This window comes from Protomyctophum parallelum, assembly GCF_964188405.1.
Source record: "Protomyctophum parallelum genome assembly, chromosome: 17".
Classification (NCBI taxonomy): domain Eukaryota; kingdom Metazoa; phylum Chordata; class Actinopteri; order Myctophiformes; family Myctophidae; genus Protomyctophum; species Protomyctophum parallelum.
The window spans coordinates 7,593,055-7,647,522 of NC_139719.1; the positions used below are offsets into that span (position 1 = coordinate 7,593,055).

The window sequence follows — 54,468 nt, forward strand, 5'->3', positions numbered from 1 at the left end:
TGGGCTCACTTACTTCCTGGACTACATGAAGGAAGATTAGAGAAGGAAAGGACATGGTCACAAGGCTGGGCTGCGCCATGACACTTTCATGGATGCTTTCATGGGAGCCAAACTACGACCGGAAGTTCGGCAGAATGCACTGGAGTCAATGAATGCTCAGTGACCAGCTCATGAACTGAGACCTTTTGTAAAGTAATCGCATCTGGAAAATGAAAGAAGATATGTAACACATTGTCTGCTGCTGCTTTTCGATGTGTACACTGTGTAATTTTATAGAGGTATGGTATCTAAAGATTATTTCCTGTCTGTCAGTCAAATCTTGCGATACCTCCGAGCCAGAAACGATACCTGCTGCTGTTTAGATTGTCTGTGCTGCTGTGCACATCGAAAAGCAAGTGATTCGGAAAAAAAAAACCTGTGATATGACTTTCCTGAACCGATTATATGATCTCAATTGGTCTCAATTGTTCATAAATAATGTTTGTTATGAGCTGGTCCAGCCAGCTCCATTCACTGCCATGTATTCATTGGACGTCCGGTGTGAGTTGACTCCCATGAAAGTGTCCATGAAAGTGTCATGGCGCAGCACAGTCACGTGACCATTTTCTTTCCTTCTGAAAGCTTCCTTGGACTACATGTTGTCTCAGTAAGACAGGAGCAGTGCACCAAAGCATTATGGGAAGAGTAGTCCAGGAAGGAAGTGAGCCCAGTGTCGATGACGTCAGACACTGGGCTCACTGCTAAAATATCTAAAACCACATATTACACACAAAGACCCACAGGAAAGTGTTCTAAATCTTCTAAATGTCATTAACATGACATTTAGGGGGGAGGGGGGCTACAGAATAATCGGAAAGGGAAAGAAAAAAAAATTACCAACAAAAGAAATACCGGTAAGCACCTTTACACTCTGCACTGTATTCAGAATTCTCCCATGTTCCTCACCCACTAATTTAGAGTGCAGAGAATGGGGACAAGATAAAAGCACAGAACTTGAAAAAGTGAATCTCAAATGTTTGAGACAATGAAATGGAATGCTGCTACTATGCATTGTGTCATAATGGTAACGTTTATCGTGCATAGACTCCATCTTAAATTTGCAAGTCTGAAAATATAATGGATAATTGCAGGATCCTTTTCAAGTTTAGCATTTAAAATGAAATGTGTTGATGCAGTGTACGTTCTTCAAGTAGGCAAAAGGCTGAAATTCAAGTAAAGCCCTGCAGGCTCATCGTAAAATCACTGAGCGTCTTAATTACATGGCTTTCTGGTGCTCATTAAAATGATGGATGGTGCCACCTAGTTCTAACTAAATGTGACAAAGTATGCTTTTAGTTTACCCCATGATGAAAAGAACAAAAGTTTGGGCTGCCAAGAAATATCATGACAAAGAAAAATAGAGAATGTACGAGTTATCAGGTGTCCTTGTAGAACTCAATCTGAGGTTAGCGTTTCCTTTTCATCTCCATTGTGTGTTACCAGATAAAGCAGTATTAGCAACACTATTTAAAAATAAATATTTGGGACACAAACAGTGAAAGTACTATAAAATTCCCACTTTGCCCATGTTTAATCCGATTCAATTCTGACACAAGGATTCAGAGGACGTGACATGAAACGTCCCAATTGTTCCATGTATAACACTGAGTTGGCCATCTGATGATACACGAAAGAAAGAAGATGTTCCGTGTCTGAGGAAGCTTCGTAAAACCTCTGCCAGCCTGTGACCCAGCGGAGAGAAGACAAACATTCAGCGGAAATATCACATCTACACACGTCACATTGCGCCGTACTGTGTGCTTGTAGATCAGCCATTAACTGAAAAGGGAGCGGACCAAGTATAAAGCCATGGGGGACTCCAGTCAACTCATTACAAGGTTTAAGTGGTGAAGCTTCTTTGGAGAGTTCCTCAGTGTCATAGCAGCAGCACAAAGAGACCATGAGATGCAGATTCGTAAACAATCTGTTAAGGCCAGAAAATGTGTCAAATGGGATTTTACTACAAAAAAATGCCCATATTGCATGCATGCATATCCTATGTTTACAGTGCAGAGGAAGAGATGCACTCATTAGGTAAAGAGGTCAATGTAAGATCCTTGCAAATCTGAAAATCCATACGTAATTTATGCTCGGGTGACCGACTGTGTCACCAATAAAATGGCTTACGTTGACACTTTTTATTCCACAGAAGCATTGTCTTTAATAACACCATTTCATTGGTACTATTGAAAGAGAATGAATGCTTGAATGAAAAGGGGTCCAAAACACAAGCACATGAAAAAACGAGGCTCCTTTTATCCTTTAAGTATTCTCTAATAAGTGCAGAACGATGCTTCACTCTTAGTTCTTCGAAGGGGAAAGAATTATTCAGCAACTTTCCTCATACTTTTGACATGTTCTTAAAAGCATTGGTTCTCAATAATTGGGTTTCGCAATATTGGACCTGTAATTTTCATTGAACTTGAAGAATGTTAGTTGCGTAAATATTCACAATGTACACAACATTCCTCTAACATAATTCGTGTCTGTGATCAGTTACTGTACATCTGTTGGTACCACTTACTGATAATTTAAAAAAAACTAAGTGATATCCATTTCTGTTCATATGCATAACCTGTGGATGTAGTGTTACATATTAAAATGCATGCAATATGTGATGCCAATTGCCAATATACTGAATAGCCAGTCCTAACCCAAGTGAGAAGGCATTATGATGATGCAATCTTTCAGGCCTGATCTATTCGGTAACCTTTATGCGTCCCCACCAGGTGGACACTGGGCTGTCAGCACGGAAGATAACATAAGGAGGCGTATCCCTGCCAGATCATAAGCCTAATATCTCGCCCCTGATCCAAGGGCCAATTCCCCTTTGTTTGAGCGGTAGATGCTTGGATTCCCACTGAATACTGGCCGTTAGCTACTACAACTTTCTCAGCTTCTTTTCAAGACCCTCCCCCAAGTGCAGTCATCTTTTAAAAATATCTGTGCATATTATCTAAAAAAAGAAAAAGAAAAAGAAGAAAAAAGGCCAAAAGAAAATATGTGGAATATAAAATGCATGTGAAAATAATCAGACAATGAACCAGCGTTTGCATTGCAATCAATACAAAATAGATGTGGTTTATTCCTTTGGGAACAAAAATGGCAACAACTAAGTGTCACTTCTCATAACCAGCAATATCTACAGGAAAGAAAAACAGCAATAGCTCTTATAATCAAAGTCCATTTTCCGCCATGTTAAAACAAAAAGTCCAAATGCAGCTGATACGGTTTGCCTGTGTCTGGTTTCACATTCTGTATTTTCTGAACATTAAAACGTGTTCATTTGTGTGTGTTTTTTATTTCCCTCACTCAAGCCTGCAAAGAAAACATCTGTCTGTATGCCTTTCAAATCCATGTTTTAAAATGTTTTGTTTACATAGCTTCAAAAACACTGGTGTCTGTACAAATTCCTATGAAAAAAGGACATCTGAGGAAAAACAAATATGAAAGCTGTCATAGAAGAACCTCAACAATATGCCTGATTGAATCTGAATGTCATTTGTTAACAGGTGCACGACACTTTGTTTCGTTCTGTGTCATCTCCAAGATTGTCCACAAGACGCTGTGTTGTTACAAAGACAAAGATTCACACATAAAATACATCTCCTGAAGAATAACATTCTGTTGTGCACCGTTTGTTTTTTCTTTTCATTTCTGACCTCTGTCTACATTTTATTTCTCAGCGATTTAAAAAATAAAAGAGAAACAGACGCAGATAAAGTAAATTAATAAATGAGTGAGAGTTTGTTGTTGGGTTTTTTTGTCACTTGCAGGTAAATCAGCTTAAAGGGTACTTGTTCTTGGTGGTCCAACTGGATTTATTTTCTTTTTACAGTCCACAAATCTTGCTTCAATGTGTGCTTGCCTACACAGTACTTCTATTTCACTGCTGGTAAGGGTTGACAATGGGTGACCTCTGACGTGACGTTAGTGCAACGTTTCCCAACTTTCATTGGGAAAACTTTTTTTTTTCTTTGATTTTTTTTTCTATGACGTCATCCTGTCTACATTTTGACTAGCCCTCTGGGTCATCTTCCTTTTGGGGTTTTAGGACAGAGCTAGTGGGCCTGTGTCTCCAGTCCCTCATAGGCCCCATTTTGCCCTTTAGTTTGAGTGGCCGCATCGACCTCAGTTTCAAAAACGGAGAATCGAGCCGACAAACAGAGTCAATATGATAAACTAGACATTTAGAGACCGTGCTTCATTGAGCTACTTTAATGTTCTCCGAGTTCTCTGAACTTCCAAACGATTTGTTCCTGTTGGGGTGGACATGTCCAGCTCTTCCTCCGAACCTCTCCAGACAATTACCAATTCCTAGGCAAGAGCTTGGTGGGATGTCTAAAGAATGTAGGTCACGTCGTCACACACACATACACACAGAGCATCAGACCTCGCTAAGCCACAGCCAAGGACAAAAACGAAGGGTCGCAGTCCCCGTAAAAAAACGACAAAACATCCTCTTAACGGTCCCACCTGTCCCTCTCCTGCGTCTCGGTCTACTCCTCCTCTTCCCTCCTTCTTTAGAATAGACTAAATACAGCAGGTTTCGAACGGGATAGAGAGGGAAGAGCAGGGTGGTTGAGTACTAGGTAACAGCTTCAGGGAGAGGTTGTCCCTGCGTGTGCGAGGGGAGGAGGGGAGGGAAAATTGGTGAGAGTGTATGTATGTGTAGGAGAGGAGACGCTTGCGTGTCTATTAGGACTGTTTAAGACGTTTGCGTGGGGGTCCCAGGAAGGGGCACTGTGCGGAGGCCAGGGAGCGGTACGCCTCGGCAACCAAGTGCGGGTGGGACGCCACCATGGATTTCCAACCTGCCGTTTCCATCACCTCTGCAGCATGGCTGTTTGGTGGGGAGAGGGAGAGAGAGATATAAGAAAAATGGAGAAAGGGCAAAGAATATATATATATACACGGTGTGAACAATTATCACTCGTACTTGAAAAAGGCTGCAAAGGTCGAAATGTCGTATCTGCTGCTGTTTTTTGGATCATTTAAAAGTTAGTTGCAAGCGCCCATCTTGTTTTTCGTGATTCTGTTCTTGCAGTTTGTCTCAGCACCAAGAAACGGAGGATGTGCTTTATTTTTTCTCTGAACATTATTATCACTCACTCATTGTACGTTAGCAAAAGAAGTACAACTAGAAAAAGTGCCCTTCCGGGCACAGGTCTCCACCAGGTTATCCACAGATCCGTGCAGTTAGAGGTAAAAACACTTTTCGGCCAGTTATAGCGCCACCTTGAGGCTGAGTTGAAATTGTTCATGTGGCATTTCGTCCTGGGCCTAGTGGGAATGTGGGTGCACAATTTCACGGAAATCACGCGATGTGTTCATGATTTGCAGCATTTTGTTTGAAACTGAGCACTCCTGTGAACTTTGGAAGGCAATCTTAACCAATCAGGATGGAGTCTGATAAATCTGAAAGACCGGTTTCGTTGAATGGCTCTAGAGAGACTGTACCAATTTGCGTGATGTTTGGACAAAATCTGTAGGTGTACTGTGCAAAAACTTGTTTTGCACAAAGCGGCCTCCTGGTGGCGCTATAACAGGCCGTTCTGGAAAGTTTGGGGCAGAGGTTCATGGTTGGCATCCAGGGAGTGTGTGTGCAAAATATGGCATCGACCGGGTTAACGGTGGCCGAGATTAGCTGTTCACGGACACACGGACACACGGACACACACACGGACACACGGACACACGGACGGACACGCGGACGGACGGAGTGCAAAACATACTCTCCCCACATGCCTTCGGCCTGGTGGAGACAACTAGACCCTACAAAGTCAGGTTGTCCTGGTCTCTCCCAAAGGATATAGGATTGAATTAGAACAGAAAGACCATTGCACAAAGGAACGGACAGATTAAATGATTTTGGGCGTGAGAAAGAGAAAGTAAGTGAATGAGCACTAAGGGGGGGGGGGGGGGGGGGGGGGGGGGAGAACACAAAAGAGGGCATGTAAGAAAGCTGGGTACAGCTTGTGAAGATGTATTAAGTGCCAGTGACTCATGCATGCTCAGTAGAACTCACTAGTTGATGAAGTCGACGGCCTGTGTTTTGAGCTGGTCGGCGCTGTGCAGGTCGGCCAGGATGAGGATCTCAGCAGCGTTCTCCACAGACAGACTGGTACACAGGGCGTCCTCGCACATGACCTTCAGTCTCTCCAGAGCATACTGAGCCAGAGAGTTGCGCGAGAAACACTTCTTAAAACCATTTCCTAAACATAAGTAGCTAGGGATTCTATGGCGCCTTACAAATAACGTTTATCATCTTGAATACAGAAGAAAATAGAGACAAGATTTAGGATGCTAAATGAGCATATCAGTAATATGCAATGCATGATTTCTCAGAAAGAATCTCCCAGGGGTATTGAACAAAAAAAAAACACATTGAAATGTCACACCAATGTGTGGTTTTATGAATAAAAAAATGAAAGAACGAAAGGGTGGTTGTGATGGTTCCTAGAGTTCTGGGAGTCAGATATGAAGGCTGACCGTCGCAAACATTTCATTTATTTACTTTACTTTTTTTAGAGGAAACCATTATTTTACCACTTGTATCTCTCTCGGCAAGCCGGACGCACTGCAGTTCCTAGGTGGTCGGGAAGCTTTAACCCTGTGTAGAATCGTCCACATCACGACACATCTTAAACAGTTTAAGGGCCCATGACGTAGACGTCCGTCATGGTACTTAGTACGGTCATGTGCCCGAGACGGAGATTGATTAATCTCCGTTAAATTAGTGATATCAAAACCGGTCGGTTGTTGCCCAATCCTCGCGGTGTTGCACAACAGTGACACGTCATCGAAAATGTTGCCTGCCTGTTTAGACTCGCGATCTACATCACCCCGTCGCTAGTCTCGTTATATTACCTCCCGTTGTCGTCGTCGATCGCATCGATAGTGTTGTGGCTATTGTTAGCTGCTCGCCTGCTACACACACATTCACAACAACATCCGGTCCGTCGGTAAAAGTGGTCCAGGCGCTACAAACGATGGGCACATTTTATTAATGGATTAAATAACCCCGGGCCCTTAAGATGTTTCAGGTGTCTGTGAGGTCAGATGTAGTGTTGCTGGCCGGCTCCATATGCAGATCTAGCGTGTCTTGAGTGTACAGGGATGGATGAGGTCAGATCAACATATGGAATGAATTCTGTATTGGCCATATTATATGGAGCGTGTCACGAGGCGAAACTGACGGTCTGACTGACGGCAGATGCAGGTTTTCATCACAATTTGGAAATCTAGATTCTCAGGCATCTTTGTGTCCGTCATCAACACAAACTTTGCAGCCAGGTGCAGTCTGTAATGTGTACATTTGATAGTGTTCACGACTCCGTGCTGTGTGCTGTATCTGTATGTTTTGTAGGAGTTTATATTTCATGTTACCTTGTCAGCTGCTGCCAGCAAGTCGTCGGCCATCTTGTCTAAGTTGGGAGCCTTGTCAGTGTAAATGAAGCACATCATCTCTTTGAAAACTTCGGGCTCTACATCGTTAATTTCCACACGGTTCTGAGAGTGATCAGAGTAGACAGAAAGGGTTAGTGGCATTGTAGCCTAATCATTTCTTTAGTTTCTCATCACCTAACTAAGTGTCACCTATAGTTTTGTGCTGCAACTGTTTTTTTTTTTTTTTTTAACAGAAATCAACACAGTAAAAAGAAAACATGGTGGCTAAAATGGCCACAATAGAGATTATTTTATTTCAACAAGCCCACAACTGAATCCCATCCGCATAGTTACAAATCAATTTCCCCATTGTCCTATAGTTCGAAAACATGAACTTTGAGAGGAGGGGAGAAGACTTGCCATTGGATTTGAGAGAACATTTCAGTAGCATCTCCTGCTATTTCATTTCTCACAGTTAAGAGTGTACAAACGAGAAAAGCAATTCTGTGCTTCGATTTGACAGCAAAATGATGAATCCCATCCTTGCTGACGGGATGATTTCATTTCGCAAGTGTTCCCATTCACTTTCACCAGATACCTTTCTACCTACACAACCCATAACTCACTTGAAGTCACCCTCAACAACACAGTGAAACTTTTGTAATTGAACCATTGAGGAGCAAACAGAGAATCTATGTCCCGTCGGGACATAAAAAGTGTGGGGACAATATTTATATAGATAGAGAATTGAGACTCGAGAACTGCAGTTACTGCACCTGCACGTAGGGTAGGCTATATAGCCAGAATAGTCATTCGGGGCGAGAGGCAAGACACAAAGACGATTGCGCAACAAAATGGGAACGGTGCTCTAGACTAGAGAGACCACCAGCGCCAGTCGGGAAAAATTAATAAATAGACAGCCATTCCCCAATAGTGCGGGGACATTCAGACTAGAGTTCTCATTTTCTGCCCGAACCCGACCCGGCCCGGCCCGGCCCGACATTTTAGGGCCGGGCCGGGCCCAAAAAATATGCTAATTAGACGGGCCGGGCCGGGCCTCGGGCTCTGTGATTTTCCGTGATTTTTTATTTTTCTTCTTTTTTCAAAAATGTTATTATAATAAAAATAGCAATTCTGTTATTTGTGTAATGTGTAGGTTATACAGCCTACAAGTATGTATTTATTATGAAGAGGGCTGCGCTATGGCGATTCACTTGTGACAGGAGGAAGACGGAGGAGTGGAGGCGGGGGGCTTGGAATGGATTACTGACTGCAGGCAGAGAGAAGTGAACGGTGGGGTGGTTGTTTAATGTTTATACCGCTGGCTGGCCTCTGTTTTGCGGCGCACCAAATGAGCTTCTGCTTCAGTTCATAATGCTAAATGTTTTATAAATCAATCGGATTATCAAACGATAGACTGCAACATGACAAAAACAGTTGCACTGAGCCATCTCGTTAAACCCAGCTGGCTGCGATGAATAACCTAATCATTAGACCTAATCAACGTCATAGTCACCAACCGATCCATATAATTCTGTAGTGTATGATCTGACCACGCAATGTTACAGTCCACTGCAGGCTACAGGCTATTTGATTTACAAAATGATTAGTATTATAACCGCCGTCGCTCAGTGCGGCAGCGGCGCTCCTCGTTATATGTGCCCGATTTAAAATAACAGAGCTGTCTCTAAGCTCTGAGCTCGAGACACGCCATGAGCGGGTGCATGGATATATATGTAGGCTATGTTTGTTCTTTTGGACACCAAACGGGGACGATACTTTGGGTCTTGGACATAGCTTCACTTCAGAGGAAACGGGGAGCTACTCACCAGTCACCACCACTGGAAATGGAATCCATTAGAATGATATGGAAATGGTAGGCTACATTAACAGTCTAACGTGAGCTACATAAATCCTTTATTTCGGCGATAAGTCCATTGAACTCCGTTCTCACTCTCACACAGACACACACTGAAAGAAAAAAAAGAACGCCACTTTATTGCATGGCCAGCGCAGCAGCACACGCCGTCAGCGCATGCTGCTGCGCTGGCCATGCATTAAAGTGGCGTTCTTTTTTTTCTTTGTCGGGCTTTATAGGGCTTCGGGTCTAACATTATGGTATTTTTTAGGGCCGGGCCGGGCTTCGGGCTGACCCAGTTAGGGCCGGGCCGGGCCTGGCTTCAAATTGAGAACTCTAATTCAGACCCTTCTGACCCCGTCTCCGGCGTCTATGTCCCCACGGACTCACCTTTTTGCTCTCTTCCATCTCGTGCTCAAACATGGCGCTGAAAACAGGAGAACGTGCTGAAATAAAAAAACAGGGAAAGTTGAGACGGCATCTGAAAATGTATGTGTGCGCGCACATTGTGTGTCCAAAAAACATAAAGATAGTCTCAAAGAGAGACATTGAAATAAGTGGTTCTGTATGTCGCCTGTACCTGCCAGAATGGCTTTATGCGCCTGGAACTCCTGGCCGGCCACACACAGGGAGCAGTCGGTGAAGCGGGAGTTCTCCCAAAGGCCCCCCAGCTCATCAGCTAGCCGACAGTCAGGTACTTTCACCATGTTCATTGTGTTCTGGCCAGATATATTGACCGAGTCCTGCACAACGCTCACCTTGGAAGATTTCAATATAAAGTTGGCAACAGTTTCAATATGTCATTACATGATGACTTTACATTCATTTACTCATTTTTAATAGCTATAAACAAGCCATTAATTCATATTTAGCTTATAATTAACAAATTATAGGAATTCTTCATTAGATAGGAAAGTGTAGAGGGACAGCAAATCAAGGGCAGTGAGAGACGAGCCAGTTGTTGGATTCAAAGATACGTTTCAAGTCATATGAAAAGCTTTTGAGCATTTAAAATCAATGCATCCATTAAGGAAACTGCATATAATGGCAGATGGCATATTTTAATTGACGAGTTCTGTACCATATGTTACCATAGCAACCATGAAATAAAATTACTCAACTCCAGCTACGGAGGTCGAAAGAGAAATCATTTCCAGAGTATATACATTGTGTAGGTTACACAAGCATGGTTTTCATATAGTAAAAATGAAGTCTACCTACTGGAAGCCCAGTTACTTTTTTAATTTGACACAATTGGGAAGAAAGTTAAACTATTCATTGTTATTAAAATACGTTTGAGAATGTTTTTGGGAGAGTGGTGAAAAATGTTATTTCCATCCACGATTGTTCGTGTTGAAATAAAATCAGGGGGGAAAAAACACCTTGAATGAAAGAATCTCTATCGACTAAGGGGTCTCTCGACTGACTACGGAATTCAAATTGTCAACTTTCAGGGGGCAGCCAGCTAGATGTTTTAAAGCTTTAGTGCTCTGGCAAATTCGGTAGCAACATGAATTATAAGGCAAGGGGACTAAATCAAATATTGATATGAGGCCTGGGCCGTGGCTCAGCGGTCCAGGCACCTTGGCTGGTAATCCAGTCTGGCAGTGTGCCGCGGGTTCGACTCCCGATCCCGACGGCCTTTACTGCATGTCTTCCCCCCATCTCTCTCCCCCATTTCCTGTCAGCCTACTGTTCCTCCATAAAAATTATAAAATAAAGGCGAAAGCCACAAAAAAAATAAAACATTTAAAAGAAAAATATATATTGATATGATACACGTCTTTCTGAATTAGGTTGAGCAAACACCAACACAGAGCAAAGAGTACACACTTTTGTCTGCATGTCTGAATAGTTTGCCAAGAGTCTGAACAAAATGTTTCAATCTACACAAAGTTGGGCGACGTTTACCTCACAGAAGAGAGTGAGCTTGTCATCCGGTAGAAGACCATTGGCTTCGTCCAACAGGAAGTCTCTGCGAATGAACTTCTTGAATCCCCAATCTTTTCCCTGAACAAAGCGATACGCTCTCTGGCTCTCTGCGCACAAGGACAAAGACACACACAGCACAGCAAGTATGAGAAACACACGCACAAAAGAATAAATGATTCCATGCAACTTAAAGGCCTTTTATTTTATGTGCAATTTAAGTCACCTCAAACTGAAGGGAAAACAACTGCACAATACCATTACCAAACTCAATGATTTTTAAAGCTTTAAAGTCTTTGAGAAAACAAGCCCCATTCTCAAGCATCTCTTAAATGGGAATACCACTCATTTTCAACATTTTACTATGTCATTAATATTAATATACCGGTACCTTCGAGTTGTTGTGTGTAAATAATTAAAAAAAACATGAGGTCTGAAACTGGAGGTCTGAAACGTGGGGGAATGTGATCAGTAACATTATGAAGTACATCTCAGTGACATCACAAAGATGTACTTCATAATGTTACTGATCACGTAATTTTTATTTTATGGATTTAAAACAAATCAAAATTGGTTATATCGTTTTCTCAATTTGGACCCAAATAACCGCTCTACCTGGAGTAGTTAACATCCAAGACCATGACAAAATAAAGAAGCTAGTACCAGTCTACAATGACTCACTCACCCATGGCTTTGGTCTCCTCTCCCTTGGCGTTGAGGATGGAGAACTTGAACTTGGCGCGCACCTCAGCCTTGGGGCAGCTGACCAGCAGCAGGTAAAGAGACAGGTAGTCTTTGCTCTCTTCATCCAGACCTTTGGGATTAACACGCAAACACCTGGGGTGGGGTGTATAGCGTAAAACAGTTAAGCCTGAGTTATACTTGGTTGTGCATTGAGCAACCAAGTATACCGAAAATAGCAGATCTATAAGCTCACGATGGATCGGAGCTCCGTGCATTGTGAGCTTGTAGAGCCGCCATTTTGGGACACAAGCGCACAACTAAGTATAAATCAGACTTTAGCAGAATAGTTTTAACTAGAAAAAGTGCCCCTCGGGGCACAGGTCTCCACCAGACCAGGTCAGGTTGTGGCCTCCTGGTGGCGCTATAATAGGCCAATGTTAAAGGGTGCCTTTTGTTCTTACACCATTAATGGCAATTGGATGATTTGAGGCATTTTGTTCCAAAAATGGTTTTTGCAAAAGTCCACCTGTTCGTGGCACTATAACAGGCCAATGTGAAAAGGGTGGGATATATTCCTCAGAGGCGTTGTTTCAAAATGGCAAATCCTGCAAACTTTGAAAGCCTATGTTAGCCAATTAGGATGGAATATGAAATATCGACAGATCCATCTTGAACACAGGACTATATATATATAATCTTTATTTCAGACAGTAGTCCATATCACATAAGATTAACGTACAAAAAACTAAAAGACAAACATGGGAAAAGGATAAAAGAGAGCAATTAAAACAAAACAAAGTACAGTAGTGCATATAAAAGTACTGACCTACCCAATCAGCAGCAGGCTGCTGAGCCAGTGCTTGCGCAGCCTGGATGTGACCCGTTAACAGCTCTTCATAGGGTTCATTAGTGCCACTATGATACTGTTACTAGACACCTCCAGGCGTTGCATAAAGTTATACATCAGTTGTCTTAACAAAGCATCACATGTGGGGACACCAACAGAGGTAAACAACTGACTGGCACTGCGCCACCTAGGAACACGTAGAAGTAACCTCATCATGGCAACGTTATATGCCACTCTGAGCCGTTGCATGCTTTTTACTCTGTACGAGGACCATAGATGGGCTGTATACAGAGGGGTGACATACGATCTGAACAGTGCACATTTTACGTCTACTGAGAACAGAAACATTTCTTAAAAGCATATTGGCCTGGGGCCACGGTGGCACAGTTGGTAGTGCTGACGCCTCACAGCTAGAAGGCCCTGGGTTCGATTCCCGCTCGGGACGCTGTGGGTGCTGGCGGCGTGTTTCCTCCTCCGCGTCATCAGTGCCCATACCCGAGACGGGGTTGGCGAAAGGACCTTTCTGTGTGGAGTTTGCATGTTCTCCCCGTGTCCCCCAGGGTAGGTACCCTCACAGAAAACATGCAGTAATCCTGGTCACTAAACTGCCTCCCCCTGGCCAGCCGGGGCGCCTGATGGAGGGGAAAGGAACTGGTTGGAATAACGTGTTCCTTCCACGCGCTACGTCCAACCAGGGAAACTCCCCCCTGTCAGGTGAAAAGGAGCAACTTGGACACTCAGGCATGAGGGAAGCATGAGTTCAAGTCCGTTGCTCTCCCCATGTCCCCCATATATGGGACTAGGTTGGCGGAGGGTGTGTAGAGCCCAGGATCACATTAGATAATTGACACAGGGGTGAAAAATGGGTTACAAAATCGTGGGATAAGAAAATTATGAAATGGCCTGAGCATATATTTTGCGACACTGTCGCTGGATATCACGGTCATCCCTGAGATCCTCAGAGAGGATATGTCCAAGGTATTTTAATTCCTTGGACACAGGTAGGCATCTGATAGACAGAATGCTGGAAAGGTGGATTTCCTGTCCTCTCTTGATCGAACAGGTGAACAGGTGAACTGAGGTGGCCAGTCCATAGCAAATCTCAAGTTTTCCCAGAGAGGCATGGGCATCTGCTGTGCACACACAATGGTCGAGCCACGATGTAGAGTGCCATGCTTCGCTAAAGTAAAACTATTATCTGGTAAAAAAAAATATTTGCTAGATAACATTACATTATTTTCATTACAGAAATACAATGTATTACAGAAGTACATTCATTGTCCTCAATAAAAGTCTGAATAAAGGCTAGTCTGTTCAGGAATTCATCCTCAAACTGATAAGATTCATAAGGTGTTTATATGTTTAAAATTGTAATCTTCTTGCCATTAAAATGAATGTCTAGGCCCAGGCCGTAGCGTAACGGTCTGGGCACCGGACTGGTAATCCAGTCGCAGTGTGCCGCGGGTTCGACTCCCGGACCCGACACGGCCTTTACTGCATGTCATCCCCCCATCTCTCTCCCGTTTCCTGTCAGCCTACTGTCTGTCCCTTCAAAAATCAATAAAAGGCGTAAGCCGCAAAAAAATATCTTAAAAAAAAAAAAAAAATTAATGTCTAATCCAATGGCCCAATCAACATTTAGTCTTGTTACTTTCACCAACGGGTCATATTTGCGGTTCTAGAGCATAGCCACGCCCCCAGCTATTCTATCTTCAACCAGTTTGGTGCTGAGGTCAGTGGTGGATTCTCCAGCGCCACGGAAGTCATTGTGTACTGTATTTAACCTGTCCAAATCTTGTTTGGCAAGCCAAGTCTCTTGGAGGCACAAGATGTCACACTCGGTCAACAATGTGTCAACAGTCAAACGTCTTACTTTGTCTGCAGCACTATGCCCCACACGCAGGCCACGTACATTGTATGATACAACACGCATGATGTTAGATGTTGTTCCCTAGCAGGGCTCTACTGGTCGAGCGTATTGGATCCGTCAGAACGGGCGGTCAATGACTGTAGTGCAAATGCTGTCTCCCCAGCATGTACGGTAAGGCAGCAACACAGGTACAGTTGTCTGGGAGCTGGAGTTTCCCCCGGCTCCACCCGACCCCCCCCCACAACAGCACCTCTAGACTGGCGAGGTTCATAGTAGCGCCGTACAAAGGAGCCTGTTGGCCACAGTTCCGGCTCGTACATCTCTGCTATATTGTTGCATTCAGCAGTGACACAAAAAGAGCTAAATCTGCTTTGTGCCGATTCGATTTTGCGACATTTCACCTCACATCCCAGCTTCTCTTTCAAGTAGCCACAGAGAGTATCTGCCTCCAAACTCTTGTCAAATTTTGCAAAGACACTCACCATTTTAGTTGTGATGGCTTTTATATGACTAGCAGTACTGGTTCCAGTAATGCCTGTCTTAGGGGGTCCCCCTAAAACAGGCATTACACACTACACACTAGAGATGTGTAATGATTTGCGTGATTTTTGGACAGAATCTGGAGGAGTAATATATAAAAATGTGTTTTTCAAAAGTCGGCCTCCTGGTGGCGCTATAACAGGCCGTTCTGGAAATGTAGGGACAGAGGTTCATGTTGGCATCCAGGGAGTGTGTGTGCAAAATTTGGCATCGACCAGGTTAACAGTGCCGGAGATTAGCTGTTCACAGACAGACGGACGGATGGACGGACGGACGGACACACGGACGGACGGACGGAGTGTAAAACATACTCTCTCCCCATGCCTTCGGCCTGGTGGAGACAATAAGTTACGGTATGATTAACAGCTGAAGTGGCATGAGTGGCCAGATTACATTTTGAACAGTGTTTTCCAATTTCACAGACAAACATTAAGTGCTGCTATGCTACAACCATGAATTCCAACCAGGTTGCTTGGCCGGTGACTAGGCTACTGTGCAGTGACACATAATTTGCTTACGCAATAAATGTTGGGTATTATTAAACCACAATAGTGACATAACATAATTTTGGACTGGAGGCTTTGTTTTAGATGAAGGTTCACCTCTGCCTCTCACTTTAATTAACTCAAGCTAAGAACTTAATCCACTGAAGTCGGAGGCAATTTCTTATATTCTACTTGTTCTATGCCATTTTTTTTATATAAACACGTCGTTCATGTCAATACATTGAATTATTACACCATACCACATTTGAAAAGATTTTTGGCCAAGGACAGAATTATGCAACGGTCTATAGTACTGTAGCCTCGGAAACCCAGACGTTTTTATTTCCAGGGAGGAAAGAAATGTCTGGGTCTGAGTCCACTTCAATTCGGCATAGAGATCGTCTGCACCTTTGTAAAATTGACATACACACGCACACACACACACACACACACACACACGCTCCTCTCTCTCTCTGTCGCTATAAGTAATTACGGTAGTCTCATGTCGCGCAGCTGCGCATAGTTTCTCCCGGCGGATCCTGCCGGGAGCTGCCTATGCCATAAAAAGCATAGGTGAGTTCCAGGCTAATAGTACTGTAGGTGGGGAAATAAGGGAAGGTGTTGAAAGTGAAACTTCTCATCTGAAGGCATTCTTATGCATTGGGCTTACTAAGCCAGTGAAATAATAGTGACATAAAAATGTTCCTCATTTTGTTGGGGAACCCCTAGAACCCACTCAAGATTAAGAACCCCTGGTGCCCCCAGGCCAGAAAGCATTTTGAGAACCAATGTTCTATGTGATAGAATATCATTGCTACAAGAATAAACATATGAAGGCTCCATCAGACAACGAAAGACAATATCCTGTCACTCACCATTTAAGCTTGTCATTGGCCCCAGAGGAGAAGGTGGAGCTCTTGATGACTTCTCCCATCTCCTCACGACAGAAACTGAAGTTGTTGATGGTCCACATGTAGGAAAACTTTACCACCTTTATCTGTGGGGTGAACACATAGCGAGCACAACATTCTTACATTTAGAGAAAGTATAAATTGAATAAGGAATCTTAGTTGATGACAACAAGCGTCACTGAGAAGCTAATCAAAATTAAAGAATTTGTGAAATTCAGACATAATTAATCCTAAATTTCTGTGAATTCTACATGGGTCTAAATGTCATTATAGGCTAAAAAAGAAGAATATGTAAAAGAACATGACAAATAACAAGAATAGCAGATCTACAAGCATCGTATCACGGCATGCAGTGAGCTGTTTTCGCTCCAAGTGTACTACATTTCGGACAACTGATCTGGGCAATGGGGTCACACGTGTGTTTGTCTCACCTGAGTGTAGCACCAGCTCTCGGCCACGGGCCCGCTGGACATTTCCGCCGGGGGAGGGGGACTCGGGACTCTTGACATCGCCAGGGTGACAGCAGGTGTGTGTAAATGGGGTGGGGGGGTAGTTAGGGGGCTAGGAGGAGAATCCTTCGCTTCCAGGCAGCAACGTCCACTCCTCCACCCACCCACCTGCGTCACGATCACGCCAGATGGAAGGAAGCGGGATTCACACTGGAAATGGAGGACATTTTGAGTAACCCGCCACACTAGGTTTTGAAAACACGTCACAGGAAATGAAGGGCTGTGTGTGACTTGCCCAATGCCTCAGACGAGTTTCCTGAACTTTTCTTGAAAATACAAAACTCATTGTGATTCAGGACGCAGGCACTGTGTGTATCTCATTAATCTAGTTCAGACTCAATATAATTTCAATTCATCTTGGCAAACAGTGAATGAGACAGAGTGTGTGGCCTCAGCCTGCTACTGAGCGGCTTTTGGGCTCGGGCTAGATGAATTGTCCCTGACCCACTGGGGGACAGAAGGCAATCAATGGCCCGTAACCGTTCCAGGATCAATAGCCGCCGCCATGGCAATTAAGTCCACAAATTAACTGTAAATAAACAAGGCGGAGAAACTGGCTCCAGAAACTGGTGCCGGTGTGTACGTGTGTGTGCGTGGCTGAGTGCGTACGAGCGTGGCGTGCGTGTGCCTGAACAATCCGGTGCCTATGAAAACAATGCTATGGAGTATGGACACACACACACACACACAGGTCTACTACACATTTTTTGTAAATTAACTTATATACAGTATGCGCGTGCATGCACACACACATACTGTACACGATACAATGGTCCAACAATCTCCCTGGTGTGGGAGTTTGAGTCAAAGAAAAATAAGGAATTCAGATAAAAACAGAATGCATTTCCCTTTCCCAAATGTATGCTGTTCACGTGCTCTTTTGCATGCTAGATAACACAACATGCAGGGGTGCACCTGATTTGCTCAGTATCTCCATAGTTGCACAAAGTTCCACTGTTCAACTTCAAATGATTTTACACAAATAATCTCTAAAAGAGAAAACACCAGCACTCACGGAACTCTCGTTTTAAGGCACATTTATTTTTGTATGGTACTACTATATACAAAAGGACAAAATATTCCCCTTTTTATTGACTGCCAGAGGATGGTTTTGTGTGATATGTCAACTTTAGTCCCCCAACACTCAAACTACTGGTTCGACTGCCTTGGAACTTTTTGTGCACCATTTTTGTTGAGTGACTTCATGGCTTTTCCTCTCTAGCACCATCCTTAGGCTACAATTTGCACACAAGATATCTTAAAATATAATTTACAGATTGCCATGAAACTAGCTGTGTGCATTCATGCTCTCTGGAAGATGAACTCTAGTCCTTCGACTGACAAGAAAAGTAAAAATCAGAATTTAAAGCCTCTCATCACTAACCATACATCTAGTAGCTAGACTCCCAAAGGCAAAAGGGGAACAAAACAAGTATTTGAAATGAATGTGTGAATAACCAACCATTACAGTTAAAGGGACACTTCACCCCTTTTGCAACCATGCGTGCGTGCGTGTGTCTGTGCGTGTGTGTGGTACGTGTGTAGTTCTGGGTGTGTCACACTAATGCTGATTGTTTGACTTGACTATATATGGACCTGTGTTTACTTGCTTGTTTGCTTGTTTTTCTTCATACTTGCCCTGATAAGACTCTGTTTGAGTCGAAACATGTTGGCTTACTTTAACCTTTCTAAATAAAGTACAAGTACAGTAATTTTTTTCCCATTTTTTAAAGGTGTAGGGCATTAGGGCAACGGAAATGGTGGACATTTTATTTTGAAGTTTTAGCTTCAAAAGCTGTCTCCAAATCAGAGCGCTGCATCCCTCCAGGCTATGGGGTCTCAAAGTCTGACTTCCTGCACGTGAATTTCGTTTGTAAACAAAGTGAGAGGCTATATACATATTTTAGCATGACGATTACGTTTAACCTATTCTGACCTGAGATCAGATTCATACGAGGTTTCCACCGGGGACACACTGGTCTGATTAAACCCATTCTGACCTGAGATCAGATTCTAAAAATGTCAGTCGTTCTTCGATTTTTTTCAAAAATAGCAGACCTACAAGCTCGTATCGCGCCACTCGGTGGCGCGATATGAGCTTGTAGATCTGCTATTTTTCAATAGCTAAAGCACGACATGATGCCGACACCAAAATGGGTGCCCGGTCAGAATGGGTTAAAATAAGTAATACACCGTCTGGATGTCATCTTGAATGAGATTAAAAACAGAGTAGTTCTTTAATCAAAACCAGCTGCGTGGAGGAGGACAAGAAGCATGGGAAACAAACTGGTGAACTTCATTTTTATTGGCTTTTATTGATGTGTATCTCGACACGTCATCACGCAGCATGTTTTCGTTTTCAGGAAGTAATTAAAAAAATATTGTTTAATATGGACTTTTGATATTAAAAACACAAAATATTTGCCCATTTGTTTGGCATCCATTGTTAGGTATGCCCATATATGATGTATGTAAAATAAATAAACTTTTCACACTTTTAGACCATATTATGGTCTAAAAGTGTGAAAAGTTTATTTATTTCACTACGCCTTTAACCTTTTGAGTTCTTGTATCGCCGCCTTTTCATTAGTATTCCAGTCTGATCCTTGAAGCACCAGCCTACTTTACATTATTTTTTTGCATCTCCATCAAGCACCTGGTTGATTTTCTTTTTGTTGCTTTGCATCCAAACATAGTATTCATTCATACACTTGTCCAACCGGCTGTCAATGACCAATTTGCATCCCATTGCCTGGACTGTGAATGACCAATTTGCATCCCATTGCCTAACGTAATGTTATCACTGCCCTACTTTATGTAGCCTTGTCACAGAGTGAGTTTACTACCAGAATAAAACTGTTGACGTCTGTGCTATCTGTTCCTAAATGTGGTGGAATAGTAACTGTACATAGATGTATAAACATGGAAATAGTCTGTTAGTAATTAGAAACAGCATTATCCACATCCACGATCCACCATTATGTAATACTGATGTAAACAAAATAAATAAAAAAGAAAGAAGAGGGGGGACCCAGGGTGCCGGCCTGGCGAGCCGCCCGCGTCCGAAACGAACGAATGACAGAGTTACCATGTGGGGGTCCCTGGAATATCCAGACCCCCGGGAACGCGCCCAAGGGGCGTCCGAAACGGTTGAGAAATGACAAGAGTTACCGTATGGGGGTCCCTCTACTATACCCTCTACTGTACTGTACTGGCACACCTGAAATCATCATATATACAGTTAACATGTGCATATGTGTTTGTGTGTGTGTTAGGTTGCGCACAGGTGGTGAAAAACAACCATGCTGTTTTCGTGCTCAGACCCACCTAGGCACCCACCCAGCCAGCCACCCACCCACACACACACATAGCTCCGTAGGGGAATGGTTGCACCACTCAAAAAGCATTCGGCATACATAAATCTTGTCCAAATGGCCATACAAAATAAATAAAAAATCAGTTTTGAAAAATATTTACTGTGGCCAAAAGGTCAGTTTTCAGCAGACAAAAGTGAGTGTTGATATGCATTCTCCTACACCCATGCATAACAAACCACAGGATTGTGTAAATAAAGATGAACCATTAATATACTATTTATTTGTAATTTGTATTTTTTCATCACATGCTCACATTTTTATAATACAGCTGTATTTTGTGAGAAAACTGAAGAATACAGAGGGAAGGTTAGCTTTATTCATAAAATAAAGACATGAACAAACTTTGCAACTGACTCGGCTACAATAAGAATGATTCAGCAGCTTTGAACACTGTTATTCAGAGATATACTGTATGTATAGCCAATTGCAGTAGCCTATATTTTCCAATTGAAGTGTCACCTTTACTCTGATGAGAAAGGTATTGGAATTTGGCTATTGGAATCAGTGAATAGAATTAACGAGCAGCTCACTCACGGGGTGTGGCTAAACTGTGATTGACTGGTGACCGGACCAGAGTCCTTCTGTGTTTTTTAGAATGTGTGTGAAGTGAACCAAAATAAAACAATGTATATCCATCAATACAAGTGAAAGACTTTGCCTGAGTTACATGCTTTCCACAAAATAAACAAAATGACAAATCAATGAGCATTAATTGTGGTGTTGCGTTACTTGCTGCAGAAGACAGTCATTTTTGTTTCACAGAGTAGTAGAATGGACATTAATATTGATTTCACTATGGAAAGTCTCCTGCCCAGTATACCATCAGTGGCCCATATCCATTGCATCCACTTTTCACTTCAACATTCTCCAAGCTTTCTTTTGAGAAATTAAGCCTGGGATCCAAGATTACAAAGGGTTAAAAACCACCTAAGACTCCCAGAGGCACAGTACAATCACAGAATCCGTTTGACCAAAGATATCTGACATCGAAAAACAAAGTTTTCAAAAATAAAAGCAACACTAAGCAACAAATATGCAGCCCTAGACCAAACATATTTGGGCTAAAAAGGCAGTCTCTTGCTAAATGGTTGCCTCCAATCTTTCACAGGGTGAGGGTTACAAATTTGAGTGTAATACACAGGGTTACCAGTCAGACACATAATTCAGAGTCATTGTTAACGCATCTAGCAAGTGGCAACAAAGGAATACACTATACAGCTACTATATAACCCTGGTTCAACACTGTTCTAACTGGACAAGGACAAATGACCCGGTCCAGCACATGGTCTCAATACAATGCCAGATTTATGAGCAATTTTCATTTTGCAGCAAGGTCGGTAGCTAAGTGATGGACTGGATTGTGTCGTCGTCCAGCCCCCCGCACACAAACACACACACACACACACACACACACACACAAAAAGAAAGAAATATCAGCTTTATATAACACAAGTCCGTCTGGTCTATCTGTCGTATCATAGACTCAATCTGTGGCCAATCTTTTCCACCATCCTATAGTGCACAGCTCCATTTCTTTCTCACACTCTCTGTCACACATACACACACACACACCTTTACTTCTTCATCCATAAATTCAATTTAGGTCAAAAGGCAGGGTGATAAATTCTGGTAGCAGCAGTGAGCTGGCGCTTTCTACTGCTGATGATTGCATTGCACCGCACTGACAGCAAGGCCAACAGACAGTCAGAGGTGAGTTGCATTACAGCACCGCACTGACAGCAAGGCCAACAGACAGCCATTGAGGTGAGTTGCATTGCAGTGGCCCAGCTGTGTGTATACTGTATGTCCAAGACTCCAATGTCTCACCATAATTTATGTCCGGACATTTAGGCTCATCCAACTTGATCAGTGGAAGTTATTCAATGAATTGAACTGGGTTACTGGATTCATACCATGCTCCAACACAAAATAGCTGCACAATGGTTAGGGCCTGTACTCCAGACAGTGTTCTATAAATCTAATGGAAAAGAAAGAAAACATCATAAGGAAGTGTTGGAGGGGGGTGGCGGGTACTCCTGATTCTTGGCCATTTGCCAACAGGCAAGACGTGATGGCAGAAAGACAAGAGGCAGCGAGCAACAAAGGAAGAAAATTAAACGTAAAGTTAAAGACATGGGAGAGCAGACGGGAAATGAAAAATTGCCCCGCTGGTCTGCGGAGAAATCGAAAGAGATGGAACAATAATTGCAACCACAGAAGGTAAGATAGAAAAGGTATGAAATCATTGCAACAAGGGAAGGAAAAATTGAAAATGTATAAGGGAGAAATCAAAGACTGATTTGAAAACAGGTGGTCAACGACAGCAGGGGTGCAAGAGAAATATCTTACATTGCCGCAGAAAATGGCTTGTGGGATGGAAAACTATTAAACTATTTTCTACCTCTTTTTCCAGGTCGTGCAAAAAGGTATGGGCATATTGGAAAATATGAACATATCCAGCTCAGAAAACCTGAAGTATTTTTTATCTGGGCCAACAACAACAATAACAAACATTAGATCTCCATAGGAAAGTTAATGTACTGGTAAAGCCAGTTGAAGGACTAACTTTACACGTCATTTAGGTCTTTCTGCATGCCAGCATGAAGTTGACTTCACTGTGGACAAGCTTTTCATGCTGGCACACAGTAACATCTAAACAAAATTCCTGCTATTACCTTCAGCTGTGTTTATTCATCAAAATTGTCTGCTGTGAAGAGTCTACTGACACCAATAACTGCTCTATTTAGCCATTAAGATCCTATAGGTTCTTTAGGAGTAAAGGCCAGGGTGGACAGTTTTCAGACCACAACCAGTAATGATTAAAGAGAAAAGGGTCTACTCTAAACTGTCTTTAGTGGCTCTTGACAACAATTAATCTTTTAAAAAGGACAGCAGGTACTCCTCAGGTACTTTTATATATCACCATTAGCAATAGCACAGTCTGCAGAGAATATCACGCCAACATGTCTTTTTGAATTAAATCTTTTGATTACAAAATCCGGGAAGGCAAACTATGAAAATAACAACCCAAACCATGCTTAGAAGAAAACAGGGGGATGCTCCGGACAGTTCCGCTTGAACATATCGATTGTGTTAAGAATCAGCAGACGGCACCCCGACTGCAACATAGGCTACAGGATCAATACATGCTAGGTCTTTTTTGCGGCCACAGAAAACCAACCAATTACGCAGTTGCAGTTTTGAGCTAGATTTATCTTGCGCAAGCTTATGAGCACACTGCATGCTCAATCTACCTACATGTCACGTTGCAGTATTAGGAAGACTTTTTTGCAAGTGTGACAACAGTTGTTCATAAAAAATAATATATATATATTATTTTTTTTATCTATTAAATTACAGTAATTACAATGCATATTATCCTATATCGAGACAAAATACCTTGTGGCACTGTATCAATTTGGCGGGATATTGCAATAAATTGGGGACAAATTGCCATTTCAGAAATCAATCTCTGCTCAAGATTAAATAGTGGAAAGTATAGAGGAATTGCAGGTGGCAATTTCCAGGGGGAACGAAAAAATTGCAACCCCTGTCTAAGTGTCAGCGAACACAATGTCTATCTCCAAGGCTTTGGTTTTCGTGGACTGAGGTAAGCCATGGACAAAACCTTAAAACTATAATTGGTACAGGGGCCAGGGATCGATTGCACGGCATGGCTTGGGCCTCTATGGGAGCGATTTCATATTCTGCCTTTGCTTGTTGTCCTCCTCCCTTCCTAAAAACTCAATCTCAGAGCGGTATGAACTATTGATTTTTCTACCGTGATCAGTGTGCCTCCTCCACATCCCTGACTTTGTGCAGCCCCACAATTCCATTGAAGGGGATTTGAGGGGGGCAAAAAAGCATTAGCACCCAGGCTTGACCTCTTGCCTCTGTACTTCCTTGCTAAATCCCCTTCACCTCACAATGTGAGGCAGGGTAAGGGAAGGCCAGGGAAGGGAAGAGGGACTTCAATGCATATCTTATGTCTCCAGCCACCTTCTGTATGATACTATTACGAGGCCAACTTTCACCAAGATGTTACATTTGACCTCCATGGAGGTAGACCCTCACTGTCTGCCTCTAGTCTAGTTATTAAAATAAAGCTGCAAAATAATATTTAGGCCTATGTGTGGAGAGGTAGAAATACCACTTCACTGACAGTGCTTGCAATTTCTATTTTTGGTTATGTGTAGGTGTGCAAGTTGTTCTCCCTTCTTTAACAAGAATGGCTTTACATTTTCCTTACACTTAAAAGTTGTGGTGGACCAGTCATAGAATAAAATGTCTGTGAGCAAAAATCCCCAGTGGACAGAACAGGTTGAGGTTTTACTTGAGGTCAATGGGAAGGCAATACTTGTGCACAGTGAATGGGTAACGTACCAGATGGCCAGGTAATTTTTACTGGTTATGCAATTGCTAACAGCTTTCTATGTAATGATACACTACCACCGCTTCATCATTCTAATAAGATAAGATATTCAAATTGAACCTTATTGATCGAGCAGGGACTGCCAGGGAGAATTCAATCATTACAGCAGTCAAGAATCAAGCTACATCGGACACATGCAGCCGGTCAGATGGATGTCCATAAAAAGACAGAGGAACCTGATCATCAAGCCCAATCAGTATAAATGAACACATTTAATCAGTACTTATACACATATTGTGCAGAATTCCCTTCATCATGGGACAAATATACACCAGTAGTGCACAACTGCACATATAGCCTACAGTGTAGGGCAGGCTATGTGCAGTGTACAAGTAGTAGTAGTGGATTAGTAAGTGCACGTACTATTAATATCTACAGAAGTGCTAAATGATCCGGTAGTGTAAACTGTGCAAACAAAGTAATCAATGTCTTCAGTCACAGGGGCAGCCTGGCGGCTGTCGTGGTAAGAGTATACCACATAAACAAGGCTAAAGTCCTTCCAGCTGAGCTGAGTAGCTGGCCCAGGTTCGAATCCGACCAAAGGCTCTTTCCTGTATATCTCCCCCTCTCTCCCGCCTTTACTGTCTCTATCAAGATAAAGCAGAGATGCTGATATATTCTCTAACTATGACCTCAAATTAAAGTGATCAACATTAGAATGATCAACAATAGGCTAAAAGTGTCCAATCTGACAGATATTACCTGTACAACAGCAGTGAGCATCATAACATCATAACATCTAGTCAAAATTCTAAAATCAGACTAAATGTGCTAAATAGATAGCTTTAAAACCAAAATGTTTAGTAAAACAAAAGTGTTTAGAGGATTTAAACCATAATTAGTTGACCCATGGCTCAGGGCAGTCTATACTATCTATCAACATCTTTGCAGAAAAAAGCAAATCTACAAGTTCACATGTCACAATGTGAGTTTGTAGATCTGCAATTTTGCTTGGTTAAATGTGTCGAATATGTGTTTTCACCACAGTTACCGGTGAAAATCCCAAACCACTGAAATGCTTACTGCATATGAAATACAATTGAAGCTCTGGTAGTGGTAATGATTAGAGTCAACAACACTATACTTCCCATTATAATATATATTACTGTTGTCTATAATAGTATGAGAGAGAACTAATGATTATGAATGATTACTGAACCACGTTACCAGTTATGGCAGAAATGTATTCATTTCAATTAATAATGTCAAATCCAGATAGATGCAAACGCTATCCTGCGCTTTCAATTCCTTTCTTGGGCACTGTCCACACTAACCCTTGTAAATCTATGCAAACTACTACCACCTGTATTTTTAACAACCATTCCACATCCTCTCTTTCAAAACTTAGATATTGTCATTTTGTAATTTAAAATCAAATCAAAATGTCCAAATCCATATAATCAGCCAGTGTCATTGAATCTTACTGTAACTAAAAGTTAGCATGGCATCATATTTTACATATGGACATTTTTATATCTGATGGTATGGTCTGGTTCTCAAATTATCACAGTAACACTGCACTGGGGACATGGTGGCACAATCCACTCATTTTATCAACTACAATCAAAATCACCCCAGTCAAAGATTTCACATGATTCAGCTATAATGTAGACTATTGTTGGTTCACTAACATAACCAAACCAACCCAGGCAGGTCTAATGATAAAGCCATCCACGTCTCTGCTGTGGACCTTTTGACAAGATGAAACTTTTGTCTTTGACATATTAATCATGACTACAATACCCCCCCCCCCCCCCCCCCCAACACATAACATAACCAATACATTCTAATTATAAACCACCTGTACTGTATTTCTTTTTCACCCAATACATTCTAAGCAAGTATGGTACTGCTGCTACAATGTAATAAACTTTAATTATATTTACAGTTACACTGTCTGCTTATACCCATTTTAAGTTCATGCAGAATACATTCCAAGCTACTCATCTATGGTATTACTGTAGCCGCAATTTGCAACTCTAGATTTTTTTTACAATGGGTTGAATCTAGAGTTGCAACAAGCTCCATCCACTTCCTATTCATAATTTTTGTTTTGTGATCTGCTTGTCTTAAATGACGTTAAACTCACCAACATTGCAGCTGCAGTCCAAGCTTGAATTATCCTCTTTCAATCTGCCGAGCTCGTTTTTCATAAAAATCCACCGTAGAGATGTTATGAGCTACTTTCTGTCAAGACATCCTCTGCAAATGATTATTTTTTTAAGTGTTGCAGTTTGGAAGCACTCGTTTCTGTTAACGGGTCACGCTGCTGCCTCCTGCATTATGTGCAAATTCGAAACAGGTTGAACGCAGGGCCATTCAGTGACTTACGACGAGTGCTTCCAAACTCCAGCACTTAGAAAAATAATCATTTGCAGAGGATGTCTTGACAGAAAGTAGCTCATAACATCTCTACGGTGGATTTTTATGAAAAACAAGCTCGGCAGATTGAAAGAGGATAATTCAAGCTTGGACTGCAGCTGCAATGTTGGTGAGTTTAACGTCATTTAAGACAAGCAGATCACAAACCAAAAATGATGAATAGGAAGTGGATGGAGCTTGTTGCAACTCTAGATTCAACCCATTGTAAAAAAAATCGAGAGTTGCAAATTGCGGCTAGTATTACTGTATCTATTCTATGGTATTAGCAGAAGTAGTTCTGAACCATGACGAAACAGGTATGGTTTATTGGCATCAAGAATGAATTGGCTTGAGTCAACTGACTGCCAAATCTTTCCTACATGTAAAATATTCTCAGTGAGGAATTCATTTTAATATTTCTATTTAATTTGACAACTTGTTTGTCTATATTAACCATGGGCTTTCTATTCAATCTGACAATGTACTGTTATATTTTCAACCGTGCACACGCAGGAAGCAACAGTAATTGTAATCTGCATCACTGATGGGTTAGCTAACCCCTGTTGGTGCTACTTAGCCCTGTCGTGAGGTTGAAGCTGAACTGAAGCAAACAAAAAAAAACAGAACGTGAAATGGCAGCAACACACTGACTATTAGAAACCATAGAGCACTAATTACAGTGTATAGCTTTGACCATACAGCCAGCATGGCACGACACGCTGTTATGTTTATCATCCAACTCACCTTTACATTTAAATATATCGTTACTTGTATGTAGGGGATCTTCTGTTGTTGTTAGCTCCAAAGCTAAGCTGGCTGCTGGAGTGGAGTGGAGTGGAGTGTGGAGAGCTGGCAAGTGTCGACCATGTTGGTGCAGTTGGAGCGCCCCCTGCCGTGCTGGGGTGACGTGACACGATCACGCCTAACTTGCCTTACACCGTATTGGAAAACTGGCGAGTTCTCCGGATACCGTTTGGGATGTTTTCGCTGTGAGGTTCAAAAGATTACATTACATGTAGATTTCATTGCACGTAGTGCAAATAAATGACGACCCAATTCAGCTTAGGTTATACAACAATCGTTCGTGGTTTAATAGTCCTTAATTTAATTGCTATTAAATTAAATGTATCTTAATTTAATCAGCAGATTGGATGAGTTATAGCTGTGATTTAATTACGACGTGCCAAGATCAAAGCGCAAAGACTGATAATGTTTAATTTTGCTCTAGACGGGAATTAATCTATGTACTCATCAATTAATTCGAGCCTTCAAGCCATTCCACCGACTAATTTAAGTTCATGATCACCCCATAGTTATATTAAAATCGGGTTCATCCTAGTTGTTCTCTCCCATTTTTTGATTGTATCTCACATGTAAGCTGCTCAGCATCAGCGACCTCTAAACAGGGAGGCAGCTTTCGTTCATATCGTTTCAAATTGCAATGTATATATGTTTGCAAATTGCTAAATAAATGTTGCATGCAAGAACTGTTATTAAATAGCAAACAAGGGCAGTATCTGCCAGTATGAATCTGTATGACTGTAGTTTGGGTACAGTTGCAGTCAGAAGTTTAAAATTATGACTTAATGCCATCTGGTGGATGCTTTGGGACGATGCAAGCACTATAGTTCTTTCTTTCTTTCCTCTTTATTTCCCCATCACTTCCCATTCCACCTGTCTATCCTGTGTGGTCCTATAGGCCTGTCATGATGAGTTTTCTCTCCTGATTATCCAGGCTGGGGCTTTGTTTGAGCCACTCTGCTACACTCATCCCTCTTTTGACCTCCTCCCGATCCAGGTCACGGCACCAATGTAACGCCCAGGATTCAAACCCTGGTCTCCCACGTGAAAGTCCAACATCTTAACCACTAGACCATAGCCCATAGGGATATTCTTATGAACTTGGGGAGATATTAGACTTTTGGGGCCATCAGGCTATGGATTGAGCCAGGAAAGTTGTTTTGTTTCTCCAGTAAATGGTAAATGGTGCATTTATATAGCGCCTTTATCCAAGGCGCTTTGCATAGGTTGTGCATGATTACATTCACCCATTCACACACACATTCATACACAGATGGCGGCTGAAACCAAGGCACCAACCTGCACATCAGGAGCAATTAGGGGTTCAGGGTCTTGCTCAGGGACACTTCGACACTGGCTCTGAGGGAGCACGGGTTCGAGGCGAGCTGGCAGCCTCTACCCCTGAGCCACCGCCACCCCTAGCCGGCAATAGGCTACAACCATGTCTGATATTCCTCTCCTAGCCCTAGTGGACTGTCACCTGATGACCCTTTTCTTTATCTTACTATCTGTATTTTTTAGAGTTGCAAAAGGAAACATGTACTGTATGTACTTTTTCTGTCTCCTTTACTGCTCCAACTGTCATTGACAACTGAATTTCCTTCACAGGATCGATGATCGGTCGGTTGATCAGTCGTTCCATATCTCACCACAGCTTGCCAACTCGGACGATGAGCTTGCCAACTTGCGCAGCCATTGGGCCTCAGGGCGGCACTGTCAGCGTGCCTGACTAGTTGAAGTAACAAAAACATGCTGTGCAGGTAAGCTATACTTTTCTTGTCTTCTACAAACTGTTTTAGGAAACATTGCAGATTGGACCTTACTGGAATGCTGTTTTGCTTGGTGAATGGTGAATGACAACAAAAACCCTTCACAATCCATCGTCTGCTTTAGTTAATCTTGCACTCAATCCTCTTCTCTCATTTTCAATTGCTTAAATTAAATTTATAAATAACAAAACGTTTCCGGCCATCAAGGCCCTGTATTCTTGATTACATTCTGAATTTCGATGGGGTGGAGTCTGGAGAGCATGTTATGGGTGGAAGAGACAGACACGACAACGGATCATCACATCAATCTTCAATTATGGGAGACTACTGGAGCAAACTGACATGAGGTCATGCAATCTCCACAGAGAAAGGTACTGTAGGAAGTGCAATGTGTTGTGAGGCAGAGGTGACTGCTGATGGAAATTATTTTTCTGAATAATATTCGTCATGTCATGTGCCATTTATCATTTCATGTCATAATGATCTGTACTCACTACTCAGTCGTGTCAGATTGTTATAAGGGTGAAGCTCTGTGCACACTAGATAGAGCTCTGTCTCGTGTTTGTTGGCCTTCAACTCTGCCCCATATAAATTATTTCTCTCTGTGGAGAATATGTTTTGGTTAAATTGCCACCTGGAAGCTGCATTAGACTGATTGTTGCCTGATATCGGCTTTCGGCAGTGGCGTGTGCAGACATTTTGAGGGGCAGGTGCTCAAGTGAAAAAAGGGCACATGGAACCGCTGACTGCCTTAATAGTGTGTGAAATGTATTGATTTTGGGGCATAAATAATATATTACAAGCTTTTAATCCAGAATAGAGGGTATGCGCATGCTTAAAGTGAATGGCACAACGAGTGGCAAATCGAGTGGCAAAGCAACATGCAAAGTGACTTTAACATTCTTTAATGCAACCAGATTGGACCTTTCTGTTTGGATGCATGGGTTGTCAAGGCCAGAAAGTATTTTTTGCCACTCAGTAGGTTTGATGATGATGTCACGCGCATAGGCCTACCCTCTATTGATCGATGCCACCATGGGCCAGTATACTGTACACTGTACAAAACAAACATAAAATTAACAAACTGTCCATAAAATGAACTTTCAAAAGGGCATATTGCTGTCCCGAGTGAAGTACCTCCCGCCCATTGGGGTCGCTGTTGTTAACTATATATAGAGTAACCGAGTCACGGTACAGTGACAGGGTTATAAGACTGGTTATAAGACTGGTTATCCATCGTTCCTTCGTGGGGAGAACTTTGAATGCTTCTGTAACCTATGCTGTACTGTTGAATGCTTCTGTAACCTATGCTGTACTGTTGTGGACTTCATCTGATCTCCCCAATATAATACATTATCTAAAATCATACTACTGGCTGTCTGTCTACTTTATTTTAGTCTTCTGTTGTTTAAGATGATTTTTAAAGGTGCTTTTCAGTGACTCTTCAATTTAACCTGGTTTATTTTAACCGACACATGGATATAAAAACTAACATCAACAACCATGCTGTTTTGATTGATTGATTGATTGATTGATCGATTGAATATTTATTAACACATTGAAAATTGTATGGCAAGTATAATTGAACAAGCTATGATAAAATATGTGGGGGCTTGTGTCCATTGTACTCAATTCATCATCACTGTTCCATTGCTTAATTGACATCCATCTGAATTGTGCAACAAAAACTAATTACCCGTATTTTGATTTTTAATTGATCTCCAACAAAAATATATTACTACTTGTAGCCTAATAAATATAGGTCTTGATTCATATAGTGAAGCAACACTGATACTGTTTCAACCAGAATAAAAAACACAAAGACTGAATTTGTTTTTAAATGACATCATTCATTAAATAATTTACAACTTGATGACATCCAAAAAACAGATGGTTTACTGTTTTACAATTGGCATAAATCCTTCCAACTGTCAGGTGGAAATGCAAAAGAAAAAATTACTTGTGTGAAGTGAGGGGCGCTTTTATCATCGTACATCCTCATACATCATCACATTCCGGTCAATCACTTTTGGCATCCTCACTTTTTCGCTATGGGGCACACACGCACACACAAAGCTGGGTATAGGACAGTCAACAATGACTGAAGTGAGTGGATGATTCAACCGTCTGTATTTAGTGCTATAGTATTAGATAAAAAGTGCACCAGCTCTGCAGAGTAATTGGCAGGTACATCCTTGGCTTAAAAGTCAGGCCTGTCCTTCTTCAGCTTGGAGTAGTCCTGGTTGACTGTGATTAGCTGAAGTTGCACAAATGCACGCACACGCACGCACGCACACACACACAAACACACACACACACACACACACACACACACACACACACACGCCAACACACACACACACACACAATCAGTCAGTTTGAGAAGATGTGAACTTTGAGACAATTATAAAGATAATAGAATAGACTCCAAGGAAGGATGCATAATCAGTACGGTCACAAGGCTCATCAGGCCACTGTAAAACTGCATGTAATTGTACTTTGCTGCATGCATGACCATTTGCTTGACAAAAATGACAGTTTCAACTGATAATACATTTTAATACATAAAATTCATGTTGTTGAGCGACACTTAGTAAAGTAAAGAAATGATTAAGTATAAATTAAGCATTAATGTCAGGCCCCATGAAACTAATAATGCTACTCACACTTTTACATTTTAATTCAAGATATATGGTACCTATCTTAGAATAGACCTATACTTAGTATGTGAATGTACATTTTGCATGAACAAAGTCGACAGGTTTTCTTAAAAAATCTAAGTACCGTAAATTAACATACAGTTGGAGAACTAATTTGTTTGTAAGGTGTATAGACAGTGGCGTGCACAGATAGACACTAGGGGGTGCATATGCATGCATATATATATATATTGTACTTTGTACACTGTACAGTATGTGGACCATGGTGACATTGATCAATTATTGATAAAAAGCTTCTAATATCTTATCCTGTGATTAGAAGGCAACCGGCCGGTTCCACACGCTGCACAAGGTGCCCTTTTTTTCACTTGAGCACCTGCCCCTCTAAATGTCTGTGCACGCCACTGTGTATAGAGGTGCATTTACCTTGTACTGTTGAGTGGGTACCATATTATTCCAGGGCTCGGGGTTGCCATTACGATCCCATCTGGGGATAAGACAAAGAGATACGTCAATTATAATTTGATTTGAACAGATAACACTGCAGACATTACCAGGGACCCCCCCAGCTATATAAATTTTATTATTTCTTACTGTGATTTGTTTTTGTTGCAGAAGCTGGTTTAATGAACGGGAGTGGCAGTGGCTGGAATATTCAGTGGTTGCTGGTGCTGCCTTTTGCTTTCCATGTCGGAAATCTCACATTGGTATACTTATTTGGTATTAGACTACACAAGTAGGCCTACACAGAGTCGAGGAGGCTGCAACTCTAGCCTACTGACTGGTTAAATTGGAATTTAGCTGGCATATTTTGTGCTGCTGGTTTTATTTGTCATGTCTGTCTGAAACAGGCTATATGCTATATGCTTAATTATTTTTCTCTATTCTATTTTTGTATCATTGTAATTTGTAGCTGTAGCAACTAGCAACAGAATGGTGGACTTGTTACTTGGTGAAGGACGTCTGGCTGGCTTAATTGTCAACGAGCGAGATGCGCGCTGCTCAGAGAGAGAGAGAGAGAGAGTGTTTGGTGGAATGGCATTTTCTTGCGCAGCTCAAGGGCTGTATTTTGCGTGTCTTAAGTACCAAGTCTTATTACTTAACTTAAGACCTGGAGGCGTGATCAATGTCAATGGCTATTCTGAGTGGCCAAAGAGCATTGACCACGCCTCCAGGTCTTAAGTTAAGTAATAAGACCTGGTACTTAAGACATGCAAAATACAGAATCTCATATAGTTCTTTGAAAGAGAGAGAGTCTGGCACGCACAGACAGATAGGCCGGGTGGCCTTGTGACTTTGTACACGCACGCAGGGCACGCATACATTCTTCAAAATAGCGGTTCGGAATAGTGGTGTGTTTAACTGTCGGAGTGGCGGGGTCTTTACAAAAGTGGAGAAACCCCGCCATTCCGATCAATGGAAGTCAATGGTCGGAATGGCGATGCGTCGGAATGCGCTCTGTTCCCCCATTGACCACCACTTGACCACCAAGTGTCATTGACCACCATGTTACCTGTACTGTACTTGAATGGCTTCTCTCCTTTTTTTCTTATCCTTTTATCAATTGCACAGATGTGCCCATGCCATGTTGTCCTACGTAATGTTGTCAAATGTTTGTTGTTGTGTCTATACTTGCTGTAAACCAAATTGCCCCCCCGGGGACACTAATAAAGAACTTGAATTTGAACTTGATGGCAAAGCACATCTCACAGAGGGGTGCTCATTCAGGAGAAAGCAGCACTAGCTGTTCTTTGGCCATGAACTGGGGTCTGGGAGATGAGTGGTTGGATTGGTTGATAACAGTCAAACGTGTCAATGAAAGAAACAGTGATATACTGTAGTGACAATATCACAAATTCACAATATCATATCCCCTCCCCCTTTATCATACAAAAACAGTTGTGGGTCCGGCTTCAGTTCAGGTGGATCACCACCCACCAGGCAAACCAGGCATACTTAATGAACTGGTGGGCGTGTCCACGTAAAAACATTTTAACAAATACTGTACACTTTTGAAAAGATTATTCCTCCTTATATGATAATACCTTATAATCATGTTTTAGGGTGGCACTCCATCTTTAAGTATATATACTAGACACTTACGAGCACTCAGGGCTTCTCAGGGCTAGCCGGCTCACATATGCGCCACACATACCAGCACCGATGCCAATGAAGATGAAGAGAGGTATAAGCTGGAGGAAAAGAAGCAACATAAAAGTTCTGCATTTGTAATATGTTGGACCATCAAGCGCATCACATATTCTGTCATCTCCTCTGGCTCTGATACACTGTTGGCTGGTCTTTTGGGGGTTGGGTGAGAGGGTTTGTGTTTGTATTGTGAATTTGTTTTTCAGGAAACTAGAAGGGTTTCTTTATATCACTGACCTTTTATCTTATCCTGTGACATTCCTTCAATAAAAAATGTTGACATTTTGGAATTTTGGAACGGTCCATGTACAACGACATTTAGGTGACCTGTCAGCTATCATCCTCGGAAAGTATGGTGACGGTGACGCGAGGTTAGTCATAACCTCTGTCATATAAAAACAGGAAAGCTATACTATTGTCTTATTTGTATTTACTCATGTAAAACTTTACTTGTGTTCGAATCTAGCCAGGATAGTGAGGCGACCCAATCATTTACAAATGTAACTAAGCCTATAGGGGGTGCCAACAGGTAATGTTTGTGTTAGGTAGCCTATTATGATGGCATTACAGCCTAGTATAGATTGTCTAAATGTAGATTCATATTTATAATAATGGCAATAGGCAAAAGCACTAAAGCAGGTGTATTTTTTAGGAGGGGGGGGGGGGTTATCATGTTCACTTACAAAACTTAAGTAGCCTATAAGTATAGGCTACCACAATGTAGCCAAGTAAAAGTAGGCTACTCATTGTGTATAATTACTATTAATTAGCCTACCTGAGATATATAGAAAGGTATATGCCTACTTAAAAAATTACACTCAAGTAAAAGTATGTAATCGAAATGTAATTAATTGGGTCTACAATACTTGAGTAAATGTACTTGGTTACTTTCCACCACACTATGCATATCCATAATTTCACTGCACACTATAGCCTCTAGGCATATAATTTCATGTATGGAAGGAAGCTGCCGTAAAGCAAAGTTGTTTCACCCATATGATTTCACCCACCCTTGATTTCACCCCGTCGTCCTTGTGTGTGCACACATACCGGTATACTGTACATGTTATAGAATGCTTTGCGCATGCGACTGTCATGGAGGCGACATACAGTAGGCTACGTGCCAAGGTGACTTACATGAATGGTGAACATGTTCAGAAACATCTCGTTTTGACGTCCATTTCATTAATATTCCAATCAATATTAAACGTCTAAATTATAATTTAACGAGATTATTTTATCATAAAGCCCATGTGAAAAATATAGATTATAAACGTCTAGGTCATTTCCTGCAAAAAAAAAATTATCGAACAGATGCCACGGCTATTTTAACTTACATACGCGTGAATCTCGAGTTATGAGATGGGCACATCGTGTACTTAACCTGTCCTGTGCAGTGTGTGGCTGTGTGCACGTCCTGTACCCACGGGCGGGTACAAATAAAATAATGAGTATTAAACCCGAGCTAGGCTGCAGTGGCACATCTTCCAATATCTCATACTCTCAGACCATCCCGTTATCCATAACTACAGTATCTGAGTTTTACAGCGGCACATTCAACAATGTAAAACAAATACACTATAGTGGCCAATAGTAGGCTAAAATGACTGCACATCTATGATAGACAATTCATCCACGTCATTTTTAATCTGTCAGGACTATTATTTTGTTAAAGAAACTGGTTAACAGACCTCATATCCTATGCTAAAATAATACGATTACAAACAGATTTTAGAGATCATGCTCTCGTCCAGTCACCGGTGGCGCGCACACGGTCGGCTGGAGCGCACGTTTCAGCGCACTGTCAGACATCAATTAACATAAACTTACAGCTGGGTGGCTCTTGAGCTGTTTGCCGACTTGTTTTAAGACGTCCATAGTCAATCCGCTCCCTATATTGTGTTAAAAATAAAAGACGCCCGAACAAGTAGCGGTTTGTTTGAAAGGACTGTCCGTGCAAGTCTATAGACACCAAAGACAGCTCCCTGTAGTCAACCAATCGCCCTATGCGACGTCACAACAGCTGTACGTGCCACTAAAAAAAAAGGAAATCAAATGATATCCCCAAAGTAGATTATATTCTAGGCCGACAAGGGGTTCAAATAGGCTGATGTAATTTGTTATATGCTACATTAGCAATGGTCATTTTATCACATTTTGATGCATGATTTATGTATAATAATGACAGAAACAAAGTTCTCAAATTTCTCATGTTTATAAATGTGGACAGAAAAAGAAAACCTGAGCTAATAACTTTTCCCACAATACCCACAGCTGTGGCGTGCTAGGATAAAGCAGTCTCATTACTAATACACTAGGGATTAGGCAAAAGATCAGACAAGAAAATCCTATCATGGACAGTACACACACACACACACACACACACACGCACACACACAAATTATTTTCAGAGATACCACCCCATGGTTCAATGGGACAATGTTTCAACAACTATGTATAGGAGAGAAAAACCTCCACCACATAAAAATCCTTTGTGAAGTGCATAAAAATTCACACTGAATACAATGTTCATGTTACACCCATGTCTACACCATGTCTGACAAACAAGGGGGCAAAACTAAAGTAACTCAGAACCTTTTTTTTTTTAGCTTATGTTGCAGATAATTGAAAAGGGTGAAGAAAATGATACATATTAACACTTGGTTACCAAAAGAAATAAAGTAGAAAAAAGTGAATAGAAAAATAAAATGTGTGACTCAAAAGTAGCCTTTTAATTTGTGCAAACATTTTCCCACCCTCCCCATTTAACATCGTCAGTTTAGTGGAGAAAAGGTAATGGAACACCTTCAGAGAACCTTTCATCTTAAGGATGACGAGTATACACCTCTAAAACTGATTTAGGTAGTCGACTTAGCTGTGAGAGACCGTACAAAACTATTGAGAAAATACACACAAGCACGCAACTAGAAAATCTAAGAATAAACATTTTCCGATTAACATATTTACAAGTTGCCATTTTGCAAGTAAATAGGAAATACATCACAAAATAACAAAATTCTTTACAGGCTTGAGGAATGAATTAGCTTCATCCTTACACGTCCAACAATGGGAACATTTCCTTGGAAAAAAAAAAAAAAAAAAAAACTTTTCAATGACATCAAAATGTCATGTCACAGAGCAACATGTTCCATTCATTAAAAGTACCAAACTGATTTGTCATGCTTTGTTCTTCAATGCCACCAAGGATGCAAGCATAAAAATAAACCATAAACCTCATGCATTTGTGCGTTTCAAATGTGTTTGCTGCATATTTAAAGTGGTTAAAAACAAAATTCTCTTTCAGTTGAAATGTAGATAAATATCTTTAAATATTAAAAGCCATTATATTCGACCATATTCTTCCTCCATTTTGGATAGCATCAAACCCAAAACCTTTTGTATTGAAATGACGGGTTCAGCCAGTCTTCTCCGGAATGACCAAATCAAAGTTGTCTTTCCAGAAAAATCCAAACTTTACTGTGCAAGTGAAAGATTATCCACAAACATGCGTCCAAACAATTGTGTAACTTCATTACACCTATAGAATGGAGAGACTGGAGAGTTCTATTGGCCATAATCACACAGGCTGCAGGCGCCATTTTTCTCTCACCCCAACCCACTATGACCGTGGTTCAAATTATGTATTGTAAATTATAAAATACTCTCAGGTGCAGCACACTCTTAACCATGTGTGACCAACAATACTTATTTGGTGTAATCATTTATATAAACACCAAGTCTTTGCTATTCAGAAAGTCAAGTTGCCCAAAAAGATTTTCATATCATAAAAATGATACATATTTCACATCACTGATGACAAGATTCCTTCCCCTTACACTGCTACATTTTTTAAACCATATTTCTATCATAAAAAAACCCAAAATGGAATAGTCACTTTCCTAAAATACCTAAAGTATCTTATCAGACTAGTTAAAGCTTTCTAACTGCAAACTGTTGCCGTTTTATCAAATATAGTAATCTGTGGAGTGTAGACCATTTTGAGGTGACAGTATATTCCACCTCTTGCAAAATAGTCAACTGGAATCAAGTTTCTTTTTTTTTTTTAAACAGGAATTTAAAACTTTGATTTGCTGCGTAAGTGCCACTGGAATGAAAAGCCTCATAACTACCAGTGCATGTTATTCAAAAATGTAACAAAAGGGCAGTGATAGGTAGTTTGGCTAATGTTTGAGCATGGCACAGCTCACTCACCATCATTCCAAGTCAGGTTAGCCTGGCTAAATTAACAGGCACACCGCTATATTATTGTGGTTCAGCAATTATTCCACATAGCTCTGAATTTTGATTTCAGGCTTCAGATGAAGTCGGGTGTGGAGAAATGGTAAGATGAATATATGACGAATGCTTTTTTTCAAAGCAAAACAGTCTACCACCAGCTTTTGGAATAATCAGACGCTCCAATGCCTTCGGCCTCGTCACACAGCAGTGGTGATGGGGGAATCTGGGTGAGGATCCAGGTTACCAGTGGAGGGTGTTGACTCGTAGGAGACCGTAACCAGGCCAGAGCTGCCACTTGCGGGAGAGACAACCAAGCTGCGGAGCAGCAGGTCCATGGAGGGCAAAAGAGGCTTGAGGAGACTGACGGGGCAGAAGGCAGAGCCACCGTGGGGGGTAAAGTTCACCTTGTTGGGGTCTGGGCACGAGGAGATGAGGGTGGCCTTGGGTTGATGTGGAACACTGAAGAGAGATGAAGTGATGTTGCAGGTGCAAAAAACATTTTGAACCAGTTCAACCTTCAAATAAAAATCCTCTACAATGTAAACGACACGTCGTGTACGGCATTCTCACATGTGGCTACATATGGAAAGCTTGCTCCTCCGTTTTTCACTTGACATGCACAGATTTCAGAACAAACCAAAGAATAGACCAACAACAAAGACTGCACAATGTTTGCAGACATTTGCGATGATCAGATGATCGTAAAAAGCAGTCTACATAAACTTTAACTTTTTCCAAAAAATAAATGAAGAAAAGCTGACCAGTGCCTTTTAACTAGGTAATGTCCGAGTGTGTATTGGATGCATTCAAAAGTTAATTTTACTTTGCGTTTAGAAAGATTACTGGCTTAAACAAGTCTACAAATTGGTATTTGATTATTTTGTATATGTATATAAAATAGGGCTCAAAAACCTTTGAGAATATCCACCTCTAGAGGGCACCCATGCACCACTAGAGGGCACCAAAATATTTTGAGTTAAAGTCTTTAGTAAAGACATTTTCATTTGGCCCAGTTTTGTTCTTCCATTATGCAAAACTCTGTATTTTGCATTTGCAGACTGAATCAATCAGTAGGCCCTTCAACATGCTTGTTTTAATGCATTCAGTAGTACGTAAGCAGCATACTATACACAAGTAAAGCCTTCAATCTTGGTTTGGTTCATCCGTCTGTGCGGGTGTGTGACTGAATCTAAAAACCTACCTGGTCCTGGTCTCCTCAAACACGCGGACTTTCTCACAGCCCTCTGGGGGCTCTCTCTGGAAGCAGTAACTCTTGTTGGGGCGTGGAGAAGAGGACAGCAGCATGGGGAAGGAGGAGTCCACATCATTATGGGAGGTCAACGGAGACAGGAGGTACATCTCAGCACCCTCCATCAGCTCTGAGAATTAAACATTGAGGGGAAATATTAAGTCACTGTTGTCATATGAAAATTTGATGAAAGATTTATTAGCGTCACATTCTAGATTAAATGGCATTGTACACTGACCGTGGTCCAGGTCCACAGGTACACCTTCGACAGCAGAGGGATTTGTGGAGGGGAAGGAGGGAGAGAAGCAGGGTGAAGAGGAGGCAGATGATGAAGAAGAGCACACAATAGAGGGTGGTGTAGTGCAGGGGTCACTCTGGGATCCACTGCTGCAGCTTTGGGGAGGCACTGGAGCCCGATGGCCATCTGGAACATCTAGGAGCTGAAATCACAAGACACACTTTACTACATATAGCATGTATGTAGTCATTTATCATCAACTTTCACATGCCTGAAATCAACCTTGCACTCAATCCCCAAGAATTAGGACAGGAGGCAGCCACTGTCCGGCACACAAGGCGAGGAACAGCTTCAGCTGTAAGGCTAGGGCCACATGAACATGGGAGAATATGCAAAAAGTTGGCTGTGAAACTGACTTTCTTGCTGCGAGGGAACAATGCTAACTACTGAGCTACCCAGAAGTTTGGCTTATCCGTTTTTCAAGGGGAGGGGGTGTCAAATGATACAATACACAAGAAAGCTAATGTTGGGGGTAAAGTGCTCCTGATATGCATGTGGCAACAGTGACTTTTTTTTACCCAAATACAATATCACCTTGGACAGAAAACGAGCAATAAAACCTCAGGCTGTTTTGCTGTACCAATCACCCACAAGCTTGCCCACACAGGGGTTAACCATAGGTTATCTCCCTTTCCACATATTCACTGCCTATGCCATTGCAGAGGCTTGACTTTCAGGCCATTATGCAAGCAATGAAATGACAATGTCCTATCACTTTCAGAAGGCTGTACTGTATTGAGGTGTCAAAGTTACCCCACGCTGATGGTGTGGTGGCTGAGAGATGAACATGCCCTCTAGCTCCTGGTTGAGACCCTCCACACTACGGCGCAGACGAGGAGCGAGACCGTACAGTGGCACGAGGGTGGTAACCGGCTGAGTCTGAGAAAAAAACACACAGCAGTTAAAGCAATGTTGAACTTTGAAACACTGTCGGCCATGATAGATCGTAGTTAAGTCGATAAACTGTCCATCTTTAACCATTGCTTCTGTAATCAAATAACAGGAGTAGTGATTCCATTCACTCTCATAGTATGGAGAAACATGGCGCAAAATCTTTTTTAGCACAACTCAGACCAAGCTGCAAATATACGAAATTCTGCCAATTTCATCTATTGGTGCTGGCATTTCATCTTCACTTTCCCTAAATGATGTAGCAGGAGGAATAAAATACAATGTATATTGGAAGATTCTGTTTATGTGATGTAAGATTTTGAGACACTGTTTCACCGTGAAATGGGCAACTGAAAATACTATAGAAAGAACAGATAAATTAATTATCATATACAATAGCCAGGTAGCTACACAATTCAAGGTTCTACTCAAGTTCACTTTAAATTATGTCTGACCTAATTCAAAGTTCAAACTTATTATCCAAAGAAAAACTGAAGCAAATGTATGCATTACAAAAAATAATACGTTCAAGACACATTCTGAACTAAAATCCAACAGGAACTGTTGGCGAGTCATCACGTTGACTTGGCACTGATCCTCGGGTAGCACCCAGCCTGGGCAAGACCTACACTGTAAAGACTATCATTGTTTGGGCGGAAGTTGCGGGATTTTAGCGGAAGTATCGCCCAAGGAAATGACGTTGATGCTTTACAAATCAGTTTAGATTCTCCGCGAATGAAACAAGTGTTGCGATTGGTTAGGAAAATATCGTATCCGATTTCAGATTTTTATTGAAGGGACAGCCCCTTGAGATGCAGCATCTCATTTTCAAGAGGGACCCATAAAAAACAAAATACAGAAAAGCATACTGTACACAAATACACAAAATATGCAGTACACAGATACAAACAGATATACAAATACATACATATATAGACAAATAGCTTGCTCACCATCTTCCACCTACACCACCAACCACCACATAATACACAGTGTAGATAAGGTCACAGCGCAATTTTTTCAGGGTCATAAAAGGTTACAGTCAGGTTAGAAGCATAGACAAGTTGAGTCTAGATGTGAATGTAAGGAGGTCCTGAAGCTACTATATGAGGAGATGGATCTAAGATATAGAGGGAGGTTGTTCCAATCGAATGGGGCTTTGTAGGAGAAAGACCTCCGCCTAACCACATTGGAGATTTTGGGGATTTTAAAGTAAGGGTATTGTAGATGTCTTAGTGGATAGGATGAGGTAGACTGAGTCAGGTACTGTTTTAAGTAAGCAGGGCATCTAAAATAAATGCATTTATAAGTGAAGAGATACCAGTGTAGTTGCCGTCTTGATTTAGGCTGCAGCCAATTGAGTGATTTGTACATGAGACAGTGGTGGGTATTATATGGGCATCTCAATACAAACCTGCACAGGGAGTTGTATAAAACATTTAGAGGTTTTAGATGAGTCAGTCGTGTTCAGATACACAACATCTGCGTAGTCAATAATGGGAAGTATCACTTGAGCAATAATTATTTTCCTAACATCAAAGGAGAAGCAATTAATAGAACGGTAAAGTGAGCTTAGGCAACCATAGGTTTTTTTAGTAACGTAGTCTATGTGTGGTTTGAAGGTAAGCTCTGGGTCGAGCCACACTCCAAGATATTTAAAGGAGTCAACTTTCTCAAGTTGAGAGCCATTTGAAAAATGAATGTCTATTCCAAGTGTGCTTGCTTGACTGTGTCGTGTGCCAAACACCATGCTGCAGGACTTCCTCTTATTCAACAGTAATTTGTTATTGTGGAGCCAGTTCTGAACAAGGTTGAAATCGGATTGTAAAGATGATTGAATAAGAGTTAAGTCAGAGCCAGAATAATATATAACAGTGTCATCAGCATAGAGCTGAACTTGACTGTGTGAGCAAATGTCGGGTAAATCATTAATAAAAATAGAAAAAAGGAGTGGACCCAAGGTGGAACCTTGTGGGACACCTTTATCAATAATTGAATAATCGGATTGGGTACCTTGTGAAACAACATACTGGCGCCTATTATGGAGATAAGCATTAAACCAGAGAATGGCATTTCGCTGTAAGCCAATGGCATGGAGCTTGTCAAGAAGTAGATAATGGTCAACCACATCAAAGGCTTTGGATAAATCTATAAATATTGCTCCAGTAAGGAGGCCTTTACTGGAGGATAGGAGTACGTCACTGGTGAATTTTAGCAAGGCTGTAGTGGTGGAAAAATGTGGTCTGAAACCTGATTGGACTGGGGACAGGATGTTGTGGAGACTCAGATAATGTGAGAGCTGATTATAGATTAGTTTTTTTGCAGTGGTACAGATAATGGAAATGGGACGATAGTTATTGGGATCAGATGTGTCCCCACTCTTAAAGATGGGGGTGACTTTCGCACATTTCCATATTGATGGAAATGAGGAGGTTGACAGAGAGAGGTTAAATAAATCGGCAAGGGGATACATGAGAATGTGAGCAGCAAGTTTGATTAATTTGGATTCAAGGCCATCCGGACCAGCCCCACAGCTTTCCTTCAGTTCACAGATGACACGATGTACATCTACAGGTGTGATTTTTTTAAATTAAAAGGATCCATTGTGTGTATTAATTGTAGGAGAGCCGGCTGTGATATACGAGTTTGCATCTGGGGTGTTGGCACAGATAGAGGAAAAGTGATTGTTAAGGGCTTGGGAAATATGCAGTGGGTCAGATATTATATCATTATAAATTTTGAGGTGTTTTATGGAGCTTTTATTGTTTTTGTTAAGAAAATGATTCCAAAACTGTTTGGGGTTATGGAAGTCATGTCTGAAGCTATTTTTATAGTGATCTGATTGTGCATTCCTTGTTTGAGTTTTTCATTGGTTTCTGAGAAGTCTGTCATTTTCCCAGTCAACAGGATTATTGGATGTGCGGTGTTTGAGCCAGGCTTTATCCCGTTGTTTGTATAGGTTGAGTAGTTGTGGGTTGATCCAGGGTAGACGTCTACCTTTTACTCTGAGTGTTTTGAAGGGTGCATGTCTGTCAATTATACTGGTAACCTCGGAGTGGAAGAAGTTCCATGCATCCTCAGCAGAGGGAATTATTTGAAACCTATCCCAGTTGATGGCAATTAGATTGTTGTTAAAGCTGTCAACATTGAGATTTCTGGCTGGTCTTACTGTAATATATTTAGGGGGAGACTTTGGGATTTTTATTTTCCATATACAGTAAACGATGGAATGGTCACTTAGAGCATCAGACATGACTCCTGAATTTAGTATCCTGTCGGGATTACTGACAAGAATCCAGTCCAGCAAAGATGAAGACCCACGACAATCGACCCTTGTGGGGTAACTGAGTAAGATTTAAATTAGAAAATATATTTTTGTCGTTGGAGGAGGCGCGGCTACTCCAGTTCTTATTAAAATCGCCCAGAAGTATCAGTTCCTTTTGTTTCCCCAAGGAGTTGATGGTTGACAGAATACAGTTAGTTGAGTCAGCTGGGGCAGAAGGGGGCCGGTAGATGTTTCCGATGATTAAATGTTTGTCGTCGTGAAATATGAGATTAATAAAGAGGCATTCAAAGTTAACAGGATCTACAGTAGGGGTGAGACGCTCAGAGGTTAGATTAGAGGAGACATATGTGGCTCTAGTAGCCCTATCAGCTCGATATAAGACAAAGTTTTCTATTTTGATTTCATCATCGGTGATTCCACTATGTAGCCATGTTTCAGAAATAGTAATAATATTTGGTTGTAGAGATCGACCCAGGCTCTAAGCAGAGTAATTTTTGGTGCAAGGCTTCTTATATTGAGGTGAATGACCTTTAACCCTTTTGCGGAATCAATAGTACCTTAAACAGAAATAAAGACACATCAGTGGAGCAGTGAGAGGAGGTTCAGGTAGAAAGTGGGAGCAGCAAGCAGGACATACATAACAATTAACAGATAACAAAGAGAGAGAGTCAGACGAACAAGACAAAAACACAGACAGATAAAGAGCATATATAACATTAAACACATAAACAGAAAGAAAAGACAGAACAAAGTAAGCCTGGGACCGAGGCTAGGTAGCACCAAACTATTCAATCAAAGACTGGCAAGTCTGTATAGTAAAACAGTATGCAATATTGGTAATTATCCAAGTACGAGTTGGGCTTATTAACTCTTTTCTTGTTTGTCAAGTTATTGCACTTTGATCTAGAAAGGGAACTAAAATCAGTGAAGGGTGACAATACATTAAGTAACCAGCTGGGCCCAGAAGCAGAAGTGTGTGCCTGTGCTGTAAAGCAGAAGCAACACGAGATTTGGTCATTTTCCTGTTCTCTCAGTGGCATAGAGTAATAAAAGGAGGCCGAACCGGAGCAGCAGCCAGACACTGGGCTCACTGCTAAAATCTAAAATATCTAAAGCCACATATTACACACATAAGACCCCCAGGAAAGTGGTCTAGAAGATCTTCTAAATGTCATTAACATATTTGTTTGCAAAAAGGGTGAAGTGTCCCTTTAAGTGAATGCAGCGGGATCATCAGGTCAGTGTCCAACTGTTGAGGGATTGTGGGCCCAACACTAGTGAGTGGCAATTCAGAATGTGTGTGTTGAACGTGTTACATTCACAATACATAGTCATACTAATACATACAAGTACATACAAGTTATATAGCTTTCATAGCCTAGCTCTAGCTTTCATGAAGTTTTATAGAATCTCTTAAGGAAATGGATCTTTTACAATGGGGACAATGCTGTCAGAAGTTGATGTTGTAATTTGTCCATGTGTGGTCATTGGTCAAGCAATAAACAATTGTACCAATTACATGCCATCACCATTGACCGCGCTCTGGAGCCAGTGCCAACAGAATGCACGAAAAAGCCGAAGAGGACCCCGTGATCCCGAAGTAGTAATCTGCAATTTTTTCCGTCACCATGCGTCCCCTTCTCTAGCGTTAGTAACGCTAATATGCTAGTCAGGATGTCGCGAATTTTTTTTATTGAGCTCCTAACATCTTCCCTCAACCTCACATTACCTCAATCTGAGCATCAATTTGTGCGAGCAAGCATTGACTAGCGACAGGAAGCTAAACATACGGTAAATATAATTTTATGGATATATTTCTGGATTAATAACAAGATATGAGAATTCTCGTCATCTGGCACAGCCGAGGTTAAGCACTTTATACGAGAATTCTCTAATCTGGCATAGATTGTGTTAAACATTAACTAAAAAAAACTACTTACTCTAATGCTTCCTAATGTTAATGTGAGCATCAATACCATTTTAAATGTGTTTTTATTATTATCCATAAGGCTGTAGCACACATGAACAAATTATATCAACTTGTGACGGTCGTTGTCCCGCTTGAGTAAAAGATGAAGCATTTCTAAAAATTATAAAATATTTAAGGTGATTTTAATTTGTATTATTAATCATTATTATAAGGCTTATTAGCCTGGGATATGCAAGGAATAAGGAATGATGTGTTAGTATAGATTATTATATTGTGTGTACTTTAGCAATAAGTAAGTAGGATTTGGTAATGTAAACACAGCAAAAGCTGGTCCCTACTCCCCGGCTCAAAACCACCAATGCACACATCTGCCCAAAGGTTGACAGCCAGAAACATCCTAAAATGATAAAATGCAGGCAGAGGGAAGGGTCTCGATCTACAGATACAGACACCACCATAGTTTGGGACCTTAGGTGATGACTGAGAGGGATTATTATGACTATAGGGAAATCCTACTCGTGGTGATACCTTTAAGATATGTTGTAGAGGAAATATACCTGTGTAGTCCCTGGACTGTAGCCCCCTGGAGGAGAGCCATGCTGGCAGTCTTTGTCATGGCCCCCTGAGACGACAGATTTGGTACGCTGTTGCAGCTGCTGTTTCAGCTTGGCAATCTGATGAGCAGGGGTTATTGTCAGTCAATCAGCACATGCACACATTCACAGAGAGGAAGTGCCGGGCTAAAACTGCAGCATGCCACTTTGCAACCATGCTTGCTGTCAATGGGTCCGTGGTCGATTTGTTTGTGGGGGTGGCTGGCAATACAATGTGGTTTGGATAACAGACATGAAATGAGACTGTAGCTTTAGTCAAAACCGGTAAAAAATAAAGGATTCTTCCGAGGTAAGATTAGGTCCGGTGTTACTCAACTTTCAAAATGTTGTTTGTTTAACAAATTAAATATTTGGACGGAAAGTCGTCAACTTACCTCCCGTAGCTGCTCTGCGTTTCCCCATGATGCGGAGCGCTTGTGCCCGTTCCCATTTTTCCTGCTCCGAGTTTTGTCCGACCAAGAGTCTGGGGTCTGGAGAGTTGAACAGAGAACACAACACGGTCACCCAAGCACCCGCCTGCACAATTGTGAATACTTGGCTCCAATAGGTACCACAAATTTACCTTCTAGAACTCATCAAGGTCTTTAAAAGAAACCCAAATCATGTTTTGAAAGGGTTCCATAGCTTGCCTTCTCTTTTCCTACCGATACGAAACAGGCAATGGATGTGTTACAGTAACATTACGGGCCGGCGCTCACTGGCCAAGTGGTCCAGGCGCATGCCACATATACAGTAGGCTCTGGCATGACAGCGCGTCGCGTGGTGTCGTATGAGCTATATACAGATATCTTTAGTATCAGGATGTCAGCCAATAAGCAAATTCGACGCAGGCACTCATATTGGGAAGGAAAACAATGTGTATAATGAAATTGCAACATCTAAAGTAAACCATTGCACTGTTCAGCCTGATGTACAACCAAATTCCACACCTACAAACAACTTCTTTTGTGAACTACACCAGACGAAATGAAAGAAGATTGGTGTTGCACTTTTAGATCATATCTGTGGTCATAATGGACTTGGAGCTATAATAAATGCCAAAGTATATATATATTTTTTAAGACTAAAAGTCTGATCTTAATTACCGGTACTTCCTGTCAAACTAAAACATATGATCAGCAAGCCCCTATGAATGATAATGAACTAGCTCTGGTCCATAGTAGAAGGCTATGGACCAGAGCTAATCATGAAGTTCCATGAACCATTATTATATTCACCTGGAGGGCCAGACGGTACTTTACAAACGTTCCCGTTTTAAACATTACACCAAAATACTAAAACACTTTGTGAGAAATAGGCAGTGCAGTTAACATAAAGCATTCTTTGGCACTGCCTCCCTCTCTCTCCCCTCCCGGTTTGCAAAAGGCTGTGTAATCCCATAGCCCAAGGCAACGGGATGGTTGACACTTGACACAACCAGCCTCTGTTTTACCCCAAACTTCTCAATTAAGGCAAAAAGCCATTTCAGCTTGATTTTGGAACTCTGCACCTGCTGTTACATTTAGTCTCATGGCGGTATATTTATGTACACATCTGTAAAATACATATAAAAAAATATGTAAATAGATCTTGATTTGACCCATTTCTATCCTGCGTTTCTTTTCTCTCCTGCTCTTCAGTTATCTAGTCTTTTCCATTCTCATGAAAAGCTTTCAAATGGAGCACACAAAGAATTGCCGCTTCTTTAGACCGGTGATGTGACAATAAAGTCAATTCTGATTTTCAGTCTTACAAAATGAACAAAAAGAGAATGGAAAACACAGAATGGGAGGATGTGGGCTTGCAGCAAGCAATGGCCTGCCCTGCACAGAGCATGGGTGCAGCCGAAATGGCCCCATCAGCTGACTCAAGGCCTGTTCACATGGCTGTGGTTATCAGTCTGTAAGAGCAACCCAAACACCAGATACTCCCTCCCTCCATCTTCCCCTCAGGTTTTTTTCTCTCCTCTTTCTGCAGGCTTCTCCCCCGCCCCCCAAAAAAAACCCAACAAAGTAGTGCATTTCCTTTAAATTGGACCCAATGCCTACTGTCCAAGTATGATCCCCCTCATTTAGAGCTGACCTGGGTGGACTTGTCCTTCCGAGGCAGGCTGCATTGACCCTCTGGTTCTTTAGGCCAGTGGCCCTGCAGGTAGGGCCCAAGGATGGCATCCAGAGATACTGTCCGCCTTATGCCAGGGCTCAGCTGGTGCGATTTGGTCTTCCCTGCTGTCAACAGGAAACAGACCATTTAAACATGCAACGACAACGTGGGGCCCTCTAAATAGCGACGGCGTCCAACAATAATGAAACATGACAGCAATTTTAAGCTCTGAATGCTCATTTATTTATCAAATCTGTAGCTGTAACTATCCTGTTCAATGCAAAACATGTTAATCAAGGTGGGCTAATGACTCACTTTGATGACTTTGTTAAGTGGTCCGAGTTGTGTGTGTCGTGATTTAATATTATCAAACTATTTCATTCATTCCAGGCAGACACCCCAAAAAGCATTATAATAAATGTAATACACTGACTGCAGCTGCAGTACCTGACTTGCCATCTCTTGGATTTTGTCGTGTTTGTTTGTTGTGCAGCTGATACGGAACTGTTGCTCTGACCGGCTGTGGACCCAAAGTTGCTCGATCCCGGGTCTGTCCAAGTCCACTTCGGCCAGACATCGTCCCAGATTATCAGACTTGGGCCAGCCCAGACTGGACGGTGGATGAGCTGAAAACAACCAGTCTTCTATAGGGGTGCTCTTTATAGACTAGTGTGGTGGTGGACTGGTGGCTATACCAGCTGCAACTCTTCTTTCACCCAGGATGACGGTTCGAAGTAGAAGAGTATCGGTCTTTTTGTCCAACAAAGCCCGGTTCCGAGTGAATTCACACTACCACAAACGAGTATGTCAATAGTGATAGTCTGGATGTTAATATAGCAGCCCGGTGACCATTCTTTGCTTTGCTTTGCTTCCCCCCCCCCCTGGCTCGTGCGAGTTAGCAGCCTAGCAGGCAAACTTTCTTTGTGACGATACTGAGATATTTCACCTCTTTGGACGAACAAGGAAGCAGCTCCAGAACCCCCAGAAAGTGTGTGAACTCACGCCATACGTCCTCGGACCAACAATGAATTCACATTTCATTCTAGTTATTCGGAGCGAAGCATATTTTTGGTCACCCACAAGGTTGAGAGGTGGTGGTCTGTCACTGTGCTGGAGTAGTATGCTGAGCTTTTCTTCATTTACTACTAAACTCCAAACACTTCCACCACCACCACGCTCGTGTGGATTTAATTATGTGGGGTGGGTCTACCTCTGAATCTCGGTTTTGGTTGGCTGGTGAAATCTGTTGCCCTCAGTCCATTGGGCAGTTTACCATCAATCCATCAAAACGTGAACAATGAAAGCAGCTGCACTCTGCAGTCTCCACCCCTAACACATACGTCATATTGATTGATTTTATTTGGGTCAGAGCCTGATTTGGGTTCTTTGAGAAAAACGTCACTCTCTCAATACAAGCAACAAGCACCACTATATAAAACTGACATTTCAGATTTTGAATTATGAATGACTCTTGCATACATTAACTATTGAGATGTGATGTTCTTTGTCAGCCTACATGGAAACAGTTTACTTTATTCTTTTTTTTTAATCACTTCAAAAAAATAATTATTGATGCTTTACTAAAACCTGCATTTCCCGTCAGTCGTGTCACACCTCATGTGTCATGTCACATCTCGATATATGGTCATGCCTCGTGACATCACGCCTCAGGACACGTCACGCCACCATATATGGCCCTCTCCATATATGAAGATCACGTCACTGACCTCATCAAACCCTGGATAGCCATACATAGAGCAGACTGGATCATCACCTAGATCTGCATATATAGAGCTGGCCAGCAACTCTACATCTGACCTCAAACCTCAAACCCTTAGATCTCCATATATGGAGCTGACCTGTTCTGACATTCCATTATGTTGATCCTTCCCCATCCGTCCTTCCTCTTCGATGTCTCCCTCAAACTCTAGACGGGCCTGTCCCAAAGTTATTAGTAGAGTTCTCAACAGGCCCGAAAATTAAAGACTACCTGGGGCCTTATCAAACCCTGTACACTCAAGACACTGCTGCCACTGCAACCTTTAGATCTCCATATATGGATGGAGCTGACCTGTTCTGACATTCCATGTCGATGTGACCCTGTACACTCAAGACACATATCTTATGGCCAGTACAGAATTCATTCCATATATGCTGCCCCCCCTCCCGACGAGAGCACTGCTATTCCTCATGCAGATTGGCTATTTTCACTGTTTGTGAGGACGCACACACAGCCGCTCGTTTTTACGAGGCGGAGCCGCAAAGAAAATTGTTATTTTGAGGGTCGGCTTGGCACTTTTTGACACATTTTGTTGCCCCCCCTCGTCGTGTTGCCCTACTCGCAGTGCGTACTGCGCGTATAGGTAGCGACGGCACTGGCGCCAGCGCTCGCCCAGCAGTTTGCCGTCACCCAGGCCGATGCGTTCTCGCCCTAAGGGCATCTTACTGGTTATTATTTAGTCTATTGTATTGACCTTATGAAGATCGAGGCGGCAACTAGCCACAACTTGCCATTGACAGACAGTCCATATACATCCAAACAGAAAAGTCCTATCTGATTGTATTAAACGTCGTCAAACTAACCAACATTGCAGCTCTACGAAAAGCTTGAATTATCCTCTTTCTATCTGCAAAGTGTTTGTAAAAGTCCGCCGTAGACTACTTTCTGTCAAAGAATTCCTTGCAGGTGATTATTTTTGTCATTTTGTTTGGAAGCGCTCGATTTCAGCAAAGCAACATCCTCCCGTACAGGTGGTACGCAGGGCTGTTGAGTGATATCAAAGAAGCACTTTCAAACTGTTAAAATAATAACCTGCAAGGAATTCCTTGACAGAAAGTAGCTCATAGCATGTCTACAGTGGATCTTTTTTTAAGATTTAATCGTTTTTGGCTTTGTTGCATTATTTTATTGACTGTACAAGTGAAGATTGACAGGAAAGAGGGAGAGAGATGGGGGGAGACATGCAGCAAAGGCTGCCATGAACGGGACTCGAACACGCCACACGCTGTCAGGCCAGAGCCTATGTGGCATGCGCCTGGAATGCTAGGCCAGCAGCCGCTACAGTGGATTTTTATTAAACAAACACTTTGCAGTTAGAAAGAGGATAGATACCATAATTCAAGCTTTGCATACAGCTGCAATGTTGGTGAGTTTGACGTTGTTTGATACAATCAGATAGGATTTTTCTGTTTGGATGTATGGGCCTGTCAATGGCAAATTGCGGCTAGTTACCACCATTAACTTAATGGCAAGATGTGTACTCTGATGAAATGCATTGCTTATATAGTTCATTTATATAGTTCATTTATCAATTCACTCACTCCTGGACTAATGAATTCTTTTTTTTAACGTTCTGTTTATTTAATTTTAAGTGTTTTTTTTTTTTTTTTTACAAAATCAGAAATAAGCGACATAAACAGCTGGACTAATTAATTCTGTCATTGTGCCATTGTGGTGGACATTAAATCCTCGTATCTGGGTGTGTGGGATTTGAGGGTTAACTGTGAGATGTACTGTATCTCCAACATGGGCTGCTTCTGGGTGGTGTGTGTGCATGTATCTGACGGTGTGCTTTGTAGGAGATAACTGGCCTTAAGACTGAATTTAAGGGAGTGTCAAAACCAAGACATGAGAAGAGGCGAGAGCCGCGAGATAACACATGCAGTTGCAGCTAACTTGTAAAGACAGACCTCAGAGCAATATTGAGGGTCCAAATGTCATTTTCATCTATCAGTCACAAAACCGGACTGCCCATAAGCCCAATGTCGGACCTCAACCTACACACTAAGATAACAGGCTGTTGCGTCAGCCTCTTTGAAATGGGAGTGAGTGAATGAGCGTTATCACCAAAGTGACCAAAGGGAAACGCATTGAAGCATGAGTTTACCTTGCTCATCTGTCTAGTTTAGCTGCCACAAACAATTGATGTCACTGGAACAAAATGGTAGGCAACAAAAGCCAGACAAAGTCAACCCAACTTTGTTTGACCCATAGGCACCCATTCATTTACAGCCTGGGAGTTAATTGGACAGTATGTCGATGTGGAATGCGTCTCCCGCATTATCTATTTCCAGCTACTAACAAGGAACCTCCAGCAGTTGTTTGTGTAGCTCTGTGAATTTGTCTGTGCTAAATAATGAATACATTAACCTATGACCTCGGACAGGCTTTGTACGACTTAGAGAAGGATGTGATGGTTAACAAAGTTAAGCTACAAAGGTGATTGGATACGAAAATGTACATATATAAATGTAGCATAAATCTAAATGGTTGAGTTTCTTACACATACACTGGATCATTCTGTATGTACAGTTAGTATTATGTGTACAATATGTATGTATACTCTCTACAGAATGAAACAAACAACTGCAAATACACAGCACACATGCATAATAATGTTTAAAAAATAAAAGCAGGTTTATTGCAGTTTTAAATATCATGATTCACCCATTGATAGTAATTTAAATGAAAGTTCAACAAAACAATTAAGTAATAAAATAAATGATACTATTAAAAAAATATATAGCACACAAAACAAAAATGAGCAAATAAATAACAGTGTTTGCACACACACACCCACACACACACACACACACACACACACACACACACACACACACACACACACACACACACACACACACACACACACACACACACACACACACACACACACACACACACACACACAAAAGTCCAGCACAAACGACTCCATAAAGCCAGGTTTGTGGGACAAGTCACATGAAACTCTGCATAGTTGCAATGCACCTGCATTTAATTGGTTTGGATGTTTTCTCTTTGTACACAACAGGACTTGCATGCCACATCCTGGAAATCCAACTTTTCACTGAATAAGGCCTAACCCCTCATTGATCCTACTGTAAGAACACAAAGCCACCTCAACTCATGCACATGATCGCAATCAACTCAATAGTACAATTTATGAGACAAATGACCCCATTCACTTCTCTTACATCAATTAAACAGTCTGTTATGTTGGATGTTTCTTAGCCCTGGAACATGACTCTCGTATTCATACGAGAGTCATGACGTAACTTCACCCTGGTTTTTGCGAACGCTACATTTACAAATAATTAAAATATATAAACATTTGCATTTCAAATATAAAGTACTCACAAAGTGTCCCACGGGTGTTAGTTAGTAGCAGCGCCAGCGATTAGAATTTCTGCATCCCGCGTTGTTTAATAAAAAGCATTTTTATCCGAGCTGTTATTTTGCCATTGGTTTTCAACTACGCGCCCCTATCGGT

General features: G+C 41.7%; 3 protein-coding genes across 3 annotated transcripts; all 3 read right to left on the reverse strand.

Annotated features, from left to right (window-relative positions):
• Nucleotides 1–3,088: 3,088 nt before the first annotated feature.
• Nucleotides 3,089–28,090, reverse strand: LOC310874187 (speckle-type POZ protein). Its single transcript, XM_083786891.1, has 10 exons — nt 27,976–28,090; nt 16,984–17,211; nt 16,517–16,638; nt 11,901–12,052; nt 11,198–11,325; nt 9,867–10,044; nt 9,677–9,732; nt 7,429–7,551; nt 6,068–6,210; nt 3,089–4,882 (listed from the first exon to the last, which is right to left on the reverse strand). Exons 2-10 carry the CDS (start codon nt 17,059–17,061, stop codon nt 4,738–4,740), a joined length of 1,125 nt encoding a protein of 374 aa, XP_083643017.1. The 5' UTR covers nt 17,062–17,211; nt 27,976–28,090; the 3' UTR covers nt 3,089–4,737.
• A 3,587-nt stretch (nt 28,091–31,677) lies between these two features.
• ndufa4b (NDUFA4 mitochondrial complex associated b) lies at nt 31,678–36,566 on the reverse strand. Its single transcript, XM_083786968.1, has 4 exons — nt 36,440–36,566; nt 34,565–34,653; nt 32,888–32,948; nt 31,678–32,058 (listed from the first exon to the last, which is right to left on the reverse strand). Exons 1-4 carry the CDS (start codon nt 36,485–36,487, stop codon nt 32,002–32,004), a joined length of 255 nt encoding a protein of 84 aa, XP_083643094.1. The 5' UTR covers nt 36,488–36,566; the 3' UTR covers nt 31,678–32,001.
• Nucleotides 36,567–38,559: 1,993 nt separating this feature from the next.
• LOC310874258 (protein FAM117A-like) lies at nt 38,560–50,327 on the reverse strand. Its single transcript, XM_083786988.1, has 8 exons — nt 49,646–50,327; nt 49,178–49,323; nt 47,491–47,586; nt 47,060–47,176; nt 41,149–41,274; nt 40,336–40,537; nt 40,050–40,227; nt 38,560–39,307 (listed from the first exon to the last, which is right to left on the reverse strand). The coding sequence occupies exons 1-8, from the start codon at nt 49,773–49,775 to the stop codon at nt 39,046–39,048; spliced, it is 1,257 nt and encodes a 418-aa protein (XP_083643114.1). The 5' UTR covers nt 49,776–50,327; the 3' UTR covers nt 38,560–39,045.
• Nucleotides 50,328–54,468: the final 4,141 nt, after the last annotated feature.

Excerpts from the sequence above, each read along its gene's own strand:
- LOC310874187 (XM_083786891.1), bottom strand. The coding sequence starts at position 17,061 with ATGTCAAGAGTCCCGAGTCCCCCTCCCCCGGCGGAAATGTCCAGCGGG. Across the intron at positions 12,053-16,516 it reads GCCAATGACAAGCTTAAATG|GTGTTTGCGTGTTAATCCCA; the intron begins GTGAGTGACAGG and ends ACCCCACCCCAG. Across the intron at positions 10,045-11,197 it reads AGCTCACTCTCTTCTGTGAG|GTGAGCGTTGTGCAGGACTC; the intron begins GTAAACGTCGCC and ends AAATCTTCCAAG.
- ndufa4b (XM_083786968.1), bottom strand. The coding sequence starts at position 36,487 with ATGGACGTCTTAAAACAAGTCGGCAAACAGCTCAAGAGCCACCCAGCT. Across the intron at positions 32,949-34,564 it reads CTGAGAAGCCCTGAGTGCTC|ATGGGATCGTAATGGCAACC; the intron begins GTAAGTGTCTAG and ends TCTTATCCCCAG. Across the intron at positions 32,059-32,887 it reads TACCCACTCAACAGTACAAG|CTAATCACAGTCAACCAGGA; the intron begins GTAAATGCACCT and ends GTGCAACTTCAG.
- LOC310874258 (XM_083786988.1), bottom strand. The coding sequence starts at position 49,775 with ATGTCTGGCCGAAGTGGACTTGGACAGACCCGGGATCGAGCAACTTTG. Across the intron at positions 49,324-49,645 it reads TCCAAGAGATGGCAAGTCAG|CAGGGAAGACCAAATCGCAC; the intron begins GTACTGCAGCTG and ends TCCTGTTGACAG. Across the intron at positions 40,228-40,335 it reads ACCTGTGGACCTGGACCACG|AGCTGATGGAGGGTGCTGAG; the intron begins GTCAGTGTACAA and ends TTTAATTCTCAG.